Source organism: Musa acuminata, chromosome BXJ2-11 (assembly GCF_036884655.1).
Source record: "Musa acuminata AAA Group cultivar baxijiao chromosome BXJ2-11, Cavendish_Baxijiao_AAA, whole genome shotgun sequence".
Taxonomy (NCBI): domain Eukaryota; kingdom Viridiplantae; phylum Streptophyta; class Magnoliopsida; order Zingiberales; family Musaceae; genus Musa; species Musa acuminata.
The window spans coordinates 1,069,036-1,138,032 of NC_088348.1; the positions used below are offsets into that span (position 1 = coordinate 1,069,036).

General features: G+C 39.9%; 9 protein-coding genes across 15 annotated transcripts in view; 4 read left to right on the top strand and 5 right to left on the bottom strand.

Moving 5' to 3' along the window:
* LOC135627115 (NAC domain-containing protein 54-like) overlaps window positions 1–557 on the bottom strand; it is a 3,284-nt gene extending 2,727 nt beyond the window's left edge. The window contains exon 1 of the mRNA XM_065133079.1: window positions 315–557. Within this exon, the coding sequence (XP_064989151.1) occupies window positions 315–471 (157 nt within the window). The 5' untranslated portion in view covers window positions 472–557. The remainder of the gene's footprint in view (window positions 1–314) is intronic.
* A 13,645-nt stretch (window positions 558–14,202) lies between these two features.
* On the top strand, window positions 14,203–15,855 carry LOC135626265 (pentatricopeptide repeat-containing protein At1g05750, chloroplastic-like). The gene has a single exon (XM_065131454.1). The coding sequence runs from the start codon at window positions 14,203–14,205 to the stop codon at window positions 15,853–15,855; it is 1,653 nt and encodes a 550-aa protein (XP_064987526.1).
* A 1,444-nt stretch (window positions 15,856–17,299) lies between these two features.
* LOC135627691 (protein REVEILLE 1-like) lies at window positions 17,300–20,266 on the bottom strand. The gene is made up of 6 exons (XM_065133871.1): window positions 20,020–20,266; window positions 19,150–19,260; window positions 18,961–19,072; window positions 18,820–18,881; window positions 18,319–18,717; window positions 17,300–18,242 (listed from the first exon to the last, which is right to left on the bottom strand). The coding sequence occupies exons 1-6, from the start codon at window positions 20,029–20,031 to the stop codon at window positions 17,562–17,564; spliced, it is 1,377 nt and encodes a 458-aa protein (XP_064989943.1). The 5' UTR covers window positions 20,032–20,266; the 3' UTR covers window positions 17,300–17,561.
* A 4,121-nt stretch (window positions 20,267–24,387) lies between these two features.
* LOC135627692 (ferredoxin--NADP reductase, leaf isozyme 1, chloroplastic-like) lies at window positions 24,388–26,441 on the top strand. 2 transcript variants are annotated; one of them, XM_065133872.1, is made up of 9 exons: window positions 24,388–24,610; window positions 24,686–24,932; window positions 25,007–25,140; window positions 25,227–25,305; window positions 25,408–25,499; window positions 25,576–25,653; window positions 25,753–25,815; window positions 25,912–26,146; window positions 26,240–26,441. In XM_065133872.1, the coding sequence occupies exons 1-9, from the start codon at window positions 24,497–24,499 to the stop codon at window positions 26,305–26,307; spliced, it is 1,110 nt and encodes a 369-aa protein (XP_064989944.1). In that variant the 5' UTR covers window positions 24,388–24,496; the 3' UTR covers window positions 26,308–26,441. The 2 variants fall into 2 exon arrangements, with proteins under 2 accessions (XP_064989944.1, XP_064989945.1); XM_065133873.1 differs by having other exon boundaries at window positions 24,390–24,610; window positions 24,689–24,932.
* LOC135627690 (MLO-like protein 9) lies at window positions 26,407–34,078 on the bottom strand. The gene is made up of 15 exons (XM_065133870.1): window positions 33,816–34,078; window positions 32,893–32,950; window positions 32,479–32,717; window positions 30,751–30,867; window positions 30,613–30,673; window positions 30,409–30,497; window positions 30,131–30,205; window positions 29,962–30,050; window positions 29,673–29,722; window positions 29,535–29,575; window positions 29,275–29,448; window positions 29,064–29,099; window positions 28,893–28,960; window positions 27,622–27,682; window positions 26,407–27,109 (listed from the first exon to the last, which is right to left on the bottom strand). Exons 1-15 carry the CDS (start codon window positions 33,942–33,944, stop codon window positions 26,726–26,728), a joined length of 1,671 nt encoding a protein of 556 aa, XP_064989942.1. The 5' UTR covers window positions 33,945–34,078; the 3' UTR covers window positions 26,407–26,725.
* Window positions 34,079–35,126: 1,048 nt separating this feature from the next.
* LOC135626172 (glyceraldehyde-3-phosphate dehydrogenase B, chloroplastic) lies at window positions 35,127–39,419 on the top strand. Its single transcript, XM_065131283.1, has 9 exons — window positions 35,127–35,679; window positions 35,777–35,890; window positions 36,594–36,755; window positions 36,887–37,054; window positions 37,137–37,297; window positions 37,412–37,473; window positions 37,589–37,638; window positions 38,527–38,933; window positions 39,126–39,419. Exons 1-9 carry the CDS (start codon window positions 35,581–35,583, stop codon window positions 39,259–39,261), a joined length of 1,359 nt encoding a protein of 452 aa, XP_064987355.1. The 5' UTR covers window positions 35,127–35,580; the 3' UTR covers window positions 39,262–39,419.
* Window positions 39,420–40,672: 1,253 nt separating this feature from the next.
* On the bottom strand, window positions 40,673–43,262 carry LOC135626184 (transcription factor bHLH111-like). 4 transcript variants are annotated; one of them, XM_065131306.1, is made up of 7 exons: window positions 42,827–43,245; window positions 42,093–42,702; window positions 41,880–41,999; window positions 41,667–41,738; window positions 41,518–41,583; window positions 41,159–41,197; window positions 40,673–41,074 (listed from the first exon to the last, which is right to left on the bottom strand). In XM_065131306.1, the coding sequence occupies exons 1-7, from the start codon at window positions 43,126–43,128 to the stop codon at window positions 40,904–40,906; spliced, it is 1,380 nt and encodes a 459-aa protein (XP_064987378.1). In that variant the 5' UTR covers window positions 43,129–43,245; the 3' UTR covers window positions 40,673–40,903. The 4 variants fall into 4 exon arrangements, 3 of the variants coding, with proteins under 3 accessions (XP_064987378.1, XP_064987379.1, XP_064987380.1); XM_065131307.1 differs by having other exon boundaries at window positions 42,105–42,702; window positions 42,827–43,242; XM_065131308.1 differs by having other exon boundaries at window positions 40,936–41,074; window positions 41,667–41,805; window positions 42,827–43,262.
* A 2,548-nt stretch (window positions 43,263–45,810) lies between these two features.
* On the bottom strand, window positions 45,811–59,490 carry LOC135627446 (structural maintenance of chromosomes protein 2-1-like). The gene is made up of 21 exons (XM_065133553.1): window positions 59,061–59,490; window positions 57,133–57,813; window positions 56,769–56,912; window positions 56,372–56,662; window positions 56,070–56,255; window positions 55,789–55,953; window positions 55,645–55,704; window positions 54,753–54,815; window positions 54,221–54,312; window positions 54,012–54,108; window positions 51,854–51,970; window positions 51,516–51,734; window positions 49,083–49,223; window positions 48,808–48,975; window positions 48,540–48,724; window positions 48,322–48,415; window positions 48,148–48,236; window positions 47,746–47,971; window positions 47,302–47,376; window positions 46,444–46,588; window positions 45,811–46,050 (listed from the first exon to the last, which is right to left on the bottom strand). The coding sequence occupies exons 1-20, from the start codon at window positions 59,376–59,378 to the stop codon at window positions 46,472–46,474; spliced, it is 3,528 nt and encodes a 1,175-aa protein (XP_064989625.1). The 5' UTR covers window positions 59,379–59,490; the 3' UTR covers window positions 45,811–46,050; window positions 46,444–46,471.
* A 5,592-nt stretch (window positions 59,491–65,082) lies between these two features.
* LOC135583289 (protein indeterminate-domain 4, chloroplastic-like) overlaps window positions 65,083–68,997 on the top strand; it is a 4,386-nt gene continuing 471 nt past the window's right edge. The window contains exons 1-4 of one of the 3 annotated variants that reach the window (XM_065131895.1): window positions 65,083–65,244; window positions 65,359–65,968; window positions 66,416–66,815; window positions 68,060–68,997. The exon at window positions 68,060–68,997 is cut by the window's right edge and continues 471 nt beyond it. In XM_065131895.1, coding sequence (XP_064987967.1) covers window positions 65,797–65,968; window positions 66,416–66,815; window positions 68,060–68,997 — 1,510 coding nt within the window. In that variant the 5' untranslated portion in view covers window positions 65,083–65,244; window positions 65,359–65,796. Of the gene's footprint in view, window positions 65,969–66,415; window positions 66,816–68,059 lie in introns of all 3 variants that reach the window. The other 2 variants (XM_065131894.1, XM_065131896.1) reach the window with 2 other exon arrangements.

A 68,997-nucleotide genomic window follows, 5' to 3' on the forward strand; every position in this document is an offset into this window, starting at 1 on the left:
TTGGAAATCAGGAAGGAAGGAAGGATCTCTCCAACAAGTAATCAGGGAATCAAATGTGGCAGGATGAAGTGATTCAGAAGGGATGCCCTACAAGTCTTTTCTTGAAGAAATGGAGTAGGCCGATGCTATCAACTGGTCGAGGCTAAGGAGGTGAATCGAGTAAATGCGACGCCAAGCTTCTAATTATTTTCTTAGCAACCTAATACGACTTAAACAATCACATAATTATTCTGAGACGATGTAGCTAATGGACATATAGCTCTCAGAATCAATTGGAAAGATGATGAGAAGAAAGCAACGGGAAAGATGATAACCTGGTAGATCCCATGGCTCGCACTTGTACAGGTCGACCTCAGGAATGATCTCCAACTCAATCTCGCGTCCGTTGATCTTTCTTTTGAGGTAGTAGGCGACGAGCTCCTCGTCCGTGGGATGGAAACGGAAACCAGGAGGCAAGCTCATTGACGCCATTCCCTACAAGCCTTCCAAATCTTCCTCAAAGCAGCAACAGGAAGCTCCACACGAGCCTTGCTGCCCCAAAACTATCGATCAAGGCTCAACCTGTACCCTCCAAGAATCCAACAGTTAGATAGATAGATAGATAAATAGAGAGAGAGAGAGAGAGAGAGAGAGAGAGAGAGAGAGAGAGAGAGACCTTGTTAGGGCGAGGAATGGAGAAGAAGGGGAGGTGGGGAAGGTGGTGAACATGGCTTTATAGTGAGGTGTGAGGAGGGAGCAATGTAATGGCGTGGGGAGGGGGATTGTGGTGGTGAGAGCGTTCAGGAGAAGCTCTTGGCTTTGGCTTTTGGTTCCTGTTGCTTGCAGGATGTACATAAACAGCCATGGAATATGCCAAGCTTGTCTTCTTCTCTTTTGCTGGCAAAGGCTGCAACCGGGAGTTCCCACCTTCACGTTCTCGTTCACACCGCTGATATGGATCGCCTTCGTCCCCGCTTTGGATTGATCAGCTTTTTGACCCAAAAAAGAATGGGTCCCATGTGCAGGTCACTTTGGATTGGGTTACGAACTCGATTGAGTTTAACATGCACAACATCTTTTCTTCTGGTAGCTTAATTTATTGGATTAACCATCATCCAAATTCAAACAAATCTTAATCCTGCATCTAATCCTCCTCATGTTTCAGCTTTCCTTCCAGCCTAATCTAATTTACCTGTAGATGTTATTAGATTTTGATTGTTACCATTACATGTTGTGTCAAATCCTATATTTAGACATCTCCATTTAATGATTCTTTGATTCACGCATGCAGATCTCGACAGCCTCTCCCACTTGGGTGATGGGTTGCGCTTTGGACACGTGCATGGAAAGCACCTGCGTGGCGGCACAGGTGTTCATCCGGGCTGGACCCCAATGCCTTTTCATCGGCCAACTTGTCCCTCTCCCCAGCTTTATCTTTTTTTTCTTTTATGCCAAAATCCAACCCAGCTTTAATTGGGTGCCCTTCCACCACTTCTCCTCCCATTTCCTTTTATCTTATTTATTTTTTATAAATATTAAGTAGTGAATACTCAATTCAATCTTAAAGATTATTTTTATCGATTAAACTAAGTAAAATATTTAAATATTTTTATCATATTGATATCTGATGAAAAGAATAGAAGATAAGAAACTTTATTGAAGAAGTGAAAAAGAAAAAATGAAAATGCTTCGATACATTAACATGCCCCCGCAAGATGGTGCTCCTGATAAGGATATCAATCTTGGATCGATCAAAAAATTAAGATGGTGCTCTTGATAAGGATTGGCCATGGAGCCTCTTAGGAATGTGACTACAACAACATTGGTCGTCAACGACGTTGGTCATTGGCCAAAGGCAAGAGCGAAACTTCGCTTGTCTCACTGTTCTGATATCATGATGAAAATAATATAAGATAAGAACAATTATTAAAGAAGCTTTGTTGAAGAAGTGTTTAAGCTTTATTGAAGAAATGAAAATGCTTCAATACATTAACATGTTCAAGAGAAAGGATTTCCCTAAGAATAGAGATATTTTCTATCGACATTTGCTAAATTTAATTTTCGTACTATAATAATATGTTACTATCATTATCTTTATCAATAATGGGATAGAAAGTATGCAATAAGTTTGAGATAAATAGTCTCTAGCAATAAATATCTTAAAATTCTCATACATCTTCTTCAACTCATTTAAACCAATCTAACTAAATCAGATTTATTCCGATGCTTCTAATCCTACTAGACGAATTCAAATAAATAAAAAAATTAATTCAGATTCGAAGATGATCAATGTACGTCGTTATTAGTTAGTTTATCATCACCATGAGTAGATCTGATAAAGTTGTAAGCATATGGAACATGATCCAAGATTACTTGATGCTTCAAATCAACAAGTCGTAAGCAAGAGTCGATAGAACACCAAACAAAAAGATGACTTCACATTGGCTTTAGGGAACAAAATAAGGATTGTGATGGATAGGAAGTAGTGTTAGAATAGAAGGTGGCGGCTTGGGATCAATCATTGCGTGCCCACTCCGCAAGCAACGTTCGATGTGCCAATGTGTTAATATAATTGGACAGTGCATCGAGCTTGAGGTTCCAAAGGGGAGCTTTGGCTGTGGGCAGCCTCTAGGAATCACCTTTACTACTTTTGGAAAAGATTGTTCTGGAAGAGAAGGGCACTTGCCAAATTAGAACATAATCTATTACTTAGATTTAATTTTATAAAAATTCAGATGAATCTATTATCATTAATTAATTTGGATTTAAGCTTCTCAAATTAACTATTCAAATTAATGATTCATATCTCACCATTAAAATTATTAGTTAGATAAGGATTCATAATTTTAAAAAAAATTATATTTTTATTAAAAATAATCTAGCAAAAAAGAAGCTCTCGTAAGATGTCATTATCAATATTTATTAATTATTTAGTAGATAAAATTTTAACTGCTAACCTCTCTAGTTAATTATGCATACACTAAAAATAAAAAAGCTTTTGTTATTGTCTTAGGTTAAATTATTTTGTTGGAAGCTTTTGTATTGCTACCTTCCCATGTCTAATCTAAATATCTACAAGAACCTCTTTTATCCTTTATATCGAATCTAACTCATTTTTTTCTAGTTTGATGAATGAAATATTAAAAAATGACTTACACAAATATGAACACCATTATAACTATCATTGCCATCAAATTATGGTTGATTTAAAGATCTACAAATGACATCCTTTATGCTAACGCTATCCGTTCTCCTACTTAGTAGTAGTTGTAGAGATCTAGAAATATCTTTTAGATTCAATATAGCCCATGAATCAATAGTTGTATCAATGAAATATCTTTTTACTTTTACAAATAATAAGTAGTAAAGACAAGATTTGAATCTAGAATCTTATAATAAATTATCAAGGAAGTGATAAATCTATGCAAGAATATACTATCGAGTTTCGACAATAAGTCTTGGCACTTGAAATTTCTCTTAATGACTACTCGATGGTGATAAAATATACCATCAAATCTCAGATAAATATAAAATTGAATCTCTTCAAAACTCATGATATTAATCAAGGTTCGTAATACTGTACCGTACCGATGTTTCGACCTGGGCTCAATATCGGTACGGTATGGTATGTTGAATCTCGGATTTTGATGATGAAGTCAATTGTCATTTGTTATCTAATCTATGTGTTGAGATAAGTGTGCAGGATTAACTACGATGAGATTAAGACAAGCAGCAGGAGTTGCCCCGGAGTCAAGATCATGATCACGTTGGGAGTTCGGGAGTTCGACGGAAGTTCGGACGGTCGTCGGAGGTTCAGAGAGAACAGATCCGAGAAGTCCAGAATCTTGCCAAGCGAAGCTCGTCGGAACTCGCCAAGTGGATCGTCGCAAAGTCCAGGAGTATGCCGGATGTCCGCAGAAGGATCACCGAGGGTTGTCGGATGATCGACGGAAGTTGGCCGGAAACTCGCCGGAAGAAGCGATTGACGCATCGGAGCAAGCTGCAGAAGTTGTCTTAGAGATAATCGTAGTTAGCACGATGATTAAGCAGGAAAATGGGAGGTAAACCCATTAGCTTAATCTTGGGGCAATTGGGCCCCTGAAAAGATTCAAGTGGGTCGAATGGAGTGAACCATTCGGACCCTGATTGCACCAGGAGGTGCAACCGCCCCAGCCAGGAGGTGCAACCGCCTGGGCTGAGGGGCTGGGAGGTGCAACCGCCCCAGCCAGGAGGTGCAACCGCCAGGGCTGCACGGCTGGGAGGTGCAACCGCTCCAGCCAAGAGGTTGCACCGCCAGAGCTCAAGTTCCGAGCTCTGCCAGGCGATGCAACCACCAAGCTCAGTCTTCGAGCTTTGGCAGAGTGGTGCATCAGCCTGAGCTCAGTCTCGAGCTTTGCAAGGTGATGAATTCACCAAGCTCAGTCTTCGAGCTATGGCAGAATGGTGCATCAGCTTGAGCTCAGTTTGGAGCTCTGCCAAGTGATGCAACCACCGAGCTCAGATTTCGAGCTCTGCCAGGTGATGCAACCACCAAGCTCAGTCTTCGAGCTCTGCCAGGTGATGCAACCATCGAGCTCAGTCTTCGAGCTCTGGCAGAGAAGAAGCAATCGGCAGAGCTCAGTCTTCGAGCTCTGCCAGGCGGTGCCACCTCTCCAGTCGAGAGGTGCAACCGCCTGATCCCAGAAATTCTGGGATTAGATCGATTTGATTGTTTTGAGCTCGAATTTTGAACTGGGTTGGGGCCTATAAATACCCCACCCATTCAGCACTGAAAAGGCACAGACCTATACCAAAATTGTGATCTTTTCTGTGATTCTAAAGAGCTCAAACGTGTTGTAAAGCCTTGAGTCTCCTCCTTCTGTTCTTCAAGTTTTCAACTGTAAAGTGAGGAGAGAAAGGTCTGTAAAGGTTGTCTCCTAAGCCTGTCAAAAGGAGAGAAACTGTAAGAGGGAAGTTTGGCCTTCGCCCATTGAAGGAAGGCAGCTAGTTGACGTCGGCAACCTCATCGGTAGAGGAAGCCAAAAGTGGAGTAGGTCAAGGCTGACCGAACCACTATAAATCTCTGGTTTGCGTTTAATTTCGAGCACTTTATCATTACTGCAAACCTCCCTCATCACTACTGCTCTCTGCGCTTTCACGAACAAGTTCTAAGTGCTGTTCTTCCAAATCTGGATTCAGACGTAAACTCGTATTTTCGTACATTACAGTTTACGTTTACGTTTGATTCTGCAGAACTGTTTTCTGCGCTTTTACGAACGAGCTTCCTTGCAGTTTACGCTTGCATTTTAATCCTATTAATAACTGCAATCTGTCCTCTACGATTTTACGAACGAGTTTCAACATTTAGACGTAAAACTGCATTCGGACGTAAATCGGCTTTCTTCGCTCAATCATCAGATTTCAGTTTACGTTTACGTCTTGATTTCAACTGCATACTGCCTTCTGCGAATATACAAACGAGTTTCAAAGTTTAGACGTAAATCTGCGTCTAGACGTAAAACTGCGTTTAGACGTAAAACTGCGTTTAGACGTAAATCTGCGTTTAGACGTAAAACTGCGTTTAGACGTAAAACTGCGTTTAGAAGTAAAACTGCGTTTAGACGTAAAACTGCGTTTAGACGTAAATCTGCGTTTAGACGTAAAACTGCGTTTAGACGTAAAACTGCGTTTAGACGTAAAACTGCGTTTAGACGTAAATCTACGTTTAGACGTAAATCTGCACTTAGACGCAATCTGCGCTTAGACGCAAAACTGCGCTTAGACGCAATCTGCGCTTAGACGCAAACTGCACTTAGATACAAACTGAGAATTTGCTTTTGCATCATAATCGTTTTTGAACGAACGCAGCTTTTTGTTTTTAAATTATTACAAGATTTCCGCTGCACTAATTCACCCCCCCCCTCTTAGTGCTCTTGATCCTAACAATTGGTATCAGAGCTCGGTTAACTCTCTAAAGGATTAAAACCCAAGAGAGATGGCATACGCCGGAAACCAAGAGGGGCATTCAATTACACGTCCACCCATGTTCAGTGGAACGGACTACACTTACTGGAAGACCCGAATGAGGATCTTTCTTATTTCTATGGATTTAGAACTGTGGAACCTTGTTGAAAATGGATTTTCAAAACCTTCTCTTCCAATGATCGATTGGAACGATTTGGAGAAGAAGACTTTCGCTCTTAATGCAAAGGCTATGAATGCCTTATTTTGCGCTCTTGATAAAAACGAGTTTAATCGCGTTTCAACGTGCGAAACTGCTTTTGATATTTGGCACACACTTGAAGTGACCCACGAGGGCACAAGTAGAGTGAAAGAGTCAAAAATCAATCTGTTGCTGCATTCTTTTGAACTTTTTCGAATGAAACCGAGTGAAACCATTGGCGACATGTTCACCCGTTTCACGGATGTCGTCAACGGTTTAAAAGGTCTCGGAAAGAGCTTTTCGGATTTTGAGCTTGTTAATAAGATACTAAGATCCCTTCCTAAGAGTTGGGATCCTAAAGTCACCGCCATTCAAGAGGCAAAAGATCTGCAAAATTTCCCTCTTGAAGAACTAATCGGGTCATTAATGACCTACGAAATGACCTGCAAAGCTCATGAAGAGCAGGAAGACATCCTTCCAAAGAACAGGAAGGATATGGCACTTAAGACTTCTGAATGCCACTTGAGAGAAAACTCAAGTGATGAGGATTGTGACGATGACTTGGCACTTTTGACAAGAAAGTTTAAAAAATTCTTCAAAAGAAACAAGTTTAAAAATGATGTGAAAAATAAACTTGAACCTAAGAAGGACCAGGTGATCTGCTATGAATGTAAAAAGCCGGGACATTACAAAAGTGATTGTCCCCAAGTCAAGAAAAGAACAACAAAGAAGAAGGCGCTCCAAGCAACATGGGATGATTCGAGCGCATCCGAGGAAGAAGAATCCAACACCGAGCAAGTTGCTCATTACGCCTTTATGGCCATCGAAGGGGAGGTAACGGATTTATTAGATGCTGATTTATCTTTCGATGAATTACTAAATGCCTTCCATGATTTATTTGATGAATGCAAAGTTATAAATAAGAAATACAAGTTGCTAAAAAAGCTACATGATAATCTTACTTGTGAGTTTGATAAGTTAAAAGTCGAACATCATGATAGTTTAAACTCATGTATCAAATGTCATGATTTAGAAACTATACAAAAAGAAAACTTGCTGCTTAAGGACACCTTGAAGAAATTCGAGGTTGGTAGCAAGTCATTAAACATGATCCTTACAAACAAGGGTCATGCTCCCAAAAGAAGTGGGATTGGATTTGTGAGGAGTCCTCACCAAAATCCAACTACCTTTGTAAAAGGCCCCATCTTACACGTTCAACACCAAACCAAGTGCAACTTTTGTTGCAAATCTGGACACAAGACACATTGTTGTCCATTCAAGAAAATAAGTCCAAACAAATTAATTTGGGTTCCTAAAGGAACCATGATAAACTCTATGCAACATGATAGAAAATATAGATCTGTTTATGAGGCATCCAAAAGCAAATGGGTTCCTAAAGATCATCCGTTCCTATAAAAACATTAAAAGTCTAGGCCGGAGCAAGAAATAATGTTCTGCTCCTTAACTCTCAATGATCATAAACCAAGAATCAAAAAGGAACTCGCAACGCTTAAGTAACAAGTGGAAGCTATGAAATCACATACCCCCCCCTGATCTTCAAAACCTGTTCATCTACGAGTTAATTCCTGTAGAAACTAAACATGTCATGATCTTAAAAGGGACACCAAACAAACATTCGTATGCACGTTAAAAGATCTATCTAACAAAGAACTTCTTCCTTAAAAGCTTATACGAAATCATGTAACAAACATCAATTGCTCTGAAACTCTCCTCAAGGCAAACTCTCCTAAATCAAAACATCCTAAAATACTCACCTGCTGCAGGCGGTGGCACCTCTCCAGCTGGCGGTTGCACCTCCAGCCTTCACGGGTTGCCAGAGGTTGCACCGCTCCAGCCAGAGGTGCAACCGCCAGCAGCTCTGCCCTCTTAAAATCACGCTAGGGCCGGCTAAGGAAACCGACCCCAACTCACCCCCATTCCCTCCTCTACTCCTCCAAGACTCCTCCATTCCCACTTCACTCCTCTAAGCCTTCCAAATACCTCCCATTTCGGAGCTAAACATCAAAGAATCCTTCCTTCTCTTGAAGATTTCACAAAGGTATTCTCTAAGAAACTCTTAAATTCTGTTTTGTTCTTCATTTTCTTTAGCTCATTATCATCCCTTTAAAACAGCAGTAGTAATGGGATCTAGAAGATCCTCAAAGGACAAGGGAAAGAGGAGAGTAGTAGAAGAGTTTGATCTCACTCTTTTTGATTCCAAAAACCATGCTGAAAAATTTCTCTCCTTCGAACTAAGAAGCATCAATAAGGGAAAATATGTAGATCTGAATGAACTAAGAGATGTAGAGACTATCCATTGGTTTGCAAACCTAAATCTACTTCCCATTTTGCAGATCAACGAACCCATTTATCCTAGACTAGTTCGATTGTTTTACAACAACATGCAAAAAGATGATGAAGAAAGGATATCAACCTATCTCTTAGGACAACACATTTCAATCACTGATAGATTCATTTGTGATATAATAGGTATCCCCATGAAAAGCATAGGACTTTACTTCAAAGGATCATGGGATGAAAATACAATTGGAACATCTTACGTTGACGCCTTAGGAACAATCCTTGCCAATCCTAACATAGAATCTATTTCTAAAAGTTGTGAACACCTAATGCCTTTTAACACTAAGATACTTCATCATATAATGACTAGTATAATTCTTCCTAAGCAATATCATCATGATGAAGTGAGTCAATTGGAATTAGGAATTATGTACCTAATCATGAAAGAACGTGACATTTGTCTTGGCTATCTGATTCAACAAAACATGTTGGAATTATCTACAAAAGATATGATGCTCCCATATGGTGGAATTATTACTAGAATAATGAAAGCTTACGACATTCAAATACCACTAGAAGAAGAAGTAATGAAATCAGATAGATACAGCATAATAAACAAAAATCTACTTCACCGACTAAGATGTCACTATAGAAACGGTAACTGGGTAAGAATGCCTAGAAGAACTAATCCCCCTGAACCTGAACCTGAACCAGAGCCGGAAACCCCAGTCTTTAGGAGTACCCACTCTCCTCCAATCTGTCCCTTTGAGGAAACACATCCGGTTGAGCAAACTCACACATCATCCATCGAAGATATCAGGATTCGGATGGACCGATTTGAGCAACGACAAGAACGGCTTGAACTTCGACAAGATCAAATCCTAACCGAGCTACAACAAATCCATCGACAATTTGACTCTTTATTTAGGCACTTTAATCTTCCACCTCATGAATAAGCTTGTATAAACATCTGATGTTTTTGATATGACATGTTGTAAACTCCTTATGTTATTCATGAAGGACTTTGTCTTTATGGTTACCTGATATGCTATGGTTATCTTTGTAAGCATATTTGCAAACATCTCTTATTGTTTATCTCGTTTTTTGCACTAAAACTAAAAAGGTTTAAAAGTCTATGCCTTGAAAATATGAAGCAACATACCAATGTAAGTTGATAAGTCAGCAGTATGACATTGATATGGTTGCTATTATGATTGCTATCATGCCATGTATCAAACAAAAATTTGCATCATACGAACTGATATATTACCATGTAATGCAATGCTACACTTGCTGAAATAAAAATCCTGCTATGCAATATGATATAATGCTGCACTTGAAATAATTGTGTTACTACATCAAAATTATTTTTCGGATGTTATTACTATTACATGCCTTGACAACGCTTGATCAAACAACATGTTGCAAATATTTTTAACCAAATGCATGTAAAAAGTTCATTTTTCGGGTTGTATGCTAAAAATGGGATGTTCCCATACACTCTTATGAAAACTCCTTGGAAAATGACTTTCCTCCGTCAAGCAAAAACAATAAAGTGATATATGTGTCATGACTTCCTTTATTTGCTTGATAATGCTATCATGCTTTTTGTTGATGACAAAGGGGGAGAAAAATATGAATTGATAAACACTATGTCATAGCTGAACTGCCATAATTATATCTATGTCATAGTTGCAAATACTTGAGTGATGCTATAAACAATGTTATGCCATCCTTGCATCACCATGAGATATGTGGAGAAAAATATGAATTGATATACACTATGTCATAGCTGAACTGCAATAATCATATCTATGTCATAGTTGTAAATACTTAAGTGATGCTATAAACAATGTTATGCCATCCTTGCATCACCAAGAGATATGTGAACATGTACTATAGTTTGCATCATATCCTGATATGATATTGTGAAGAAAATGCAAACTTACTAGAAAATCTCAAATGTAAGCATCATGTAAATAGTCCTTCGTAGCTTTATATGATTGCATGATGATTGGTTACAAACACTATCATACAAACTTGTTGATGTATGTCATGTCTTGACATAATTCTTGAAGAGATACATCATGATAGGCATCATGATGGGAGCATTGATAAGTTTAACTGATCTAACTTATCAATGCGTCACTTGAATTCTTAGGTCTTGAATTCAAGGTTGACTTATCTCAACTATGGCATATAGATAGGGGGAGTTAAGGATAACTCCTTTATCAATTGATTGTCATCATCAAAAAGGGGGAGATTGTTGAATCTCGGATTTTGATGATGAAGTCAATTGTCATTTGTTATCTAATCTATGTGTTGAGATAAGTGTGCAGGATTAACTACGATGAGATTAAGACAAGCAGCAGGAGTTGCCCCGGAGTCAAGATCATGATCACGTTGGGAGTTCGGGAGTTCGACGGAAGTTCGGACGGTCGTCGGAGGTTCAGAGAGAACAGATCCGAGAAGTCCAGAATCTTGCCAAGCGAAGCTCGTCGGAACTCGCCAAGTGGATCGTCGCAAAGTCCAGGAGTATGCCGGATGTCCGCAGAAGGATCACCGAGGGTTGTCGGATGATCGACGGAAGTTGGCCGGAAACTCGCCGGAAGAAGCGATTGACGCATCGGAGCAAGCTGCAGAAGTTGTCTTAGAGATAATCGTAGTTAGCACGATGATTAAGCAGGAAAATGGGAGGTGAACCCATTAGCTTAATCTTGGGGCAATTGGGCCCCTGAAAAGATTCAAGTGGGTCGAATGGAGTGAACCATTCGGACCCTGATTGCACCAGGAGGTGCAACCGCCCCAGCCAGGAGGTGCAACCGCCTGGGCTGAGGGGTTGAGAGGTGCAACCGCCCCAGCCAGGAGGTGCAACCGCCTGGGCTGAGGGGCTGGGAGGTGCAACCGCCCCAGCCAGGAGGTGCAACCGCCAGGGCTGCACGGCTGGGAGGTGCAACCGCTCCAGCCAAGAGGTTGCACCGCCAGAGCTCAAGTTCCGAGCTCTGCCAGGCGATGCAACCACCAAGCTCAGTCTTCGAGCTTTGGCAGAGTGGTGCATCAGCCTGAGCTCAGTCTCGAGCTTTGCAAGGTGATGAATTCACCAAGCTCAGTCTTCGAGCTATGGCAGAATGGTGCATCAGCTTGAGCTCAGTTTGGAGCTCTGCCAAGTGATGCAACCACCGAGCTCAGATTTCGAGCTCTGCCAGGTGATGCAACCACCAAGCTCAGTCTTCGAGCTCTGCCAGGTGATGCAACCATCGAGCTCAGTCTTCGAGCTCTGGCAGAGAAGAAGCAATCGGCAGAGCTCAGTCTTCGAGCTCTGCCAGGCGGTGCCACCTCTCCAGTCGAGAGGTGCAACCGCCTGATCCCAGAAATTCTGGGATTAGATCGATTTGATCGTTTTGAGCTCGAATTTTGAACTGGGTTGGGGCCTATAAATACCCCACCCATTCAGCACTGAAAAGGCACAGACCTATACCAAAATTGTGATCTTTTCTGTGATTCTAAAGAGCTCAAACGTGTTGTAAAGCCTTGAGTCTCCTCCTTCTGTTCTTCAAGTTTTCAACTGTAAAGTGAGGAGAGAAAGGTCTGTAAAGGTTGTCTCCTAAGCCTGTCAAAAGGAGAGAAACTGTAAGAGGGAAGTTTGGCCTTCGCCCATTGAAGGAAGGCAGCTAGTTGACGTCGGCAACCTCATCGGTAGAGGAAGCCAAAAGTGGAGTAGGTCAAGGCTGACCGAACCACTATAAATCTCTGGTTTGCGTTTAATTTCGAGCACTTTATCATTACTGCAAACCTCCCTCATCACTACTGCTCTCTGCGCTTTCACGAACAAGTTCTAAGTGCTGTTCTTCCAAATCTGGATTCAGACGTAAACTCGTATTTTCGTACATTACAGTTTACGTTTACGTTTGATTCTGCAGAACTGTTTTCTGCGCTTTTACGAACGAGCTTCCTTGCAGTTTACGCTTGCATTTTAATCCTATTAATAACTGCAATCTGTCCTCTACGATTTTACGAACGAGTTTCAACATTTAGACGTAAAACTGCATTCGGACGTAAATCGGCTTTCTTCGCTCAATCATCAGATTTCAGTTTACGTTTACGTCTTGATTTCAACTGCATACTGCCTTCTGCGAATATACAAACGAGTTTCAAAGTTTAGACGTAAATCTGCGTCTAGACGTAAAACTGCGTTTAGACGTAAAACTGCGTTTAGACGTAAATCTACGTTTAGACGTAAAACTGCGTTTAGACGTAAAACTGCGTTTAGACGTAAAACTGCGTTTAGACGTAAAACTGCGTTTAGACGTAAATCTGCGTTTAGACGTAAAACTGCGTTTAGACGTAAAACTGTGTTTAGACGTAAAACTGCGTTTAGACGTAAATCTACGTTTAGACGTAAATCTGCACTTAGACGCAATCTGCGCTTAGACGCAAAACTGCGCTTAGACGCAATCTGCGCTTAGACGCAAACTGCACTTAGATACAAACTGAGAATTTGCTTTTGCATCATAATCGTTTTTGAACGAACGCAGCTTTTTGTTTTTAAATTATTACAAGATTTCCGCTGCACTAATTCACCCCCCCCCCTCTTAGTGCTCTTGATCCTAACATGGTATACCGAGTGGTAAATCCCGGTGTGTCGAGTACTGTAGCTCTGCTACAATGCACTGCTACAGTTCGGATCGGTAACATGCGGTCCGTGTACCGGCAACCTGTCGAACCGGTACGTACCACCCGTACCGGGCGGTACAGTTCGGTACTGCAGATACTGATATTAATAGCATAATGATGATTGAGAAGAAAAATCAAACTCACACTAATAAGAACACAAATAAAACAAAAAGAAAATACCCAAAAGCCAAAAAGAACCTTCAAACCTTATTTTCATCCAAAAATAATAATTTATTTTTCAATCACTATAAAATTATAGGTCATAAACTGCAGAAGTGTTGAAAGATTCACCTAGAATTATTTGAGTACAAGTGTAAGAAGAATAACTAGAATCAATATATAATAATCACAAATGAACTAGATTTTATTTCAGATTCAAGCGAAGAGTAACTAGAATCAATATATAATAATCACAAATGAACTAGATTTTATTTCACATATGGATTCAAGTTTATCACTGATGGCTAGACGATTATAAACTTTGAATCCGACCCCAGATCATAAGTTTAAGAAAAATTATTTATTTTCAAGATTCAAGTGAAATAAGAGATTGTTGATATAATATATCGGAAGTCAAAAGAATCTCATTTAAACAAATTTGATGTAGAAATTTAAACTCGAGACCACTCCTTGTCAAGACGAAGATAAATCACCAATACATAATCAAATTTACAACCATAAGCAACAAGTTTATCAACAAAATGATGAGCGAGAAGCCATCTACTATGTCACACACACGTGTATATATATATATATATATATATATCCCTTCACACACATCAACAAAAGGATCTATTATTGATTAGTTTGTCTTCTTCTTTCCATCTATCTAATTTTAGTATGATTTTGAGAAATCATTATTAGCTCATATTATTATTTTAATAAAAGTTATTAGAAAACATATTTCTAATAAAATTTATTTTTAAATAAAATTTCCAACAATTAATTTATTAACTTCTTTCACCGAGCACGCCCTCCTCCGCCTCCGCCTCCCCCTCCCCCTCCCCCTCCGCCTCTGCCTCCCATGGACTTGAGTCCTCTTTTGGGCCTTCTAACCCTAATCCTCCTGTTGCCACCCTTCTAAACCTCCCACTGAGCCCCTCAGCATGTCTTCTCGCAAAATTTTCCTCGTTTCCATCCTCCGCAACCCCAACCCGGCCTTCGACCTCAGCCCCGACGTCGCCGCCTCCCTCTTTCGCATTCTCGCCGCCCGCTCCCCTTCCTTCCCCGCCCTCCGCGCCTCCCACGCCCTCCTCATCGTCTCTGGCGCCGTCCCTTTCCACAAGCAGGTCAACCGCCGCCTCGCTGCCCTCTACTCCCGCCTATCTCCCGACGACGCCGTCCTCCTCCACTGCCAGCTCCGCTCCCCCGATCCCATTATCTCCGGATTCGTTATCAAGTCCCTCGTCCGCCGCCGCCGTGACCCCTCGGACGTCGTCGCTTTCTTCTGCCGCCACGTCCACCCCGTCGGGTGCCGCCCCAGCCGCTGCACCTTCCCGCTCCTCATCACTTCGTCCAAGTTCTCCGAGTCCATCCACCAAGGTGAGATCCTCCACTGCCTTGCGCTGAAGTTGGGATTTTTGGGCCATTTGCCCGTCCCCAACTCCTTGATCCACATGTACGCGTCTTGCGACGGGTTGGACCTGGCGAGGCAGCTGTTTGATGAAATGCCCAAGAAAGACAGAGTCTCGTACAACTCCTTGCTCGATGGATATGTCAAAAGTTGTGATTTTGATGAGGCCGAGCGGCTGCTTCGGATCATTCCTGATTGGAATGTCATTTCCTGGTCTACTCTGTTCAATGGGTTTGTTAGGAACCAGATGTTCTCCAGGGGAATCAGTTTCTTTCAGCAAATGCAAGAGCTTGGGGTCGAGCCAGATGATTGCTCGGTGGTCAGTTTGCTGGTCGTCTACTCCAATTATGAGTTAGCACAGCATGGGAAATCGGTCCATGGGCTCTTGTTGAGGAGATGGCGACAGATTCCGCTTCATGTGAGTAATGCATTGGTCAATTTTTATTGCAAATGTGGATTGTTAGATGCGGCGGCCAAAGTATTCGAGAGAACCATGGAGAAGGATTTGATTAGTTGGAACACATTGATTTCTGGCTTTGGAAGTAATGGCCGTGGTGAGGAAGCACTTGGCTTCTTCAAAAGAATGTTGCAGGAAGGTACGAAACCCAATGATATTACGTTTATCGGTATCTTAGTAGCTTGTGCTCATTCAGGCTTGGTTGAGGAAGCGCTTCACCATTTTAAGATGATGAGCTCAGAGTTTGGTATGAAGCCAACATTTGCACATCACTGGTGTTTGGTGGATTTATATGTTCGTCTTGAAAGTCCTTGCGATGCACTGAAGGTGATCCAGGAGATGCCATTGTATAATCAGTCGGCCATATGGGGTGCTGTAATTTGTCTAGCAAAAGTTCGCGGTGATATTAGTGTAGGGGAGCGTCTAGGGAAACATTTAATTGAGCTGGAACCAGATAATAGCAGAAGGTATCTGCCTCTATTAAATATTTATACTGCAGCATCAAGATGGGATAAGTATAAGGAGTTAATGGAATTGATGAAGGCAAGGGGACTCAAGAAGTTGCCCGACTGTACACTGATAGACTTGAATCTTGTTGTTCACAAGTTCTTGGTGGGTGATAAATCCCAACCAGAAATCGAGAAAGTTTATGGAGTGTTGGAGAATATTGCAAACCAACTGAAATTGCAGCCTCCCAAGGCCGATGACGCCATGGTTGATGCAATTTAGAGACAGAAGGAACTTTTGGCGTCTACGGATTTTTCTGTCTGTTTAAGATGTTGCTAACCAGCAACAACAACATACTTTTAGCTTTAATTGATCAAGTGAGAAGCAATTTTGTCCAACGAGTTGGGTGTATGATGCATAGATATTTGGGAGTAACTATTGGAAATTAAAGTCTGGTCAGGCTTTCTAAGGTACTCGATGCAGACTTGATCATCTCCAGGGACATATTTTGTATTGCCTGCACATTCAAACTTGATCATCTGAGGTGGACACTGGCATTCTTCCTTTGGTGTCTCGTGCTATTAATCTTGAGGTGGAAGGTGGCTTATGTGGTGCTGTGCAGACGATAAAAGATAAAAATCCTCAATCTTGTCCTTAAGGAAGAACATTTTGGTTTACATAAGTGGATCGCTGTCTGCTTAATTTCCAGCTTCATCTGCTATATCAAGTCAGCCTTTCCCTTAAAATGCACCTGACGGCTACCAAGGTGTCTCTTTTTTGGTACCTTCTCATTCTTGTTTCTGGAAGTAGCAGGCACATTGGCAACTTGCACACAAGCTGCAGGAAATCTAAACTTAAGTTGATGCAGATTAGAAAGCATGAGTTCAGTTTTGGTTTGTTGCTACCATTTTTTCTACCTTTGGGAAGGTAAAGATTGAAATATAAAAATTTTTCTACCAGATTAGAAAGCACGAGTTCAGTTTTTTCTACATTTTTTCTGCCATTTTTTCATGTCACAAATGTAAAATTGTTGACATACAAGATTCTGTATTATCTGTTCATGTCTGAGGTGTTCTGGAAGCCAAAATATTATATTATTAAAGTTGGATGGTAGGTCTATCTCTCTAATTTTTATTATTAAAGTTGGGCAAAATATAACTTCCTCGTTAAATGTTGGGTTTCTCTCCCTTGTAAAATCTGAGAAGGAATGATTAACATAGTTAATGGTATGATACTGTCCGACATGTTCCCTTTGCAGTTCAATGGTTGTGCCTGTTACCTGGCTACTTTTTGTTCATTTCAAAATTGAACTTTGTTCTGTAATAATTTACTTTGCCTATGGTTTTCAATCATCATTTCTTATGAAATCACACAAGCTCTGTTATGTGTCTTGATAGTTTGGAACATTTAGATCAGTGAAGTTAAATGTGTTGACATTAGATTTCCAGAATATGATGTATCATTTGAATTTGAGTAATCAGATTTTCTCAATTTCTGACTGAATGTGTGCTTTTGGAGACTCATCAATTTGTTCGAAGAAATGTGTCGAGGAAATGGTTTTAGTATATATTGCCCCCTGTAGATAAATGTTCATTAAGGGTCATCAATATCACATTATGTTTTCTGGAGCATAATAACACAGGAATGCAGTAGAATTCCCGAGTTTACTCAGTTACATAGTAAGGAGGAAATACTAACCCATCTCATGAATCAGAAACAAAACTGATTGAATAACAACAGCAAGAAAATATTGCTGCAATTGAATTGTAACTATGGCTCATCAATACATGCATCCAAAAGTTAAAAGACTCTTATCTCTTTTGACAGGATGATATGAGCTACAACAAGGAACAGAGATGGCAGACCTAAATAATGCTTCAACTGTTATCATAATTCACAGTTAAAAAATTTCTCCTGAGGTTAAAGAACCATCTCTGCAAACAAAGTCCAATGAATTTAGTATCGTACAGGCGACTAAGCCGTGCCTGCTATAAACACAATCTTATCGCCTGGCCTTCACCATCATCGCTTACTGTCACTGAATGCTGAGCTTCACTTTCAATGGCACACCTTCGATATGGTACAAATCCTCTAGCAGAGCTTCCACCCCCAGCTTTTGCTGCTTTCTTTGAGTCTACCCCATCGACATTCTGGTCACTTAGTCCCCAGCCACTGATAGATGCCGTGTTAGAACCACTCCAAGAACCTTCCCCCTGCATCTCTTGTTCACCTGCGGCTTCCATCGGGGATTGCTGAGGATGCTGCAGTTGTGGATAGACAAATGGGAAAGGCAAGTTGCCATACATAGACCACGGCGGAGGGAGGAACATATGTTCTACAAAGTCATCTCCAACTAATGGAAAACAATAGAACATGGGGGGTATAACACCAGGATAAGCATTGCATGCACTTCTAGTTGAATCCCTAGGTGGAACTCCATGTGCCGCGCTTTGCAAACACATTTCCAACTTGGAATTCAAATCAAAAGCTTTGTTCTCTTGGCATTCTTTGGTGTCGACAGCCACGGTTAGCTTGGCCTTTGCTGCATTCCCGTTGTTAGGAGCAGATGATTTGTTTAGATCAGTCAACACTACCATCTTTCCAAACAGCTTGAGAGCTGGTACCTGAGCTTCAGGTGATGTGTGCATATCAGAACACTGATCTATCACCTGAAACATCTTCTGATAGGTCAGTTAGATAACTAAGCTTCCCAATCAATAATAGATGTTTATTTCGGAAAATTACCATCAAAGACTGGTCTAATCTCGGGCCAAAACGTGGAAGCTTATGCTTTCCTTGAACTGTCATGGTAGGCAACTGTCCTCCATTGTCTTGGTCATTTGATCCAGCAGCAGATGCAACTGGAGATGAGCAAATGTTTTGGCTATTGGAGAACATGGAGCCCAGGGCTTCTGACCCAACAGCCGACAAAACGGAGGTAGGTGATCTGTTCTCTTCCTCACAAATTGTATGAGTTTGCAAAGGTGGCCTCTCAAGTTGTTTTAGAGCAGGAGTCTCCTTGCTCGATGAGTTGCCCAATTTGCGGGGATACGGGCGTAACGGTTTTCTCTTGGGTCGAGGGGGAGGAATCTCGATGGCCTTCAAGGTGACTGTGCTGTCATTACTGCCAGATTCGCGAACAACCTAAGTGTGACGAAAGACCAAAACAGTGAGCTGGAAGGAGAAGCTTTCGGTGCTTAACGCATTGTGGCAAAGTACCAGTTACTGAAGGAAGTAGTAATGAACCTTAGAAAAGAATTTTTGGGCATGACTCCTGATCTGGACTGCTGTCTTGGTACCTATATGCTCTGCACTATAAACCCCAATCAGAGAGGACATAAGGTTAAGATCAGTCGAACTAGACATGAGAAAATTTATCATTATTACCTTCTATACGACGCCAAGCACGCCCATACAGTTGTAAAGCTTCGAGAAACTTACTGTGTTCTTCCTCTGTCCATTTCTCTCGCTGCTTGGTTATGGTGTAAGGTTTTCTCACCTAGTTAAGAAAGCAGAAAAAGATTAGATTGGAAATGTCTAGGTTGATCAATCTGAACTATTGATGATGGAAGATACCCTAGGAGCCTGTTCCTCCCCAGATGAGTCGATCTCCTTGGACTGAGGAATTGGTGTTTTTGCATCCACATGCATTTGATTGTGGGAGTTACAAACAGGTTGCTGTTGCTCCTGGTCACACAAAAGCCCAATTTTAGAAGCTGACTTCAGATATGTTTCTAGGCCAAGTATATATAGCATCTAGTCTTGTGCAAAGGATCAAGGAACATGAACATGATCAACTAGGAAAAGGAATCCTTTCTCTTGACCACTACTCTCACGTTTATATAGCAAGAACAACATGTCTAGCATTTAAAAACATAAAGCAAACATTCTTCTATTCAAATATCATATTATTAATCATGAAGAAAGTGTAAACCTCTCTCTCTCTCACACACAAGAGAGAGAAATGCTTGGTTTTGGGAAAAATTAGATTCTTTTGGGACAAAGTGCAAAATGGATCATGATGGGATGTAGTTGACGTTATGCATCAAACCACATCTGTTGCAACAGTAGAGTGATTTCAGATCAAGGCATATCGCCATGACAGTAATCCAAACAATCTTCCCCTAAATGTCAAAGGGTCGTCAGGCAGCAGACTGTGACGCCAGATTTAGCCGCCATCGTCTCCTCCTCCCATTTTATGCCCTTTCTTGCCTATGAGTCCATCAAAATCTACAGATACTTGAGCCCCACCGTACCTGACTCAAAATTTCTTCCCAGTAAATCCTAAACTACATGAGCACCGAGCATCAGAACAGCAAAATGAAAGGGAAAGTACCAAAAACCAAACACCCCCAAGAACTCTCTCTAAACCACAAAAAAAAAAAAAAAAGTAAACACCAGAAAAAGAAAGAACACCAACGAACAAAAAGGTAGAGGTATATTCACCCGAGTCTCCATCGCCGCAAGAGATGCTCCAGCTCAATCTGCCGCAGCGATCCCCCTCCAATCCCTTGTGAAATCGTCGAGAAATAACAAAAAGAACCGATCTTTAATCACCAAAGAATCCTTCCTTCCAGGAATCAGCTCCAATCCAAAGGGAAGGAAAGGAAGCCGAGGAGAGGAGAGGAGAGGTCGGAGGGGGTGAGGGGAGGCTAAAAACGAAAGTGGGCGTGCCGAGAAAGGGAGAGGAGAAGGTGCCACGTCGGACGGTGATATATATAGTTTTCCTCCGTTTAATAAAATTCACTTCGTAGATGGTTCCAGAAGCCGCTTAATACTAGTGGCTGGGAGACCGTCACACGTGGCACCTCCTCCTGTCACCCCCCCCCACCGCGATCTGTTAATCTTCTTCCCGCCAACCATTTTCCGTCTTCGGGAATCTTCTTTATTAATTTTAATTTTTTAATCTTCATAATTCATTAAAAAGAGTATTTTTTTAGTAGCTTTTCCTATTTTTGCGTCTAATAATTTTGGCCTTTCCAATAAAAACTTCATATGCACTGTTTACATCCTGTGCAGATAATATTCTGGATATGTATAAATGGGTCTTACATTTTTGCTCTGAATTAGTTATCAAGATGACCCAAATTCTAATTAATTGTATATTATGTTAATTTCTTATAACTTAAGATTTATTTATATATCCCTTAATATTGAAAAAAATCGTAATTAATTTAAATGAGATATACTAATTAGGTTAAACAAGTATACATTTCAACTGACATCTTTCTTTTTTATCATTAAAAGTATTTTAGGTATTTATTTTAAATATTGGTACGGAAGTATATGTCATTTTTAATTGTAATGGATAGATACGTAAAAATCATTCCTAAATAGAATGCCAAACGTGGCATGTACATAATACCTAACTGTCACGAGGCATTGTGGATCAGGTGCGGAGATGCGTGCAGCGAGCGAGGCCAACTTCACCACACGTCATCTCGTACTGACCGCCACTCCATTGGCCTACCGACACGCGTCCCCAGCAACCCCAGTTGAAACCCAGAAGCCAGCAGAGGATCCTCACAAACGTGGACGCGTCTCCACCGTTCGAAAATGCTCCAAGTGCCGTAGAAGATTTCTCTTCGAATCCAAAGGATCAGACGGCAGATGTACTGCGCTCAGGAGATCTACTACTTGAATGAGAAAAACATCAACATATGCGGCACTTCTGACGTATATATATATATATATATATATATATATATATATATATATATATATATATATATATATACACGTGTATACATGCACATGTATATGCGTATATATACAATCCAAAGACAGGATTGGACGAAGAGTGGTGGGTAATGTTGTACACGTATGTGCTGCTCTTTGCATCTACTGCTACAACCTTCAGTTCATTCAGGCAATCACAGAGAGCAGCAGTAGTAGAAAAAAAATTCCATAATTTATTTCGCTTCATCTGCAAGAGAAGAGAGTGTACTAAAACTGGAGAGTTTGCCTGGAAATTACCGCCTAGAGAAGCATTCTTCCGAGTGGACCAATGCCTGCATGCACCTCCGGTCTCTTGGCAGGAATAATGGAGTCTTGGCAAACTCAGCATCAGATACCTACACATGCATCTCACCACTACTGCTCTATCTCTCTCTCTCTCTCTCACTCACTCTCTCTCCTAACTAGCAACAAGGATTTGAGAGGGGCCACGAGTGGCTAAAATCTTGTGGACCAAAAGGAGACGGAGTACCAGTCACCAATCTAGAGAGAAATCCACATTCAATCTGCTGGTTTGGTATGTCAGGCAGAGTTGCAGGCCGGATGATGGGCATGCCAGAAGGGCGGCAGCTTGTGGCCGAGAATAGCATCAAACCAGCCTTGATGTGACCCCCCACCATGACTCCTCTTGCCTAAATCATTGTGCAGCTGCTCCTGCATCTTTCTTCTTCCGACGGGGACTCTTTGCCCAGCTGCATGCATTGCGAGGTTGTTTGTCATGTGATTGCACGACGTGTCGCAAGAAGATGGCAAGGACAAGACCACGGATCTTCTTCTCAGTGGAAGATGAAGTGCCGACGACTGGGTAGTAGCCCTGCGGAAGGAGAGCAAAAGGTGGGTTATCCATCACGGGTGCGGACACATTCAGTGGATCATCCGTCATGCATTTCAATGCAGACAAATCTCCGAGCATGATTGGGAGCCGTGTGAGCCATCCATTGTCAGCAACTGTTCTGCAAGCTGCATGCTAGAAGCCGAGAAGAGTTACGTGAACATAGGAAACAAAGGACAAAGAACTGATACTATTAGTGTTTCACTTTGTTTCTGAATCAATCATAATCACACTAATGATTCATGCTTAAATATTAGTTTTATGATTAAAGGAGACTTCCAACAATAATGATAGTTGTCATCTGTCCTCCTCGACGTAAATTGGAGTTTACCGTGGCATATGCTCTACAGTAACACTAGTTCCTCAAGCGTTGTTGCTTATAAGCATGGAAGATCTTCTATTCTAAGATTCTAATGTTGTCATTCGGTGGAGAGAAGACATAAACTTGGCCACTGGTCCTGAGAACAGAACAATGTCTTTAAGGACACACCATTGAGAATGTGCCAAGAGTAATGAATGTCATGAATTAATCTGGATTAAGTCGAACTACTGGATATAAAAATATTCATTACATATAAAGCCTGAGTTCAAGTGGTTTGGTTAATGGCATGAGGTGGAGGGGAAGAAGGATATAAACTTATCTTCATTACATATATCCACACATGGTTAATGGATTAAGTCGAACTACTGGATATAAAAATATTCATTACATACTTGATCTTCCTTTATTTTTATTTTTATTTTTATTTGTAATTTTACCTTACATTATTTTTATTTGCAAATATTCATATAAATTGATTTACCTTACATTATTTGTAATAGAAGTGTATAATAATTCTTTATATTCAAAACTCATTGTGCAATTGATAAGCTAAATTCCATTGGGTAGGAACATCTCTTGAAAATTTTTTTTTGTCTTTTATCATTTAATCTGCAATATCCTGCCTACTCTTTCATTACTTGTGGATGAGTTTACAAAAAATAAAATTACTTGTTTGGTGGAATAAAAAAAAAGAGATTTAAGTACTCATTATACACATAAATTTAACATGCACATTTAATGTGAAAAAAATTACCACCAAAAGCTGGTTGGCAAACTTGCTAAAACTCAGGAATAAATGCAATATTTGCAGATGTATTATTAAAAAATAATTTTTTAAAAAACTTAAATAGTTTTTATCATTCTATAAATATTATTGATAATATGACATTCATCAAAAATTTAAAAGTCAATTATTCTATTTTGCATGGTTCAATCACTATCAACCCAATGACATATAATCCTAGTTTATTTGCTAATAATCATTTCAAATATCACTATAAATTGAAACAGATCCATTAAAAGAATGAAAAATATTTTAAGATTTCTTTATATATATATATAAAGTTCATAAACAGTGTGTTGGAGTGGTTCTAGGAATATATCTTGTAGTAGAATTTAAAGTATTTTAACAATAACTAATAAAATCTAATTTTTCATCAAGATTAAAAGAGAGGTATTTGACAGAAATAAATTTTGTTTATTCTTCTCTATTTTTTTCAAGGGAAGAATGAAATACTTGATAATGGTTAGTTGTTTAATTGAAAATTTTACTTTTGACTTTTATTAAGACCCACTTGAATAATAATATTAATATTAATAATAATAATAATAATATTAATAATAATAATAATATTATTATTATTATTATTATTTATCCCTGTTTGTCGATATCAGTTTGTCGAACCGTTCATTGGTTTGGGTTTTTGGAACAGTTCTGTTCTGGTTCGAAGGTCAGGGCTCCGATGATGGCATATCTTCTTGCATGTCCGACTTGGGACAGAGCACTGCAAAACAAGCAAGAGCTATTGTCTCTTGCAGGAGCAGTAATAGAGGAGAGGTTGAAGAACCGTGAGGAGGATGCACAAGAGCGTTGGCTTCACCACATCACCCACCTCACCAACCTGGAGAAAGAAGAGCAGTAGCCCATCCGCTGCGCCTGCCGCTTGCCGTGCGACGACCGGGCATGCAATTACGTCCCTCCACTGCCACTCTGCTCGTCTTCCTTCCACCTTCGCAAACGCTTGGCATCGGCTTCTGCTTCCACTGCTCCACGCACAACCCTCTCATCCTAACGAGCCATCGAGGGAACGGGTCGATCGGGTTTACGTGGAACCCGGCCCGACCCGACTCAGCCCGTCTCCTTCCTCCGCTGGTTGATGCAAGACGCCCTTCGACCACACATACGACCACTTCACTCCCATCACCAATGTCCGCCAACCATTCCAATCTCCCTATCCTCTCCCGCCTTCTTCGCTCTCTTAGTCAACCCCTCCTCACCCAGCTTCCCTTCTTCCCCTCCCCAGAATTCCATCATGGCCACCGCTGCTGTGACTGCCGCAGTCTCCCTCCCTTCCTCCAAGTCCTCCGCCCTCAACAAGACCCCATCCGTCTCTCCTGTCTCTCTCGAGAGGATCAGCTTCCAGAAGGCGAGTCCGTCTCCTTACTTCTTTGTCATCCATATATCTAGTACTGATTGCTTCTTGGGAATGGATGGATTCCAGCAGGCGGCACGCTTGCAGTCAAGAAAAGTACCGGCGGCCGATGCCAGGAAGTTGGTCTCGGTACGAGCCCAGGTCACGACCGAAGCTCCGGCCAAGGTCGCGAAGGTCTCGAAGAAGGACGACGAAGGCGTTGTCACCAACAAGTTCAAGCCCAAGGATCCCTACACCGGGACATGCCTCCTGAACACCAAGATCACCGGCGACGATGCCCCCGGCGAGACTTGGCACATGGTCTTCAGCACAGAGGGTAATCCTGTCTCAGCCTATGTACGTGCGTATACTTCTGGATTCTACTGTGTTCATTGCGTGCATCGGCCACAGGAGAAATCCCCTACAGAGAGGGACAATCCATCGGTGTCATCCCTGACGGGGTCGACAAGAACGGGAAGCCGCACAAACTCAGGTTGTACTCCATCGCCAGCAGTGCTCTTGGAGACTTTGGTGATTCCAAGACCGTAAGCCATCCAAATTCCTACTTGGGACTTGCAAGTTCCTGGTCACATTAATCGGATTCCTTGAGTGCCGCTATGTCCTTCCGTAGGTGTCGCTCTGCGTGAAGCGGCTTGTTTACACCAACGAGCAAGGGGAGATCGTCAAAGGAGTCTGCTCCAATTTCTTATGTAACGATCCTAACCTCTCCAGAATCATTCATGAACATGCAACAGGATATCTTGTTTTATGTGATGATTTCTTGTCTTCTCTGTTCTGCCACTATATGTCAGGTGACCTGAAGCCTGGTGCTGATGTCAAGATTACAGGACCAGTCGGGAAGGAAATGCTAATGCCAAAAGATCCAAATGCAACCATCATCATGGTAATAGAATGCCATGGGTTTGGTGTTCTTCGATTAAGATTGTTCTATAGCTACATGCCTGATCCGTCCATTGCAGCTTGCAACTGGCACTGGAATCGCTCCTTTCCGCTCTTTCCTGTGGAAGATGTTCTTTGAGAAGCATCATGATTATAAGGTGATGTTCTTGGCCGATGAATCCAAACGCCATTCACTGGGATCTTGTAGTTGACTGTAGTATCAGCATAATGTACTGATGCATTCGGATAAGTTGCAGTTCAATGGACTAGCATGGCTCTTCTTGGGAGTTCCTACGAGTAGCTCATTGCTCTACAAGGAGGTCAGCTTGAAATCTTGATGCCGGTGACAAGATCTCAAATTTGACTACTTCCACACATCAGCGGTTGATCAAATTGTGTGTCTGCTGCTGGCTTAGGAGTTTGAGAAGATGAAGGAGAAATCACCAGACAATTTCCGGGTCGACTATGCCGTCAGCAGAGAGCAAACCAACGAGAAGGGAGAGAAGATGTACATCCAGACTCGCATGGCGGAGTTCGCTGAGGAACTGTGGCAGCTACTCAAGAAGGAGAATACCTATGTATACATGTGTGGGCTGAAAGGGATGGAGAAGGGAATTGATGACATTATGGTCTCTTTGGCTGCCAAGGATGGTCAGTCTAACGCAATGATGGTATATTTTGCCGCAAACCATTCATAGGTCACTGAAATCCCTCTCTCTCTCTCTCTCTCTGTCTCTCTTGCAGGTATTGACTGGTTGACTTACAAGAGGGAATTGAAGAGAGCAGAACAATGGAACGTGGAAGTCTACTGATGTTTCAAGGACGACACGATCATAGCAGATCTTTGTGACCAAACTCAATTCATTTTCATGTCAATCTAATTTTTCGACGACACTTGTTTTGCCCTTGCATGGAACAACTTGGAGAAACATAAACATTTCTGGGACATGCTATGAAACATCCCATATCTGAAACATGCTATATAGAATCTAACTTAAGCCAGTAAACAGGTGGCCTTAAATCCGAAACATCCCAGAATCCAACTCCTTCCCTCTTGTCACAACAAAGGCCAAGTTGAAATGTGGCTTCTGCTCCCAAGGAAATCTAAGCCATCATGTTCTTGGGACTACTTGGGAAATCTAAATCATGGTTCCCTGCTTAGGAAGCCTGGCTAGTGCCAACGTATGACAACTATAACTATAATAGATACAGGAACCGACACAACGGATGTCAGCGTTTCTCTTTTCTTCCAGTTTGAGCAGCAAACATTGCGAATGAGAACTCATCTTCTGTGTTCTGTTGTTCTCCGACGTGCAACTGATGTTGGGTTGGTTCGGACAAGGTTGATATCTCAACTTGTGTCTCCAAACCGTGATGGCCCAAAACATGTCTTCTTCCAGAAGGGGTATAAACTGCACCCATATGCCCAGCAGTTGCACTCCTCTGCATAGGGTTAACCGGAGATGCCTGTGGGCTCATCGTGGAGCTCGGTTCGTGGACGGAGGAAGAACGTGAGAGTCCTTTCTCTTGTTTTGTCTTCGCAATTTGATGCCATTTTATTAGGGCCTTCGAAGTCTCTTCGTCGAATATGGACCTTTTCATGTGTGAACCCATCTGCGAACACATCAAATACAATTCAAGAAAATTCGTATTGTAATTTAAACATGCAATCTCAAAAAGCTAGAACGATATCTATGTTTCAATCAGCCATTAGAAGAAAGCTCTGACTCTGCTTGCATGCAAGATGAGGAAACAGATTTTATTTTCTATCTCATACAGGAACCTCTGCATGTATCGATTGATCTCGAGCTTCTAGGATTTTTGGTGATTGGAAACAGATTAAAGCTGCATATTGGACGCTTGTTGGTTTGATAATTTGCTAATACTAGTATCAATCTACTTACTGATGAACAATAAGGTTGGAGCTTACCACTAAGCAGAGAAATGTATGATGCCATACTTCATTCACCAATATAAACTACACAGCAGTTTTCTTACGGACTAACAAAGGATGTGTTAAGACATGAGTACAAGGGATCGATGAGACTTGTTGAAATGAGGAACATAATCTTGCAATCAATATATGGTTGATAATTAAAAGAAAAAAACCCCATAAAAACTCGTACCTGAGACACAAGCGCATAAAGTGGAAGTGTAATATACGAACAAAAGAATTGGACTAACACCCTGCACACCAATGAAACAGAAGCATTAAGTCCATATGTTTGCAACAACTAGTTAAACTTTGTTACAATAAGAACATGAATTCAGCACCGTTAAAAAGTTGCATAAATACATGATAGCATTCATCCCAAACATCTCAAGTTTGTCTGAACAACAGCTGAAGAAGAAACAATCCAATGGAACAGGAAGTGGAACAAAGAACAGATCCTATTGATACTCATCAGGTCGGTCACTCGTGCTATTCACACTTTCACGCAATGGCTGTCATTCCTAAGAGGAGAGACAGCATAGAAATATTTTCCCATCCGATATTAATTTGCTCCACTTTGCCAGAGACGAAAGGTCCACTATGTGGAGCACGTGCGAGCCCATGCTAGTGCGAGCACATCCGATATTAAACACTATATATACGAAGTCCGTACGAGTTCATACTAGTACAGATATGGACGATAACCTATGAGCATTTATATATATATATATATATATTGTGTGGGTGTAATTTCTTTTGGTTAAAGATTATAATTATGTATAAGAGTCAAAATCACTATATAAGAAAAAATTCTATCATTTTATTTAATAAATTAGCATGTTTTACTTTTAAGATTGCTTACCCTCCTACTTATTACAGCAAATGAATAAAAATCATGCTAATGCGAGCACATCCGATATTAAGCACGTGCGAGTTGTGCAGATATGGACGATAACCTATGAGCATTTATATATGTATAACTTTTAGATATATTGTGTGGGTGTATTTTTTTTTGTTAGAGATTATAATTATGTATAAGAGTCAAAATCACTATATAAGAAAAAAATTTATCATTTTATTTAGTAAATTAACATGTTTTACTTTTAAAATTGCCTACACTTTTATTTAGTAAATTAGCAAATGAATGAAAAAGTGGCATCCTACTTTAGTCATACTTATAGAATATGTATAGTAGAACTAGGAATAGAGTGTTACAGTTGTTGCATTAGAACCGTCTCATAGATTATCTATATCTACAAAAGCATAAAACACACTACTCAATTATCTTACAAATTTTAATAATTGAATTACATTAATTTTCTTATTAATATATAATGCTCTTATATTTGGTAGGTAAGATGTGAATAACTTGTGAATAATAAAAAAAGATATTATAAAAATAGGAGGGATTGCATAATCTCAAAGCATAAGTAGAGCAGGATTTTGAGGATTTTTCAAACTTACCCGATGATAACTTTCACAATGATGGAAACAAAATTTTCATGAAAACAAGACTTCAAACCAAACTCGTACTGCAAAATTAAATATAAAAAAATAAAGAAAATCAGGTTGCTCAAATATAATATATGATAGCGACCATGAAGAACAAAGAATTAGCTCGATATAGTAACTTACCCATATCCAAAAGAAGTATGTGATCTGAAATGCACTCTGGGAGAAATATTAAAAAAATAAAAATTAATTTAGCTTCGAAAAGATTATACAATCAAATAAATTGAAGAGTAAAAGAAGTATATATCATTGAAAAGAAAAGAAAAGGAAAAAGTCATATTTTGAATAAGTGACTATCCTAGTAGAATAGTTAGAGAGGAAGCAACATGGCAACCTGAAATAGTGCAAAATGGATGAGAAATAGAACAAAATATGGACGTCCAAACCAAAAATGGTGGTCACTGAGTTGCACCAGAGGAATTCCTTGAATGACAGTATGTCTCTCTTCAATTTCAATAGCCATTCTTGTGATGATCACATGCAGCTTCATTCCGACTGCCAAAATTGTCTACATTGCCGGCCATAGAAAAAGTTAGAAATCTGATCGTACCAAATGATTCGTATGTGATGCATAGTGAAAAACCTCCATCTTACAACTAGAGGAATTATCGATGCCCAGAACTTTTCCTTCCATCCTGAAGGAAGAAGAAAGTAAAGGAGATGGTCAAACATCATATACTCATTTGTATATGTCTGAAGAATAATGGTAACATCATATGTACGTACACTCACCATGGACGTTAAGAAGCAGAATGATCACAGCAGAAGCCCATAACACAGGACTGTGTGGCGAAAGAAGGAACAAATTAAAGGTAGGAAATACCAAATATATGGTGAGATGATTCTTATGTTAATCGAAAGAGACATGCAATTTTATGTAACAATACCAAATATATATGACTGTACACTCGAACAACATTAGATTTAATATCAATGGGTACTGAATTTGATGAAAAATTTCAGATCCTTCCAATTTCAAAGCCATTTTGGTGAGTGATAGAAAGGAAAGAAAGATAGTGACCTAATCCCTGCCACAATCTTGAAGTCATCCTCCAGTGTCCTCTTTATATATTTTTGAAAGTTAAACTTACTTCCCGGAGCCAGATGAGCCTATACAACATTGAAATATCACAAACAAGACAATTCAAGCACGAATTATCAGGTATGCATCTGTTGTTGCTGGAACTTACATTGATAAAACCATGGCGCAAAGCCATGTAATCTGCTTTACAAACAGACCTAAAAAATTGCCTAAAAAAGCTTACCTGTAAAGGACAAAATGAGAAGAAAAAAAAAAGAGATGGTAAGGTGATGGATAATGATGTTTTAGTCCAAGAATCCATAAAAAAATTATATAATCAAATGACAGGAATAACAATGCTTTTATTATGTTTGCAAATCACTCCTATAAAATGATCATTTGGTTGTGCTACAATGCACGCAATTGTGACAATTCTTATCTGCTTACAAAGTAGAAACAGATGGTGACCCTATTCCAGATACTTGTATGCCGTCTCACAAAGGATGTCTCATGAGTGAATCTGAATCTTGAAGGATCTGCATAGTTTACAAACGAATGACTCAAACATAATGAACTACATGACAACATGAAACATAATGAGAGATGATGTTAGCTAGCAAATAAAGAGAACTTTGGGGAGTAGCAATGTACCCTTGGAGAATTCATACTCAGGTGATGAAATCTCACTTTCCCAATGCTTCCATCTGCGCATCTGCATGTCGGTGATAAGCAGGTGCAGGTATTATTCTAATGCCTAATGAATTCTACAATTACTTCAGAAATGTATACCTTAAGTCTTCCAAGGGCCATTGTAGTAAAGCTACTAGCAACATGAAACACAGCCAAGAAGAAAATTAAGATGTGCAATTGATGAAGTCCATTCGTTGAAATAAGTGGCACCTTTCCCTGTAAGGAGGATCACTCCGAATAAGCAAGTGCAAAAATGACATTGAAGAGAACAATAAGTCTTCATAGGAACTCGAAAGCAACATAATGCACGACATTTAGAATGGATGTGACAAGTGATCGCAATGGTCATGGAATACCTATTAGTTCACTTGTATTGCCCAGAAGGGACCCGTTGTCACCATGTTACCACCACAAGATGATGTGAAGATGTGAAGGTAAGGATTAAACCCTTCTTATATGGCCACTTAAATTGAAATTCCCATATTTAGATAGAAGGTTTTAGATCGATTGACATTACAGTTCATAAAATTTGACCTTGTCATCAATGCTGTCACAAGGGTTCAACAGTATATGATTGAAATATTAAAAATAGATTCTTAATAACTTCTTGCCAAGAGCGGAATACATTACTCACAGTTTTTAAACAGTTTGAAAGACAATAGCAACAGATAAAAGGAGAGAGTGAATTACAAGAAATAACATTATTAGAGATGATATTATTGAGAATCGATTTAATGATAAATAACTTAGATAGTTTTAAACATATTCTAAATAGTTTGTGATCAATGTTTTGAATAGAGTCATGATACCATAATAAGAATAATAGCTTAAATACATTAACATGTCCCTCTTCTATTAGGCAAGCTCACTGTTATGATACCATGATAAGAATAATAGAATATAAGAATAATTATTGAATAAGCTTTATAACTTTAGCTTAAATACATTAACATGTCCCTCTCCATTTCCTTATATAGTTGAAAAAATCTTATCTTCTATTAGTTCTTATATCTAACTTTTTGGGCAAATGATATAAATTTTGAAGTATCAAGATGAATACTCCATTAAGTCTTAGGATCTTTAGAATTTAATAAAGAATGAATATGAAGATCTAAAATAAAAAAAATTAGGTTGAAAAAGAATAGAAAAAATGACTCAAATATATTATTCTTCATTCAACAAATTATACAAGAAATAATCTTCTTAAGAATTATAGCAGCTACAATCTCAAGACAAGTTTGATTGATATTTTAAAATAATTTTCAAAGCTTATCGAAGATGATTATAATAAAACTTCAAATCTTTCGTCGTGAGTTTAAAACTTTATTCATGAAAAATAATGGATCAGTGCAAGATTTTCTTTTTCGAATGACTCAAATTGTTAGTCAAATGAAATCTTACCGTAAACATCTTCATGATCATATAATTATTATAAAAGTTTTAAAAAATTAAACTTTAAAATTTGATCAAATTGTCACCGCAATTGAGAAGTCAAAAGATTTATCTATCATTTTCGATGAAATAATAAGCTCATCATATATATATATATATATATATATATAAAAGTACAAAGGAGGAAAGTACAAGTCCAACAAAAGTATGGTTTCTTTTAAAGCCTTTATCATAAATATATTTATCTACAATATTCATCAAGAATCCAGAGAATTATAGCAAAAGAGAGTCGTATTGTTACCAATTATGTTTGGTGGAAGTGAGCATTATGAGCATATAAAATTACGTTCTATTTCCAGGTCGAAAGAAACAACTGCAGGAACAAGCAAAAGCAATTTGATTGAAATCACAAAACTTTTTAATGGGTGTACTTACCGCGGAACATGAAACAATCGATCCCGCAGCTAATATCCTGCGTTTTACATTTGGGTCAGTGAGTGCATTTGTTAATAGTCTCCTTCTGTGTCTTCCATCTGCCTCTTCTTCTGTCTCTGTATCTGTTTTCCTTGAGCATGGCAACATGGTATCTGCAACTTTGTACGGTACGCAGATTTTGACAATGTACTTCTGCCCAAAGGTCAGTAGCAAAGAGATAAAACCCAGAATCATCAGCTCTGCAAAGCCAACACAGTCAAATTAGTGTCAGTGGCTTTAGCTAAATGTATGTGCAGCAAACTCATATATGTGCCTGCCTCACGGCAATTTCAGAAATCATGGAAATGAATGAGAACAGACTTCATAATGAAATAGAATACACGTTTGTGCATACAAAATAAATATTTATGTTACCAGCCTTAATCTTCTCGAGAGCTTCAAATAGTGCCTTTTTGTGCTTCTCAGTCAGCCACTGAAAACATAGTTCACACAGTAGTGGGACATCAGAATGTCATCTTGTGGAGCGCAGCAGCAAAACGTAAGAAAACAAGAAACACACACACACTTGATGCAACAAAACACACTATAATCTGGCTGGAGTGTCTGAGTAAAAACACAACAAAATTTCAACTCCCGAATTCAAGTGCAGAGAAACTTAAAAGCATCGCTTGAGGTTTGTCGGCGTTCTTCTTTTCATGTGTTTTTTCAAAGCATAATCGCACACGTAGACAAGAGAAAGGTCGTTCTTGAAGTTTCGTGATCTCCAAAATGTGATCTTTTAGTGAACTTTTTCCTTCCAATTTTACGGGTTAGGAGACCAAGTTCACAACCCCCGATCACTGACCTTGCAGAGCTCAAAATAAGGTCAAAGACAAGGTAAAACACATCAAACGGTTCTTGAGTACTTCCTCGAGATACGTCCTTCGGATCCCAACTCCGCTCCAAAACTAAGCTCAATTCTTGAACATAAAACCCATCAAACACCATAAAAGAAAAAGGCATAATCTTCAAGAAATATTGGAGAAGTTTCTTGGATACAGTATACTACCTTTCGGTCCCTGTTCCGCTCCGGCAGCCTCGAAACAGCCGAAAAGAATAACCATCTCCCAGAACCCAAAACCCATGAAAACAATAAAACTGAAAAGGAAACTATCTCTTGGGTAATTCTCCGACACATCACCTTTTGATCGTTGTTCCACACTCCAAAACCAAGCGTACAAAGGCGAGCAAGTCCGAATCGTTCACAAAACACCGTCTCCCGGAACCCAAAACCCCATCAAAACATGGAAAGAATAAGAAAGAAAGAAAGAAAGAAGCAAGATTTCTTCATCGTTTACCTCCCCGAAGCGATGGAGGCCCTTCTCCAACAATATGGAGATGACGACGATGACGGCGCACACGACGGCGACCGCCCACGTCGGTGTCTGGTCGAGCTCTCTCGAGTTCCCGCCTCCGCCTCCGGCCATCCCTTGACAACCCCTGAACTCTCTTCTTTATTCGAATCCACTGCCTTCGGAGAAACGCTGGGCCTGCGACGAATCCCCTAGGCGAGCTTTATAGGAAGGCGGGAATCGGAATCGGAAGGAAGACTCGCAACGAGACATGGCTTGGCTTCCTCGCTTGTCCTCGTTCGAGAGCTCGGACTACGTGACATTCCCGCAAAAGCAAAGGGCATAAGATGACGTCACCTCATGGGACCCAAAGGCGGGTGGGGTCCACTTGAGAGTGAACTATTGGACGGTGATCCTTTGTTCTTTTCCCCCAGGGTGACCAAGAAGTCAACATGTCAACAAACGGTCAACAAAGCTCTCTCTCTCTCTCTCTCTCTCTCTCTCTCTCTCTCTGCCCTTTCCTTTACGGTGTTCAGGATGGATGATGGGAGAATTAATGCGGACCACTAAGGACTCACTTGTTGACTCCGCACCTCCCACAGTCGAGATGTAAACCAACGACCAAGAAAAGCACTATGGGACGAGACTGATTGAGTTAATTTACTCACATGTAGTAGAAAGATTATAATACTCCTAAAGAGAATTCTTTTGATTTATATGAAAGGATATATAAAAAGATTTATGCATCAATTAGTATTAACTTAACTCATGAAAGCTTATAATTTTTATATGATAAAAAAATTATTTTAATATGATGCATGGATATAGTAGTGAATGTTAAACCATTCAAATTTATTTATTTTTAGATTATTATATTGATATCAAGATTTTCTACCCAGCGCAAGTAGAGAGTTTTGATTGAGTTGATTTTTTTTCTTGCATTAATATCGTATCCGCATGGCATAAAATGAGTTTTGATTGATGGAAAGTATATTTCTTATAAGGTTATTTACTCTCAAATTGATCGAGGAGTATGAGAACCAATAATTCGTAAGTCCGTTAGATTTCTTTTATTTTTAAAAATATTTTTTATAATTCATATATTTCGAACGGATAAAATCATACGAATTCGTGAGCACATAAACAAATGGGCTTCAAGGCGGGCCAATTGCAGCACAATGGCCTTCACCTGTGTGGGCTTTGGCCTTCGCAATAATAAAGCCCTAGAAATTTCCATCGGCTACCACAGCGCCCACGCCCAGATTCTTCCCCCTTCCCCTCTGCGGCCATGCGATCCAGAGGCCACACCGCCCCCACCCCCGCGCCTTGCTCACCACCGTTGTCCCACTCCTCCGACTCTGCGACAAAGGGTCACGTTTACAAGAGATGCAAACCCCCAACCCACCACCCCCTTCGAATCTGTTCGACCCTGTTTTGGTCAGATGGGCCGTTACTCCTCCGAAGCTGGGCCCTTGACATTGAAGGGCAAGATCCGGTCGATAAGAGGTGTGCTGGTGGTGTCAACGGCATGGACATGAGCTCGGCTACCACGGAAATGAAGGCTGAGAAATGTGTGGTTCCTCGCTCGAGAATTGATCTCAGACATGAACTCCGTATCTCCAACAGAGTGCCTTTTGGAGCCACACATACGCTGCCCAACCACACTTCACTTTGGAGACCACACAGAAAATGAGTGATGCCGATGACTCGTTAAGGCACTGGACATGTATTAGTTTGTCATTAAGAATCCTTCTGCTCTTTAGTTGCAGCAATGGCCAGCCATGCAGCTCTTGCCTCCTCAAGGATTCCATCCAACACCTGGTTCCACTCCAAGGCCGCCCATTCTCACCCCACCTCATGCTTTAGCAAGGTCTCTCTCTATTTTTCACTATTACTAGCAGCAGCAGTGGTAGTAGTACCAGTTTCCTCGGAATTATCTTGTGTTAAATTTAAGTTCATGTATGTAGAGGCTAGAGGTTGCTGAATTCTCGGGTTTGAGATCAAGCGCATGCGTCACCTTTGCAACAAACGGCAGAGATGCATCCTTTACTGATGTGTTAGCTGCCCAGTTGTCTACCGAGGTGTGTCATTTGACGAGGCTTAGCTGCTGTGTTCTTACTATTTTAAAAAGGGAAAATTTTTAGTCTTGCTCTATATAGTTGTGCAAATAATTCTGTCGTATACAAAGAATTTATTGACTTGTTCATTTGATCCTGAAAATAATTGATGCATGTCATTGATTTGATACTTGTAATTACCAAAATGATTTCTTGAAATCCTTACCTTATGCTTAGTTCCACTTTACCTGAAAAACCAATAGAATGGAAATTATTTGGAGTTTTTTTCACTTTTTCCTTTTGCAACAGGCTATCCAAAAGTATTTTGATTTGTTCAAATTAGGGTTTATAGGCCTAAATAAACCAATGTTGTCTGATCAGTATAAACATGTAACTCAAATTTTGCGATTAGTTAATGTCCTGTGATCATCATCCATGAGATCCTAAAATATAGAATTATGAATCTACTGAGATTAGTTAATGTCCTGTGATTATGTTTTTCAATTTGTTTCTTTGTGCTTTTTAAGGAATTGTTTTTTCTTTGTGGTTCTTAAGAAATCGTTTGTTTCTTTTATGTTTTCCAGGAATAAGTTAGTTTCTGTAAATCATTTGCGGAAAAAGAGAAGGAAAATTGGAACCTGTTATTACATGGAACCACGATATTGCTTCCTTTGCATGCATGACCGTGTCAAATGATGCTCATAACCTTGGTTGTAAATTGCTTCAGACCGCTAGAGCTGTTCTCGTCAAGGGAGAGACCGTTGCAAAGCTGAAAGTTGCAATCAATGGCTTTGGAAGGATTGGTCGGAACTTCCTCCGCTGCTGGCACGGCCGAAATGACTCCCCACTCGAAGTCGTGGTTGTCAATGACAGCGGTGGTGTTAAGAATGTACGACATGTCTCATCGTCTTTTCCTGTACTGTAATGTCTCATTATTACTGATCTAAAGTCTGCAGCAACATAGTTATTTATACTATATTAATGGTTAATAAGAGTATGTTACATGATCTTTTCATGCAGGCATCGCATCTTCTCAAATATGACTCCATTCTTGGGACCTTTAAAGCTGATGTGAAGATTGTAGACAATGAAACAATCAGTGTAGACGGAAAGCCTATCAAGGTCGTCTCCAATCGTGACCCTCTGCAGTTGCCATGGGCTGCACTAGGAATAGACATTGTTATCGAGGTATATTTTTCAGAGTTTTATTGTTGCAATACATTTTTTCTAGAGATTCCAAGGTTATTAACTTGTTAGTTCACCAGAACAGGGGACAGGAGTCTTTGTTGATGGCCCAGGAGCTGGAAAACATATACAGGCCGGTGCTAAGAAGGTTATCATCACGGCACCAGCGAAAGGAGCTGATATCCCAACATATGTGGTTGGTGTAAATGAAGGCGACTATACCCATGAGGTGTCAAATATAGTAAGGTATGCGGTCTGTTCTGCTCTCTTGCTGTTCCTAACAAACACAATAAATTTTTCTTTCATAATTCCTCCATATATATCATGCATGAATTTTATCGGTTATTTTCCTACTTACAGCAATGCATCTTGCACGACAAATTGCCTAGCTCCTTTTGTGAAGGTCATGGATGAAGAGTTTGGTAACCATTGCTTGTGTTTGCTTTGAAACCGTCTTTCTGGTTATCTTCATTAACAAAGAAGATATAAGCGCAATATAATAATACTTGTAATTTCTTGTTTTTGCATTTTTTGAAGGCATTGTGAAGGGAACCATGACAACAACTCATTCTTACACGGGCGACCAGGTTTGCTTTCTTTATACATATATAATCAACAGAAATCAATCATTTATGCAAAATCCGGATACTAAAATCTAGTAACATATTACTAGATAAATTTCATGGCTTGCTCAACTTGGATGCTTCAGAATATATCTTTTCTCATGACTAGATCATCTCAAGATTCTGAATTAAAAATGTATGTTTATGTAGGAAAAAATTAAGATCAGAAAGATGAAACAAAGCAACATATATGAATGATACCAAGCTACCTGGTTAGGCTTTTGAATTCTTAAGGAGAAAACTTGGCTTATGATAACAGACAGAAGATAAATGAAATTTGGTATGACATGACTCAAAACTCAACTTGTTCCTTGGTAATGTTATATGACAAATGCAGTAGTCATCATGTGAACCACAATTTACAGTCTTCCATTCTTACAACTTTTGTCATCGTTTTTGTTGCATGCTTCATGTAATCTGTTGCCTCCCTCTAGTCCTTGGCCAGTATCCATTTTTGTTTTCTTGTTGATACTCACCCTCTCGAGCTATTATGCTCTTCTCTTCACCTATTGTCAGTTTCTCCTGAATTCAAGATCGATGCAGATGCAGAGTTCTTTTGTTTAACCCAGTGGAGCTTAAGTTTCTTGTTAGGTGTTCTACCATGGGTCCTTTTAGCAGCTTGAACAGAGTCTCGATCTTCACTATTTCCTTTGGGACATTAAATATTTCCAAGACTATTTCTACTGCAACCGTAGAGTTAATGGCATAACAAGTTATAAAACCTTTTGCATGTAATAGCAACAAAAGTGTTCATTCCATGAAAGTGTGAATTTGTACAGCTTAACTGTTTATTCACGGATCGATCGGGTGGAATACTATTACATGCATGCTAATATTTTATTGTCACCACAGAGGTTGTTGGATGCATCGCACCGTGACTTGAGACGTGCAAGAGCTGCAGCACTTAACATCGTCCCGACGAGCACCGGAGCAGCAAAAGCTGTATCACTGGTGCTGCCTCAACTGAAAGGAAAGTTAAATGGGATTGCTCTCCGAGTGCCAACACCCAATGTCTCAGTTGTGGACTTGGTCGTGAATGTGGAGAAGAAAGGAATGACAGCTGAAGACGTTAACAATGCATTCAGGAAGGCTGCTAATGGACCATTGAAGGGTGTCTTGGCAGTGTGTGATGTTCCTTTAGTGTCTGTGGACTTCCGATGCTCTGACGTCTCTTCCACTATCGATTCCTCACTGACTATGGTTATGGGTGATGATATGGTCAAGGTGGTCGCTTGGTATGACAACGAATGGGGATACAGGTGAGAATTAAAATTGCTGTTTGGAATAGCTCATTTGACACTACTTCTGTTTGGCCGTAACCATATCTTAGAATTAGGCAAAAACTCGAGCATTATGGATGAAATGTTGGAAAGAACTCGAGTGACACTGGAAAACATTCTCATCGATTATGATTCGAAGCGCACTGATTCTTTTCCATCTTTTTTGCGCAGCCAACGGGTTGTTGATTTGGCACATCTAGTGGCGAGCAAGTGGCCCGGCATTCCTGCACAAGGAAGTGGAGATCCTCTGGAAGACTTCTGCCAGACGAACCCAGAGACCAAGGAATGCAAAGTTTATGAATTTTGATGGGCATTACGATTCTTACAAGCATATGATTGCCTTGGGGCTGTCTGTGGTTGATCTGTTTTTGCCCAAACAAGTATTCTTATTGTCTGACAATCCAAATGATATATTCAAAATAATTGAATGATCCGAGCAAATTTAGATGTTTTTGATCCTTTCAACCCCATACTGTTTGATGCTTGTTCTCTATGTGCGTTTTGGTTAGATGACAGTGTTCTTTGCGTGCTTCTATACGGCTCGTTCTGCTAAATTAGCTCAATGGATTCATGATAATGTACTGGGAAAATAAAGTTGCTCAAAATTAATATATAAGTCAACTTCTTGAATGTGCTACTAATCCCAAAAATTATCAAGTTTATAGGAGTTTATGAACCAAGGATTGGTGGAAATTGTATAAATATATATATATACATTTGAATTAAGCATTAGGAGTCTTATTTGAAATCCAAAATCATGATATGCTTTAATGCCATAAATTGTGAAGATCCTTCGTAACATACTTCATAATCTAATAATAATAATCATCATCATCATCATCGTCATTGATTTATCTATCATTCTCTCTCTCTCTCTCTCTCTCTCTCTCTCTCTCCACAATGTGGTCTGTGTTCAGGCCCGACGTGGAGCAAGGCTTCCCTGCTGAGGCGAGCTTGGAGGACCAGCTCGCCTCTTGTGACGCGGAGTGCCGCAGTCCCGGAGAACAGCTCGTCGCCACCGGCAAGACTATGCAACGGACGCGAAGCAGTCCGTCTTGGAAATGGGTTCGTCTTCTAGTATTTGTTCATATACAAAGGTTATTTCTGTTTATATCCCCCATTAAAACGCAGGTACGTACCAGACAAGCCCTATCTCGTTCCTTCGATTGCAACCACGAATCCAATTCTTTTTTTTCTTTGGTTCTCTTTCTTGCTTCTTTCTCTGTTGTATTCAGCTCTCCCGTACGTACACCACTTCTTGCTAATATTTGCGACCGTGCTTCAACCAAGCAATCCAGTCCCCGTAGATAGAGAGAGATCAAGGAAACTGGATCATGGCTCGTGCGAATATAAATCTTCAATTTCAATGCTATAATCTTCTGCATGTTTAGATTTTTTTTGGATCTGTCATTCCTTAATCACTCTTGTTATTTTTCCAACACTTGTTGCTATCTGTTTGGGTTTGGGAGTAGTGTAAATAAGCACCTTTAATAGTACTAAACTGTTTAGTGATCTCTCTCTGTCTGTATTTATATTGAGAAGAAAAGGTTGCATATATTCAACCCAAAGTTATGATATTTTATTTTAATATATTTGTAATTTTTTAAAGTTTTTGCAGCCTAAAATGCCTCCTGAGGGAGAATGGAGGGTTCCATACAATGTCAGAATCAGGTTGGCCTACAGCAAATAGAAATTCCAGAGAGCATGAAGTCTGCAAATTCCACAAACTTACCACAAGAATTCTCATGATAAGCTTATTTTGTTCATAATGCAAGAATGCTGCAAGTACACATCATATTATAGTCGCAAACTGGATTGACAGGATACAGATCTCTCAATCTTCTACGGCCATCAAAAACCTACCCAATTTATTGTCAGAATTGGTGGTTTACCAGCAACCTCTTCTCCTGTAGTTAAACACAGAGTTAATGCAGAGCTTCTCCATGCGCTTATCTATACAAACAGCTTCTGTATGTTGGCATCCAGTAATCTGGTCTTATATTGTCTCTGTGGACTTGAGGGATGGAAGAAACAGGAACCAAGCAAAGCCCTCTACTCCTTAGATCATGTTTTGCTTCGGCCTTGTCCTTCCTCTGCAATTCTCCCCATGAATTGTGATCCTGAAATGAGCAGATAGAAATATGAGGTAGTAGCACCTTGGCCTCTGTAAAGAAAGAGTAAACAACTATCTCTGCTATGCGTACCTTACTGGCACTTGACTTCAGGTACGGGTCGCTTAGCAACTGCATGAGTCGGACAAGCGTTTTCATCAGTTACACAGTCGAATGCATAGAGCGAACAGCATCTTTAATTCTCATTTCAGGGATGATCTAATTTTCTATACAGTGACTAAATGGTAGCATGAACTCTGTAGATATTGGGGTACTGCTGATTAATAATATCGAGGTTGAGTAAGTCTTCAGTGTTTTCTCCACTGACATCTTCCAATATCTTCATCCCTTAAATCTTTTACTTTTGGGGAGGCTACTAAGTCATCTCTCTAATCAAATAAAACTGAGGCAGCAAGTTGTAAGCATTAACGAGTTTTGTGGTGTTTGTTTACCTGTACTTGATCCTGTAAACTTCTGATGCACTTGATAGTTTCCATTAGCACAGATGCTTGATCTGTCTGACAAATTCACAAAGAACTTGGGATGAGATGACAACATGCATTTATGTGCGACTGTGAAAGACTCTCGTGTAATTGTTTACCTTCCCAAATGGTGACACAAGCTGTTGGAGAGCACTGATTTTTTCTGCAACCTTTACCTTGGGCACCTGCGGCTGATCCAACAACACTATTGTTATCTCCCTGTTCTACAAATCTCTCCCGGGATCCTAATCCCTCCACCTAACTGAAGTTAGAAGAAGAAGAAGAAACAACATGGGATGACATCTCTATTGGTTTTTGCTACTGGCAGCTACCTTATCAGATGAAACCATCGAGCTGTCGTACTTGGACTTCTTGAGGACTGTCTCTGAAGTGTCTTCAGACCTTTTATTCTTCCCTTCAGTTGTTCCGCTGCCCCTACCAGTTCCTCTCATCTGCAGTAAGTTGTGAACGAGAAGATTTATCGTTCAGTGTCTGTAAACATGAGAGAAAGAGAAAGAGAAAGGAAAGCATATATTTGTTCTTACTGATGAACATACATATCCTTCCTTGTTTCCATCACACAGATCTGAGCCCTTTGCATGAGGCTTTGAAGCTCGTGAATTACTATGGCAGGACAACGGAACATCTGCCATTCCACCGCAGAAGGTCATCTGGTATCTGGTGCTACCAGGACTGTGCGACCTGGGAAAGAATGGTGTGGCAGCTCCGGTTTCCTGATCGCAAGATGGAGTATAGCTTGTGCTGCTCTCCCCCACAATTCCATGGCTCGGATATGATGGTGATATTGGAATCTCATGCTTGACGACATCGGAGGCCACGTAGTTAGCCATCGGAGGGCAGATATAGGCGTCGCATGGACCGGCATGTGGATTGGGAGGAGCAATAGACCAGTTGCTGACCAGATCTGACAGGTTGCTCGTCGCTCCTTCCTGCTCCATGATGCTTCCGTCGTAGCGATTTAGATGCTTCTCCAACCAGTTGAAGGAGGAAGGATGTGATTCCCAGTTGGCGTAGCTTCTCTTTGAGTCATCGCATGCAGGTTCGAGCAACTCCCTCCTTGAACTCAGCACCTCAACAAAGCTTCCTCCATCATCTTGTCCACTGTGCGCGGCCTCTCCAGCATTTTCCACGTTTCTGAGACACCCAAATCTAACCTTTAGTTCTGCATCCGTGCATGGTGCGGAACTTTTGATCCCAAGCTCAAAGAAGAAGATGGTCAAAAAGAACAATTATGCACGACATCTTCAACCAGACTTACAGTAGAACTTGATTCCATATGTGGTGGTTCTCCACCGGCTCTCCCGAGAGATCAGCAGACGATGAGTCGATGCTGAGGGCGGAGTGGCTGGAGGCGTTAGTGAAGGAGGTGGCGTTGGAGATGGACATGTCGGCTTCGTCATACGTCGATGCCAGGTCGGGGCGGCGGTCCGGCGGCGGGAAGTTCCGGGTCACGGTTCTCCAAGAGAAGGGGTTGGCGTTGACCTCCCACCAGCTGTGGGCGGCCGTCGACGAGCTTGCGACCGAGACCTCGGGTCCTTCTTGAGCCATGGCGGCATGCATGGCGGGGGGAGCGTTAGAGGAGAGGAGAGGGTTCCCTTCGGGTGTCGTTGGAGGCTTGTGGGTTTATAGGCAAGATCACGGCCGCGGTGGCGTGACGTCAGCTTGTGGGCAATGGAAATAGTCGTGGTGGAGATCAGAGATGGGGTGGAGATGGAGGATGGGGGACAGCGAAGTGTGCAGAACTCGTGTTATCGCCACTTTGCTTGTGGGCAATTATTTTGGTGGTGTTAGCCCCATCAAATTCCTCTCTCTCTCTCTCTCTCTCTCTCTCTCTCTCTGAATCTTCAAATCATATGAATGATCAGGTTAACTATATGTGCATGCTTATGTTTTTGTTGATACGAATGATTAGGTCTCTCTTCTAATGGTGCAAAGGCTGAGGAATCTGCACGGAGCATGCACTTGCAAGAATCAAGAACTGGGAACTCAAAACTCCAAAATTATTTATCACTGGTTGATGCAATCAATGTCACGCATATATCTGTCACAAAGAAAGATTAGATTGTTGTGATCAAAATTAGGACGTGAAGACCCAAGGAATCATGATGCTGCACTGAGGTCAAGCTCGGTGGTGGAGAGATGGAGATGTCAAGGATGCAATCGATGGTTCCCAACACTGCCTTCTTCCACAAATCCAAGCAGGCTGAAACGAGGTGGTGTGAGTGCAGCCGTACGTGACAAGTGGAAAAAGGAAAAAGGCGTACAGATGCCCAGTCCTACACAAGAATGTGTTCTGAAGCCTCTAATTGTTAGCTCAAAAGAAGAGCAAGGCATCGGTGTGTGTCTCTGTGACAGTGGAGTACAACTAGTCAACTACAGAAAGAGAGAAACCTTACATGATTAGGTTTAAGCGCCTGCTTGTTATATCCATACCAGCAAAACTAGGGTTTCCGAAAGAGAAAGAAAGAGCATTCGACTTCGGCTCAGATATGACCGACCACAGAGTCTGCCTACGTATATAGATAGATAAGTGGTAAGCATGCAGGGAGTGAAGCCTAGTGCAGGATGTTAGTCTCATGCTCTTCTTCGCAGGGTCCATGGTAGTGACTGACATCTCCTTCTCACTGGGTTTCCAGGAACCACATGAACTTGGCCAATGTCTGCTACCAAAGGAACAAGCGTGGCACGTTCATTTTCCTTCCTGAATCCGTACACCATGAGCATCACCATCAATCTACTACTACTCACTCTCTCTCTCATCTTAATCAGCATCAAGAAGAAAAATGATCAAGAAGGCCTCTTGTTTGAAAAAGGTTGGGATAAGAAACGGGGAGGTGGTGGCTCCCCCAACTCAACAGGAGGGCAACGTGACATCTACTTCCACTAGAATTCGCTTTGGAGCACTTGCAAGCTTCTTTCGCTCTCCATCTTCTTCATCCACATTCTTCTACCTTCCTGAATGCGTTGCGAACAAAAAGGAGAAGAAGCCACTTGCGGGCTCTAATAATCACATTAGTTTAACGCTGTGATGTGGCCATCAGGATGAGATTAATTAGCTTGACTTTAATTAGGTCAAGGAATTGGACATCCCCCAAAAAAAATGCTGTGATGTGGACATCAACCCATCTCTCTCTCTCTTGTCTTCTGGCAGGATAAAATGTAGTTAATAGTGTTGTAATTCCGATATATGATCTACTTTGCATGGAAGCTAAATCATATCATCTTTCTCAGACTGCATGATGAACAATATCATCTCTCTATAACCTCCATTTGCATGTGTCCACGTCAATTAGCCTTTAGCAAGAGAAAACAAAACCCAACCTCTCAACATCAAAGCATTCTTTGAATAGATGAAGAAGGCCAGTTAACACCAACCAAAAGCTTAATGAGACCATTATCTCCTTAGTGTAACCTTTCTGTCGTTTAGTTAGGGGCATTAGATCAAAGAGTGGAAAGCTTCAAACCCCTCCAATGGTGGGTGGACAACAGGATGAGACAGGATCCCGAAGCAACAAGCACGCGAAACCTTCCCCGTTGGAAAAGCTAAAACAACATATGACAGGGTTTGGTTACTCGGTCACCGGCAGGCAATCCAAGGAGTGCATCATCTTTTCCTCAACCCTGTTTATAGAGGGCTATGGAGAAACTTCCTTCTTCTTTCTCATATAAGTAAAGCTACAAATGTATTCCTCCAGTGTTTTATTTATTTATATATATATATATAATAAATAAAACTAACATTACTAAATTGGAGGAAAAGAGGGGAGATTTATTGAAGTCTGCATCCCAATCTTTTTAAAGGCAAAGACAAGTTGAATGTGAAGGCCTGCCCACCTTCTTCCCACTAAGGTTGGTGTTGGTGGGATGGCTGCATAGGTGTGATGGTGACAAGAATGGGTTTCGTATGTGAAAGAACATATGGTCGGTAAAGGAGCTTTAGGAGGTGGATGACATAAAGATGTGGCGTGGTGAGATGATGAGGAAGGGGGGTGGGTGTTGGGTGTCGGAAGAACGAATGGGGTTATGCATGTCAACGGGATCAAGCAGAGTCCTTTCGATTCGATGGAGAAGAGTGCAGAGAGACTTTAAAAAGGTGGAGTGATGGGGATTTTGGATCGATCGATGGATTGATGACAGTGCCATCGCGTTGGCTCGAATCGATTCAACCGTGTAGTAATTAATCGGCGAATGTTTTTGGGTGTATCGACAGTTCAACGCGATCTCAGGCAGACGAAATAGATATCATGTAGAAACATCTTTAATTCAGTGGTGTGCGTACATGAATAATGTGTTACAGCTAATTGACGTTGCGACACCACTACTAAAGGCATCATCAGCACAGTTAATTTACACGACAGCAGATGGAAAGGGAAGAAAAACCTGGAGGTCGTCTCTGGTGTCACCAGGGTTGGAATGAATCTCCATTACATTCAAAGAGTTGCCCCAGTGATGGTGGTCAGATAGTGTGATCCAGAAGAGCACCTGACATGATCAGCAGCAAACATAAAAGGGTAATTATAACGAAGACAAAACATGTAAAATGAAGAAGACATCACACTCGAGAAAAAGTACTTGCTTGCATGCCAATAGTGTAGTTGAAAGATGCCTTTTGTGCCTTTTAACATTTAAACAGTATCGACTTAACGCAGGCCAAAGGTAAATCACAGACTCTAGTCCTATTACCCTCTGGATTAAACATACTAAACAAAACGTTTGCATGTTTCACTGTGTACAGGACACAAAAAAAAAAAAAAAAAAAAACGTAATCAAACGATTATTCATGTTATTTGGAATGTTTGTCCAGGCAAATAATAGCATCACAGATTTTTTTTTCAAAAAAAAAAAAGCAGATGAAAATGAACGGTAACAACTTACCAGCAAAGAACACAACAAATTATCAGGGTCATCTCTGCTTTGAGGTAACTGTTCTTGTAACAGTAGAGACTCCATCAACAAATTTGGTCCGGAATAAGACATTTGCATTGTTGAACATTCCCTCTTTAAGTGATACCACTATAAACTGCACAAAATAGCTGTGTTAATAACTATTTTTTTATTTTTTACTTTTTAACTTAGAGAAATGGGCATCAGAGCTGCAATCAGAGTGGATAAATTTTTGCTATCTAGGTTTGGGAATCAGGAAAATGAAATATTTCTCTGGTTCTTGTGAGCAAGTCCCAATCCATACAAGGACGTTTCAGACGATCAAAAAGTTGCCACTGATCCTGTTTTGTTTCAATCATGAAACATGACAGGCACTACTAAGAGCTACAACAACAACAGTAATAACAAAACTAAATTCGGTTGTGTGCAAAGATCCTTTTCCATCATTTAGCATAATACATAAACTACTTCCAAGCAATTGCATGAACAAAGGCTCCAAGTTTCATGGCACATCCTGTGCCAGTAACATGCAATCACAGTGCTCATATATCAGCATCAGCTGGCACAAGCAAGCTCTCATCCCACTATTATGGTGCCATGACCTTATGTCAGTGAATTAGCACAATACCAGCAAAAAGCCAACACATCTGATGCGGTCCTTTGCAAATTTAACCTAAGTGCAGCTATGAGGTTTTAAGAAGTGTTTCCAACGTTCTAAAAGAATACTTTTAACAGCAAACAATTTTGTACTCTAATGAACTGTGAATTTTGGCCAAAGTAGATTATATAATATCATGATACGTACGTATAAAAGAAAAAAATTAATCAGACATCTTATAGAAGCAAAACCTGGGAGTGCGGAAAATGGGCTTTAATCATTCTTCCAATGTTTTGTGTATGGCTTAGATCAAGAGCAGCATCCACCTGAGGAAGAGAAAACACATGCCCCCCATTAAACAACCCAATTTCTTTATCAAGGTTGCACAAAATCAAGAAAGAAAAACAATTGTGTAAACAGATATTTTGGCATCTCGCATATGATTATCTAATCCACACCGATTAGTAGTCATGGTATTTGTTGACAAAAACAAAGTGTATGTTGGCAATTTATTTTAGCATTCCATCAATTTATTTGAGTAGTTGTTTCTTATTGTACCAAAGTACAAGTTGGTCAGGATTCAGAAATATTTCATAGGATAATACCATCAGCGGGAAAAAATCATCTTAAATGTTCCAAATGGGAGAAGATGCATAGTTTGATATTCACTTAGTGATAAACAAGGTTAAAAATACCTCATCAAGTATATAAATTGGTGCAGGTTTAAAAAGAAGCAATGCCAAAATTAGAGAAAGCGCGAGAAGAGATCGCTGTCCTCCACTTAATTCTGAGAGAGACTGCTTCCAAACACTTCCAAATGCGACACGAACCTCCAGACCATCTAAGAAACTGCACCCTTCTGGAGCTTCTAGCTTAGCAGTTGTGCCTGGTAGAAGGGTACTAAAGATTGATCCAAAGTCCCTGCAAAGACAATTTGAAACTTGAATACAGTTCAGTTGAACAGAGAACACGAGAAACAATTTATGAAATGGTGACAGCAAGAATCACAAGCAATTTTGCAATTTTATTCAAAACAGAGGTTACTATTAACAGAAGAGAAAGTAAATGAAGCTTCCAAAGAAAAAGTGACCACTGACTCGTTTACTTTGACCCAAGTTAGTTTCAGAGTTTCCTTCTTTTTTTCGTCCAGCTCTTCTATCACCTTCTTGATTTTTGACTTGTCATTCTAGCAAGCAAAACAACAATAAATATGCACACCTACCAGTTCATAAAACAAAAAGAATACAGGGAAAAAAAAATGTTCATCCTGCCTCAATAATATTTTTCTTTGAAATTAGATCATTGTATTCATCTTCCGCTTTCTCAAACATTGCCATCACCTTCTTGTTGACCCTCTTCTCAAGCCTACAAACAATTATTGCAAAGTAATAAAAGATAAAGGTCAAGTGAGCATTCGATTGATCAAGAACTATGCTTCAGTTGTAGCGGTTTCATGAGAGAGAGAGAGAGAGAGAGAGTAAATGCAGACCCAGATTGTTGAGCCTGCATCTTTTCGAGTTCCTCCCTAGATTTACTTGGGTCATGGGCTGAAAAATCATAGTCAGTTCCACTCTTCCCAAATAGTTGTTTCTCAGCAGCAATCCACCCATGTTTCTCAAGTAGCTTGTTAACTTTCAAAGAAAAATCTTTCTGTTCTATCTCCATGCGTTTTACCTAAATGGAAATCAGATATGAGCACAGATATGCTTCCATACCTTTATATAAGAAAGAATGCAAGAAAGATCCACAAGAAGCACCTCATTTTCCATCTTCTTTCTCTCTACTGCAGCATCACTAAGCTTCTGTTGCAGGTTCTGTTGCTCTTTAGCAATGCAGCTTATTTGTGTATCACATTCTTTCAACTTTGAGCGACTTAAATTCAACTCAGACTCTGCTTGATCATACGCCTGCTTGATGGAACTGACCTGCACCAGTGGCATTTAGTTAACCAGAATTCAGAACATATTGGTTATCCTCCCTTGCCCAACAAAAAGATAAAAGTGATCATTGTCAATCTTCAACTAGGGATTACCTTGTTTCGTTGTTTATCAAGCTCTTCAGTGAGAGTGTGAATCTGAGTTTCTGAAGCAGCTAATTGGTTCTCCAACATAACAAGCTCTTGCAGGATTGCATCTTTCTCCATGATAATCTTCTCTTTCTCACTTTCATGAACCTAGCACATGTACAGCAAACTCATGTAAGCCTTACCAAATGTCTGTCCCCATATTATGCCCTGCGACAATGAAGCAATTATAGCAAACATAAAATCAAGAAATAGGTGACATTAAAGCATCTAACTAAAAGAACCACATGAACAAGTAGACAGTCTTAATTTAGCATAATCTTCATAAAGAAATAGCTTTTTAGCTTCTTATAAGTATGTTGATATAAATGACGTATAACAAAGATGATTATTTCAAATATGAATGTCCATAGAAATACAGAATTCTAAACTCCATGCATTTTATTTCAAGAAATCCCCAACTCAATTTCCACCCAGCAGTAGAACTAGTATAAACATAAACTCAACAAATTGAGAAAGAGTGGACAAAGCTATGCTGCTTTTTATAGGACAAATAAAAGAAAAACTGCATTTCCTTATTATAGAACAAAACACAGTAAAAATATTTTGCAAACTCATCATATCATATCTGCAAGTTTCCCGGATAAGCAGTTTTCATGTTTCAATATCTTAGAAGAGATAACACATTTTCAATTTGTCCACCAATGTTTAAAGATGCTGCTATAACAATTAAAGTTAAAGAGAATGTAGTTAAAGAAACTTAAGCGAGCAACTACCTGAAATTCCCAGGATTCTACAATTAAAATATAATACATTTTCCCTGGCATTAAATGCTACAAGAAATCCAGGTAAGCTAAACTATTTAATATTCCCTACTATACACTAAGATTCAATTAAATGGTCTACAATACAACATGTCCCTGCCCATCAAAATGTAGAGAGACTGTAACTTGAGATGACATGAACAAAAGCAGAAAACCATGATATTTCTTTAAAAGGTCAAGGAACAAAATCATGGACTTTCCATACAACCGAGGACCACGGATCATGACAAGTCACTAGGGAGCTTGTGTAAATGGTTTTATTCAGATAATTTTAGCATAAGCCACTAGAAGATAGGTGAATGGCAAACATCCCAATGTATTTAAATAGTGCAAATGCCACTATAAGTAGAAACTTCAGATATTAAGTTGCAGATAGAAAACATAACACATTGCATCCAGCTAATGCTCATGCAAGCAACAAGAAATTTCTGGAATTTCCCTGTACTTCGAAATGTATTAGAAGATGAGAGAAATGCTCTGTTGCAAGTTACAGAAATAAGAGCAGACTCAAACTTCTAGTCAATTATTGATTATGAAAGAAAAGAAATTTGAAAAGTTGGTTTGAAAGAAGCATTAAAAACAAAGAATTGCAATGTACCAGCAAAAGTCAGATATAGTACTTAATGGATTCCAAGTTTGATAAGTGTCAGATTCAGAGGTGTAAATGGTTGGTGGTGGATATTATGGTCATGAGAGAGAACAGAGAAATGGCAAAATTTGATTCTGGGAGGAGCTATCAATCTACAGGACACAGAAAAGATAGAAAAGGCAACATGAATACAGATAACATTTGATATCCATTAACATGAATGAACTACAAAGTCAAAAACATGTTGGTTCAGCACTACTTTCTTTTCTTACAGTAGTTTTTGGTCCTTAGTTTTATAGAATTATGGCACAGGACATGATGCTTGCTCCATACCACCAAATTAGACACCCATATATTAAACAGAAATTTCATTGTATCCAAATATTAAACCAAGACAATTAGCATTAACTATTTCAAACAAGAAAAATCTGGAAATACTGAGTCCATCAAGAATAACTTATTACAAAATAACTTATTTACCAGTCAATTTGATTTTCTCCACAATAAACAGCATCAAGAATCAAACAATCTAATTTTAACGGGGAAACTTGCACATGACAAGGTGAATATTAAGTTCAAATTCCACTTGATTGAGAGGATTAATGAATGCATCTAGCACATGGCAGTTAATCCAACTGTTGAACTTGGGAAGTTAATTCAAATTTATGAACAGTGACTTCACATAGAGTAAAAAAGAAGCTTTAAGCAGCAATACTCAATAATAAAGACTTGGCAACTGTTTATTTCTTCATGGTTTAGGCATGAAAAATATCACATTCAAACAGGAGAAAATCATTAAAATCAGAGACATTTTAAGTAATAATGTGCAAATTTATTAAAAAAAAAGGTCGATACATACGAGTACCATTCTGATGCAATAGTGAATACTGACTCATAAACAAATAGAAAGGAAAACCACACTGCATCAGATTTCAGTGACTTGATATATCTGGTAATCGAGCTAAAACCCAGGTTTAATAAAAAAGGAAAAAAAAGATATTTCTGGTATTAGGAAAGAAGAAAAGCCACCTTTAGCTGTCTTAAAGCAGACTGCATATCGGATTTCAGTAACTTGATCTTTTTTTCCAAATCCTTAAGTCTAGTCTCCCGCTGATTTCCATTTTCCTTTATGGATTTTTCAAGCGTTGAGACAATCAAAATAGAATTCTTGTGCTGAAGTTGCTTTTCTTTCACTCTTAACTTTGCTTCTTCCAAATCTTCTTCAATCTTCTTCACAAGCTCACCTAACTGAAAATAGAAACAAAATTAATACCAAAATACAGAAAACACTAGAATCAACTTTCTAACTCGGAAGAAACCCAAAATTAACATTAATAGGTACAATACTTTCGAGGGGAAGCAACAACCTTATGGTGCTCATTTTGCTCAGCTCTGCTCTCAAAGAGCGAAAGATCATATGATTTCAGTTCAAGTTGAGACTTGAGTTGAACATACTTCTTTTGCAAAGGCACTAGGGCAGCAATCTGCAAAGTTTTCACAAGAAAACATGTTTTCCTCATATCTTATATTTCAGCATTAATCCATAGTGTTTATAGTATTTGATATGCAAATGAAACATCCTGTTGTGATTGCATGCTGCTGCAAAAATAGCTATATTCAAGTAGTCAATCCCATTTTCTCAAGAAAAAGTTCATATGAAAATCGAAGCCAGAGTTTTTGTTTATCTTTAGAAAAGGGCAAAGAAAGAGTTTAAACTTGGCAAAGAAAACTACTCAATGCTAAAATAAATCATCGTTGTCCAGTGTTAACGAAACATTGAAAATGATAGCTCCCACAAAACCAGCATACAGCCAACACTCAAAACATTCCACTGAACTGACCACATGTACCCAGTAACATCACTACTTTTGTGTCACTCCAATTTAGTCAATAGGTCAGTCCTCTCAGTAAGTCGATTTGAGGAACTCAAGTAATAAAGAGATAACCATAAAAAGCATCAGAGGCATCTCATGATGTGAAACTAGCTTATTGCACTGGCCTCACATGCCCTACTAGGATTATTCTTTGACGGAACATCATGCCTTAATTTAAAGAGATTGTGACAACATGGTTTAGTCTCATAAGACAAAACAACTACCACTACGTGGGCTTAAACACTTTAAATCACATGAATCAGACCTATGAAAAATAAATGGATCGGTTCTCTTTATCAGTTCATGGTAACTTTCATCCCCAAACAATGCAAATCAAAATAAAACTTGAAATCCCAATAATCCCAAAGTAAAAAAAGTAAATAAATACCTACTATCTTCTAGGTAGATGAAAAAAAAAACATTGTCTACCAAATATATGCTAAATGTTACAACTATAGGCACTTGACAAATCCCTAAAGGGCTATTAAACTAATGTATAATAGGAAAGAGACAATGGATATAGCTATAAGATCATACGAGTACTACAACACAAAGACAAAAAAAAAAACCCTAAACTTGGTACAGGTGTATGATTAGTTATCTCACTTTATAAGTATGATATTTCCTGAACCAAAACACTGAACACTAGAAAAAGGAGAGTTTCAAGCTAGTAATCCTGTATGCATCACTATATCAAGGTTGCCACTCATGATAACTCAGACCATATACCGAAACAGAATATTGCAGTATAATCAAAAATGAAGTCCGCATATAAGTGAAAGATTCCCTCTTTATGAATTGACACACAAACCTCAATTTTTTGGACAATGACTTCCTTGCTACTTGAAGACTCAGATTAATGAGCATATGCTTACTACTGCAACACACTTCTTTTATGCCTAAACCCAATAGCACTCAAAATTTTGCACTAAGGGATAACATTATTGCAGTGTTGAGGGACTAATTTACCATACTGTCCAAGGGCAGTTGGGGATGGTCACACCAGCAAGATTACGGTGATGAGAATCAATCGATCACAATTGAGAATAGGTTAGCATGCAAGGTATATAGGTCTAAAAGCATAAATAACCAAGTAAAATTATGATGTTGAGTACCAATTGCCAGGGTATAGACAACTTAGTACTCTGGCTTCATGAATATATCTTCTAAATATTATTCAGACTGCATTTCAACAGAGAAAAATAGCTGAGTTTACATGCTCATATCAGGCCAATTATAGTATCTTCAGATCTGCTTGTTAACTTAAATTAGGATATCGAGTTGTCCTCCTTGTTTCCTTTGACTACTAAATAGATATATTATTTTCCAAAAGAAACATTTCAAGAACATATTGACAATTTTCATTCAGAACACACATTTACCAAATTTAATTATGGGGTTAAAAAGAAAAGTAACTGGCTGCAAACAGTGCATCTCTACCATAACATTTCTTCAACAACTTTGCTTTGTTTAAAGTCAGAGACAACACAAACTTTCAGTTTCTTTCTTTTCTTTTGATTTTGTTTCACAACCTCAACATCCACAAGAGAGTAGATTTATATTGATTAATCCAACAAGTAGATAATTGAGGAACACATAATACAGTAACAGAACTATATAGCATACACGTTAAGTCTGATTAGGATCCAACCTTTCCTTCAATTTCTGACAGCCCTCTTTGATGAATGTTGAGTTCTGATTCAGCCTCAGCTAATGCATGAAGCTGTTTTAGCAATTCACCTCCACCTCTAAAAGCATAAAATGTTGAAGAATAAGAAGTAAATATAAAGTTAGCATACTGACTAATGTAGTCAAGGTTTCCTGAGGCAATTCGATAGTAAGAACATGTTGATAACATACTTGCGACTTCCACCAGTCAAAAGACCACTTGGCTGAAAAATGTCACCTTCAAGAGTCACACTAGGAACACTGGTGTCCCGATTAAAGGCAACCTGTAGAAAGTATAGCATTGGAGTAAAAAGAATCCAAAAGAACCAGTAATTTTTCATGCACTACTTCACTTGCAGCTAAAGAAAGAAAGCACATGTAGATAGTTCCGTATCCAACTAAAACATGCTATGTTATTTGGACAAAATGATTTAAAATTGAAGATAAAATGTTAGGTAACAGTCAGCGTCTTGAGAACTGTGGTTCCACCAAGTTCTGATAGGAGTGAGTGGTTTGCAACAAGATAACCTACACTAGAGAAGTGAGTGGTTTGCAACATTCACAATGTAGCTTCCCAAGGAGACCACATAACAGACAAGGTTGATCTTTTAATAAAAAATTCAATATATATTCAACAGAACAAAAAGAGTATGTTTGTTTGTCAAAAAAAAAAGTCCTCAACAACAATATAGAATGCACAAAAAGCAACTAAAGATTTGAGTACCTCCTTTGCAGCATCAATACTTTGGCAAACAAATGTGGACCCAAACACATAAGCCATAGCATTCTGCAACAAAAATGAACAATCTCGGTGATTATAAACAGCAGGTATCATAAATGTTATCCAACAATTAGTCTGTGTTTCCCATGGAATGCAAATAAGAGAATACATAGCAAATAAGCACTTTAATATTACGAAATTAGATTTACACATAAACTTATAGACAAGCATGCAAGGTAATGCTCAAAATACTCATGATGGACTATAAAAACATAGAATATATGCTTGATGTACAAATGAAATACAACTACAACATGCTATATGTTCCTACATATATGGTAGTGACATGAATTTGTTCCCTCTGTTGAGCTCTGTTAAATATTAGATGGAATATTTCTATTTATGGAACTTCTTATTCATTTATTTCAATCATGCTTACAATTCATCTCTTGATGCAGTAAATTCCACCTTACATATACTTCTTACTTCTATTTAAACTAAAACCTAGCTTTCAAAGTTCATCCCTTACTAGCTAGCATTAGCATTTATTTACAAATGTAATAACTAATAAGGTGCACTGGTTAAAAATAAATGACAAGACTTTCTGCAGTATCAAACATTTAACAGAATGCAAAGTTAGGTTGTAGATGTCAGCATATTTGCTTTTTTTCTGATATTAAGTTACAAGGAGAAATTTTATCAGACAGAAGCACCTGGATGGCAGAATAATTAAAAAGGATTTGCATAACAATTCTTAAGAAATAAAAATTAATGAGGACTGGACCACCATCATGAAAACTTCATTGGTGGCAGCCGCTCCACGACAAACATATCAAGAACTCTAAACCATACTTTGCATGACTAGCAACATATATTCTGATGTGGAGTGTCCTACCTTCACTTCATCATCATATCCAACCAAAAGTAGAGCTAATTGAGCATTTTTCTCTCCAACCTACACAAACTCTTAGCTTTAAATCATCAAGCAGTTACAAAGCCATGTGACAAATACATCATATAACAAAACAACAAAACTAACTAGTCTAGCAGCTGCTTGTTGGACTCGTTGAGGAACAATGTGACTTTGAATTTTATTAAGGGGTATAATTGTTACTCTTCTCCGCAACTCTCCATATTCAAGTAACTGTTTCCCAGTATATTCTGTGTCTACAACAACATTGAACAGCTTGCCTCTGGCAGCAACCTGCAAATCTAACTGACTTTACAAACATGAAAATATGTGATAAAAAAACCAGCGATAAACAACAAACCACATCCCAAATAGAACAACCAAGTGATACAAATTTGGGAAAAACAAACCTCCAAGGCAGTCATTGTGGAAGCATCTTTCACTTTAATAAGCTTTGCAACAACACCTTTAACCTTTGAACGATCAAAATTCTTAGTAGGGTCACGGTAAGTGAACTGAACATTTGCAAGCTTTCCTGAAAGAACACGGACTTCGTCCTTCAGCTTCTGAATCATCTCTAACTTAGCAGATCGATCCTAATGACAAATCAACACCAGAATCGATCAAGCAGATATACTTTTATGTCTAGATGCATTTAACATGAAAGGTCAAACTTATTCTACTGTCCATGGACTGTCAGATCTATGTAAACCTTTTGTAGGGCTTCCATCTGGCCATCTTCATAAGAAATAGAGCCCATGGCTGATCTAATGGCTTCCAAATCCTTCTTCCTAACATTTAGCTCATTTTCTACAGCAGCAGCTTCGTCACATTTTGCTAACAGTTGACCCTTCTTCTCTTTCAGCTCCTTCTCAGAGTGACCAATTTTGGTATTTAGTTGCTTCAACTCTGATTCAGCAAGTCCAACAGCAGCCTTAGCATCCCTTAGTTGATCTTCAAGGCATTTCTCGTCATTTCCACTACTCTTGCCAGCTAGAACACCCTGGTGATAGTTAAGTTTCAGTACATTAAGAAACATATATCTTGGATCTTTTTAAATCTAACTGATATTCACTGATAATTTGAAATTTATTCACTAATAAAATTACCTGATATTCTCTCTCAGAGTCTTCCAAAATCTTAGATAAATCTTCCACTGTCTTTTTCAGATCAGTCGCACCTTCCTCAGATTTTCTCACTGCAGCATCTCTCTCAGCTTTTGTCGTTTTGATCTCTTCAATGTTGTTAATGATCTGTTGACGACAAACATTATCATCAGATTGAATAGATCATGCAACGTTGCAAACCATGCAGCAATAATCTGTACACCTAATTACTCGATGCACAATAGCTGCAAGGAAAAGAATCTTAAGATCTGGCAGCTATATCTGATAGTTTCCAGCCACAAGATAGCATAAAGAGAATATGCTGCATTATACACAGAACAATATTGAGTATTAGAACAATCATAACCTTTTCTGCAGCCTTTTTCTCAGTTTTCAAAGACTCTTCTTGGTTAGTCATTGCAGAAGTTTCTTTCACAAGAGATCGAGAAAGAATATCCACCTTCTCAGACAAAGCCTTCATATCACCACCTAGTTTTGCCTCTTTATCAGCGGTCAAGATAGATATTTTCTTCTCCATCTCTTGTATCTCAGATTTCAATTTTTCAGTGTCTTTATCCACTTCAGCCATCTCTTTCCTAACTTGACCCACCTCATTGACAGCACTATCTCGTATCTTTTCTGCCTGGACAAATTCATAAGCAATACAAAATCTCTTGAGCCGATCTAATTCTGCATTGCCATTGACCCACTGCATGTATTGCATCCTCTCTTTCCTAAGCTTCTCAAGAGCAGGAAGAATCTCTTGGTCAAGAAGCCTATCTATCTCAGCTACTTTGCTTTGCTTCTTGTCAAGTGTCTTCAGAGCAGACTCCTTTTTCATTTCATACATTCTTGTGCCGGCAGCTTCTTCCAGCATTGATAAAATTTCAGGAGGTTTCATATTCAAGACTTTCGTGATTCGCCCTTGCATTATGAGAAAATGTGGGTTGTTGACGTTAAGCTGCACAGAATGGAAAAGGGTCTGCACACGGGAAGGCTGAGCAAGATGCCCATTGATGAGGTATTTGTTCCTTCCCCCAACCACAATCTACAACAAGAGCAGGGTTAGTCATCAGTGCAAATTGATTGCAACATGATACACAAGGGAACAAAATTGTCTTAACATTACTCATGAATATGTTTTTAGGAAAATTTTAAAAACAAAATACAAATATTTATGATATGATGTCACTGTTCATCAGTTTCTCTAACATCGATAACATCCAAAAAAAAAAAAAGGTTCGATAACAACTTATGTAACAACTGATGGACGAGATTCATTATAGATCCCACCATCTTCATGATACTAGTAATGATACAATCAAAATGAAAGTGGATGGCACAATCAAGAGAGTGCCATAATATTGATGTAATTCTAAAACCACAAGGGAAAGCCTGACACTTACTATATTCCAAAATCCAAACCAAGAAACCAGCCATATACATATCCAGAAAGTGGTTACTATACTAGCAGCATGCACAAACCAAATTTTGATCCCATTGAGTCCATCTCGGTAGGAATAAATATGAAGAAATTTCATCCGCTTTACAAGTTCACCATCTTCCTCCATAAGCTAGGAGGTGAACCATGGCCCAAGTAAAGTTGTTCCTCTATAGACCAAGTGACAGGGTTTGAGTCACGAAAACAGCCTTTTTGTTGGTAGAGGCAAAGGTACACACATTGACCCGTTCCAAGCCCTACATTGGGAAGAGCCTCATGCAATGGAATATCTTTTTTTCCCCCAACTTCACAACAGATAACAGGGACTGCATGAATCTTTTTCAACTGAAAGATCATCTTACTTTGTTTGCAGTTAAGTGACAACTTCAACCTCATTTTTTTAGGCGTTAGAAACTTTCAACGGGTGAGTTAATGAGATTTGTCGATGTCAATAAAAATGGAGTTGAACGCTGAATGTTGTGCTCCAGGTTTCAAGTGTTTAAAGTTTCTAACAGGCATCCATGTACAATTCAGCTTAACCCCCTAAACAAGAAAAAGAACCATTTTCTACCCTGAGGAAGAAAATACAGTCACTACCGACCAACCTAAGAAAACCTTGGAAATATATAAGTCATTGTCATAATTCCACACAAAGAACAATCCGCAACTCAATTTCATCCCAAAAGAAGAAAATCTTTTTTTTTCCTGAAAAACGAAAAACAATAACGAACGCAAAGAAATCCAAGAACTTAATTCCACAGGAAGAACACCAGGCGTCGATTCCAAGTAAAAGTCCTTTTTTTTGGTCGAATTGCTTAAATACGAGCTCAAAATGCATGAAAGGACTGACGCACCTGTCGAGTGACCGTGATCTCGGGGCAATCCTCATACCCCAGCGGGCTCCGAGACCGGTCGGAGTTGTCGAAGACGATGGAGACGGTGGCCTTAGTGATGCCCGCCTGGCCCTGCTTGTAGACGAGCTCCTGGAGGTTGGTGGCCCGGACCTGCTGCAGGTTGGTGATGCCCAGGACGAAGCAGATGGAGTCGAGTATGTTGGACTTCCCAGAGCCATTTAGCCCCGTGATGGCGTTGAAGAAGGGGTCGAAGCCGGAGACCACCGTCCGGGTGGCGTAGGACTTGAACCCCTCGAGGCATATCTCCTTGATGTGCATTCTCGGCCGGAGCCCTGGCGCGACCGTGGCGATCCGGCGTGAAGGGAAGCGAATGGAGGGAAGGATTCAGAGATCAAAACCCTAAAACAAAAATTGGGGGGAGGGGAAGGCGGGAAGAAGTAACTTTGGATGGGCTCACGATTTGGGATCGAGAGACCGTCAAGTGAGCTTACCGTCACCTGTGGCTATGTAATTGTTTCTGGATTATGGGCCGAAAAGCCCAAACACGAACAGCTTATGCGTCGGCCTTTTGAAGCCCGTCACCATTTTGCTGGTGGTAGTAATTATGGAGACAGTGGATTTGCTAATAAATAACTTGATGCAGATAAATAAATAATTGTTTAATTGGATAAATCTTCAATATTCAATAAAAAATTGTTAATTATTTTTAAAAATAATTAAATTCTAATATAATATAATATAATATATAAGTCATCATCTTTCTTCATTATGAAGCTCTGTATACCAATTTTATTAAATCAAAAGTGTTCATATATATATATTACTATTAATCCGAATTTAAGTATTTTAAAGTCCATTATTTATATAATAAATCATTTAGTATATCGTGGCACATAAACATATAGGTGATGATGTGGCATACATACACACCAATTCACTATGTCAAAAGGCTTTTATTTCTCATCCAATAATTGCCTTATTATTATGTACTTCTTTTTCTTGACAAATCTATCGTTCCATCGATTAAACTGATTTATTGTTCTTCCATCGAGTTGATGTCTATCTCAAGACAATAATAGTCATCATAACATTTGAGAGAATCTACTCGTTCGTTGAGGTGACAGGAAGCAGCCGGAAGAGAAGATGGAGAAGGAAAAGGCCCACCCAAAACAACAAGCAACACATGAAACTCGTTGGACTAATTGTAGCTTCACCTTCTACCACATCGCCATCCATAGTCTTCCCTCACGAAACAAGGCTATAATTAGATCATAGGGTGACAAATAGTCTTTCCACCAAATTCGCGACAATCTACCAACACAATTATAGCCGCCATTAAAACGTGTCGTGCTTAATAGGTAATAATTTCATGTGTTTTCTCAACTCTAGCGAGAGAACTTTGTTGTTTTCGAGGCACATACAGTCTCATTCTTAGTACATGCATGCATATATTCTTGATATGTAGGAACCATGAACTCCTTCATTGATCTCCACGTCGGAGCTATGGATCACCCTACACCTCAGCCATGCATCAAAGAAATTAGGTATAGATACACAAATCAAGAATACAGACTGTGTTTGTGAGTTAGGTACATGCATGCATGATTAGAGACCAAGAAAAGGTGGCATATACATATATTGTTGTTAGTTGGTATGTCATGTTGATGACCCACGAATGTTCCTTGAAGAAAGGTACGTGAACTCTTCTGCTTTGTCTGTGCAATTCACATCCCCATTTCATCCACAGAGAGAGAGAGAGAGACTCAGTTGAAAGTTACCTCTCAGCTTCGCATCTAACGAGGAAAAAAAGCTTCTCCGTGCTGCTTCCTCCTCCTAACTTTTATCCTTTGTTCTTCCTCCTTTCTCTGATTTCATATGTATGTCGTGTGTGTCAGTGACATCAAAGAGGGCTCCATGACTTGTTTATTCTGGGGCCACTCTCATAGTAATCTGTGTATGCGAGACTGTAGCTTCTCGAGCAGTACCCAATTCAAAAGGGGACATGAAAAGATCAATCATGCATGCATGCATGCTCGAAAAGCTCTGAAATGGAATATAAATTGCAGAAGGTCAATCTTTTGTTGTAGAGAATTAAGACAAACAGATAGGGTTAAATATTAGGCAAACCATGAAGAGGACAGGTTGAGGATAGGGTTTGCTGCTTCACTGTATTAAAGATCTGTCAACGCAGTATAAGGTTATGTTCTAATGCTTAGCTTTTTGAAGCTCATCATCGAATCACAAGCCAAAAGTAATGACAAAATAATTTGTTTTGCTGACACGAAAAAGGTGAGCCAGAAGCATTCAAACGACAACAGTTGGATCGGGTGGCGTGTTCTTCTCTTAAGAAAATAATCCTATTAGCTATTATTTTTAGTTCTGGTTTTCCAATCCCAAGGATGCACTGTTTTTTCTGGCGTCTGATATCGCTGCATGGAGCTGGAAAGAGTTACCCCAAACCCCAATAACAAGAATCTATGCAGACCACGAGCCTCCGTATGCTAGTGGACAAAAACCCTAGTTTTGCTTGACCTTAGGGTTGGAGGCTGTTGTTTCTCTTGCATTGAACAGCCACATGATCGAGTAAAATACTGGGGTGGGTGAGAGACCAAGATCCGGGATTTAGGTAGCGTCATGCCAAAGGGACAACAAAATGCTTGAGCTTTTAGATAAGTAGGATGTCAAGAACAAGTGAAGTCACAAGAGAAGCTACGATCTAAAGGCTTCATTCAGTGTGTGACATGACATGTTTCTCTACCTTGCGCAAAGTCAATGGCAGATTTGTCTCTTAAAAAGCTGTTATTTTGGCTTCAATCTTTTGGTTGTACTTTGCTGGGTTTGGTTAGTGCATTCAGAACCATAAGATCTACCATACCCCCAGCACAAGAGAGAAGACAAAGATTAACCTAAGATGATGAACATGATACATCATCAATCCATGCCCTCCATTCGATTATTTCACGAATGTATGTTTCACGACATCTACATTCGTTGGTCTGTAGCTTCTCAGCAAGATTTCACACTCGTCTTTGATGTTGTATGACCCAAAGGACGACTGCAGCACGCAGTAGTGCTCGTAGTCTCCATTAAATCTCTCTGTAAGCTCTTATATGATCTGATCTCTCTCCCGTGAGAGTGAATATTCCTTGAAAAGCTCGTCATAGTTGATGAGATCAAAAAGGTAGGGGAAGGACCACCGATACATGTTTCAGCCTCGGGTCTTGTGCTCTGAGCTTCTTCCTCAGCTCGTCTGCCAACACAGGGAAAATGACTTCTCCTATCAAGGACACCAGCCGCTTGCTCCCGATGTCAATCATCTCATCGTATCCTTACACCTCCATGTAAGCACGCGTGCCTCTCTCTTTCTCTCGACAACCTTACCGCCTCGCACACAAGCCACTCCAGCCCAAGCAGGTCAGGATACTGAATGAAAAGGAACAGAAGCCATGGGAAGGAACTAATGCAAAGGATCATGCTGCTAAAAACGACCAAGAGGAGGATCAATGTATAGTTTTATCTTGAAATTACATAGAAATACGGCTCTCGTGATTCGATTTCTGATCTTTTAAATTACAAAAAGAAAAAAATAATATTGCAAAGGATTACTACAAAATAATAATAAGATTGAGAGCAGGGAAAGCTCATGGAGTTGGTTCACGTACGTAGCACGGAGAAGAGAGTATTCCGCTTGCCACACATGGTGGCTGCACTCGGTCAGCTAAGAGGCGTTGTACTTTGACTTGTAGCTTAATGCATTCAGCATCTTCCAAGCTTAGAGGACCAATGGCACTGTGATTCGTTTGTCTACTTGTGCCAATTACGAATGTCTCAGTTTGATTCTTTTGCACACATTTGATTTCTTTTCTGTCCTTGCAACAAGAAAAGGGGTTGTGGGTTGATAGTCGACAGATTCAGCTCATAGTAGGTTTGGGTAGTCCATAGCTCACACCCCCTCTTAATATAATCCTAATTAATATTAGGAGAGGTGTGGTAACTATGTTTCTGAGGTAAAAAAAAAGATAGAAATAGAGCAACAATATGGGAGAAGAAAATAGTCATAATATTCAAAAGAAAAAAAGAAAAACAAGACAGAAAATGAAGAGAAAGAAAAAGAAAAAAACTAAGACAATACAAATACACTGTTATCAATCATCTAGTAGTGTTCTCATTTCATAGCAAAAGATTGAGATTTGTATATTTATTATTCTCGTAGTGGATTATCTCTAGTTTGCTTCGTGGTTTTTATCCTTCGCATTGAAGTGTTTTCCACATATATCTTAGTGTTCTATTTGATTGTGGTTCCATTTAATTCCGCTACATTATGGTTTTCTAGTATTTGTTCATATATAAATATTATTCCTATTTATATCTCCATCACGTCACTGACATTTTTTTTCCTTTTTTTTTTCCAAGGTAAGGGACAAAATTATTATCAGATAAATCAACTTATATCTTTGATAGAATTATCAGATGTAGTCTTGAACTCTTGCTATTTAGTAAACACTTCCACCACATCATCATCAAATAGATATAAAAGAAATTGAGATTTCAAACTTTTTATTTTATTTTGTTTGTAATCTTACAATACATCACTATTAAACCAACAATTTTATGAGTACAAATTTATTAAGTGATATTTTATATCCTTAATATTTAATTAAATGAATATGATATATTAGAGATGATATATTTCAAGTGTATTAGAGATGCTATATTTACACGGACCTGAGTGTATTATGTTAATTTCAAGTTAAGCATTTTGATCAATGATTTAAATCAAAATGGTACTCAAGTAATTTTTAATTAGAAGATAATTTGATAATATGATTGATGGTACATAAGCCTTGAATAATTGGCAATAATTTAGATTAAGAAGGTGTGTAAGAAATAATGTGCATGATCATTTAAGACCAAGTGAATTATTGAAGGAAAAACAATAAATTTTGTAGCCTTTGATGGATGTAGATAGCTCATGAAGCAGGTTTTGGACTGTGCATGCTCAGTGTGATGACAAAGACATGGTCACCATCCACATCTCCCAACATTGGAATACAAGAGGAGACATATTTGACTACTACCTATTCCATGGATACAAGTCATTCTACCAATGCTCATGTAGTCACTTGTCTATAGCATGTTGATATACAGTGCCAATGTATTCCGATTCCTCCAAGCACCAATGTGTCATCGATGGTAGGTCATGAAATTAATAAGAATTGAAGCCGCCATCCTTGTCATGGATGAAAGGACATTGAATAATATAATATAAATTGTCATTTCACAAGTTATTTTTTCAACCAATTATAAAATATTTTCAGACATGTCAGATAACATATATAAGATATTTGATTATCAAAATTATGTCCCATTTACATCACTTACCCATTGAAAAAAAAAAAAAGGAGAAGAGTCATGATATTAATTTTGGAACTCTATGATAAATTTCAATTAGCTCTCCTATGATCAATTTTAATCTCCTCCTTGATTTTAATTAATATATCATGAAATCGTATCGTATAAACTGGCCAGCTTAGTATTAAACACATAATAATATAAAGATGTCATCTAGTTTAGTCGATAAATATCTTAATAGTTTATCGCAAGATTCTTTGATATCATGATAATTCAAATGAGATAATCAATAATTATAAAAAAATAATAATTTATTAAAAAGAATCCAATATATTGATAAGACTTAAAAGGTACTGCATCTAACTTTAGCCTCTTATCTTTTGTTGCTAAGCTTATTTATTTGCTTAATACTGTCATAATTATCATTAGTAATGCCTTCTTTTGACTTAGTAGTGAATGAAGAGTGGGTGAGAAGGTGATCTAAGGTAAGTTCTTCGTCAAAGACTTGGGATGCGGAATAAGAGGAGAGCAGCGAGGATGGCATTCCACAGTCGGTGGACCCATCCATGGCCACATAACGACACGCATTGCCTCCACCCGACCTCTCTCTCTCTCTCTCGCGATCAGTGTCATGCACATATTTATTCTAGTAGTTTTTTGGTTGGACACATTTTGCTTGGTGGTGTGAAGGGGTGGGGAGAGTAGAAGGAGAAAGGGAAAAAGGAAGGAGGACCTGTGAGAGGAAGAATGGGGTTTGGCAAAGGAATGAACGAGTTCACACAAGGTGTTGGTTTTCATTCTTCTACTGCTTAAGAGGAGGAGATAGGAAGAGGTTATTGATATGTTCTCTCTTTTGTGTCATATCCACTGGTCTTTGTTCTGCATCTGACCCCTTCTCTCTCTCTCTCTCTCTCTCTCTCTCTCTCTCTCTCTCTCTCTATACCAGTTTTGAGTGCAACTGTTTACTTGGTTTTCCAGCTCTCTTTGTTGTTTTACGAATCTAGGCGGACAAAGATTTGGAGAGGTCTTTGGCAAAGTTGTCTGGTGGGAAATTCAGGTCACTGACTTGTACTGGGAGTTTGGGGGTTTCCTCACATCTTCCCTTTCTTTTTGGATTCTTTCTTGTCCTTGAGGATTGGGAGAAAATAATGGTTGGAAAGCGTGGGAAGAGATAGGTACATAGCTAGATATATAGAGAACACAAAGGAAGGGGATCAGCTTTCATGGTTGCATGTTGGTCAGTGAGAATTTCTACTTCTGTTTCGGTTTGGGCTTGTCGGTGTTCACAAAAGATCCGGGAAGAAGAAGCAAGAAGAACGCCATCGGAAGAAGAAGAGAGGTGTTGTTGCTTTCGTTGTTCTCGTGGCTATTTTGAGGTAGGAAAATGGCATCAGCCTCGTCGTCGTCACCCTTCTTTGGTGGGATCAGAGATGAGGAGCTCCAAAAGCAGATGAAACAACAGCAGCAGCAGCAGCAGCAGCAGAAATCCTCTTCGACGGTGCCGGCTCCCGCTGCAGCTTCAGAGAGGAAGAGAAGGAACCAACCAGGAAACCCAAGCAAGTATCTGAAACACTCAAACATGCAAAACATGCGAGAGAAAGAATTAATTCAAGCATATCTGCCTTCTCTCTGTTACTGGTTACTGTTGCCTCATGTCCTAATCCCGCAGCCCTTTTTGACTTCTCTTCACATCTTGAAAGCCCGAATCCATGTCGACGATTTCAAGTCACTGGATCCGTGGAATTGGGATTTGCTGTTCTTAGTTTCTCCAATCTATGGCGTTCCACAGATGAATTCCCATTTCGACTTGCGCTTCGTAAGCTTTCTTCACATACCTTCTCTTCCAATTGATCACTCTCTTCAAACCCAGTTCCATCTTCATCCTCAATCTTAGTGCATGACGTACGTACTGTGAAACCGACCGCATTATTCTATCCTTGTCTCGATGAATAATTGATGAATTGTTTATTCACAAGCACAACCAAATCCACATGTCTCTGCAGCAGATCCGGACGCCGAGGTGATTGCTCTGTCGCCGACGTCGCTACTGGCGACGAACCGCTTCATCTGCGAGGTCTGCAACAAGGGGTTCCAGCGGGAACAGAACCTGCAGCTGCACCGCCGGGGCCACAACCTGCCGTGGAAGCTCCGGCAGAAGAGCAGCAAGGAGGTGCGGCGTCGCGTGTACCTCTGCCCCGAGCCGACCTGCGTCCACCACCACCCCTCGCGCGCCCTCGGCGACCTCACCGGCATCAAGAAGCACTTCTGCCGCAAGCACGGCGAGAAGAGGTGGAAGTGCGACAAGTGCTCCAAGCGCTACGCCGTCCAGTCCGACCTCAAGGCCCATGCCAAGACCTGCGGCACCCGCGAGTACCGCTGCGACTGCGGCACCCTCTTCTCCAGGTTAGTCACGGCTGGTAAAAGACATGGTAGCAGTAGGAATCAAGCTGAAATCCATGCATCCATTTTCTCCTCCAATTTCCGTCTCCGTCGCATGCATTCATCACGAATCACCATTGTTAGTGTCTAGCTTCGGATTCGGTGATAATAGTGCGTCTCCTTCCCTTGCTTTCTGCTTTGAACTTCGTTCAAAGATTGTATGTTGGTCTTCTAGGGTTAGGGAGTTTCCTTTTTTTAGGGTTGTTATGGCTGGATTCCCTGGAAAGTGAGAGAGAGAGAGAGAGAGAAAGAGAGACAGAGCGAGAGAAAGGAACGTACGCGTTGGGAAACGGCTGTGAGGAACTGCTCCCACGTGAATTCGTCTTTAGAGCTGCCATGGTCATAGAGGTTTCAGCTCGAAGAAAACAAATGCCTCCTCATCTTCACTCTCTCTCTCTCTCGCGTTGAAACCAGCGCCACTTTTCTTGTGCTCTCGATTAATCTCCTGCTCCTCCTGGACCTCCTTTCTCTCCTCTCTCTATCAGGCCTGTTCACGTGGTGCCAAGTAAGCATCTTTGTAGGTTTGTTCTCTAGTGGCTTGGCTACTTGTGTGACGGCCCTGCGGCACTGGCAGGTCAGCCTTTTCATGACAACGTTAGGGTTGAAACTTGGAAGGAGGGAAGAGAAGCAGGTCCTCCAAACACGTACCGATTTCTCTTCATCTATTTCAGTGTGGGAGTCATATCAGCGTTCATCGAGGGATCGGAGAGATTTCTCAACACATCTGGTATGAGGGAGAGCTTCAAAGGAAGTTGGGTGGTTCGATAACTCTGCTAGAACTGTAGGGTGTGTCAGGATGATGATGTGCTCATAGGAGTTGGAGTTATTGACGGGCCATGTGTGGGTTTCCTGCTTCTTCCAAACATCCTCTCTTGAGTATTTAGTCCCATAGTTCGGGCTTCTAATCTCATGGTCATAAAGTAGAATTCTATTCTCTCTCATCTTGGTGTAGGTTGCTGCCTGGGAAACTGTGCCTATTTGTCATCATCTCTTAAAGCTTTTGGTGAATGAAGCGTTCTATTCCCAACATATTACTTTACTTTAGTTTCTCCTCCGTCATTTAGTTATGTGTATCAATTATTTAGGTTAGACTTTATGTTGTTTATATGTGAGCTCAGAAAACAATCCTCCACTAGACAGATATAGTGTGTGTATCAACTCATCAGCTTGAGGTAACCATGCAATATTCCTTCTTGTGATCGATACAGGCGTGACAGCTTCATCACCCATCGGGCCTTCTGCGACGCCCTGGCGCAAGAGAGCTCGAGGCCACCCACCGCCGGCCTCCACGCTCTTGGCAACCATCTCTACGGAAACCCCACCACCATGACCTCAGGCCTGCCTCAAGTCAATGCCCACCTCTCTTCGCTGCAAGCCCAAAGCCATGCGCCGACCGACCTTCTCCGCACCGGAGGAGGCCCTGGATCACAGCTAGAACACCTCATCTCCTCTGCGACCCCGTCGTCGTTCCGACCACCTCAGGCTCCTCCACCGTCTGCTTTCTACCTTGATAATGGCTCCACCCAGGACTTCAATGAGGAGCACCCGCCTCACCACTCTCTACTTCAAAGTAGACCACTCCATGGCCTGACGCAACTCCATGATCTCCAATGCAGCAGCACCATTACTTCTTCCACATCCGCTGCCGCCACCGCCGCCAGTGTCTTCAACCTTGGCTTCTTCTCCCACAATAGCAGCAGCACGAGCAGTATCGGTAACAGCAACAGTGGCGGCAACCAAAACAACCAGATGCTGATGGCCGACGGATTTAACAGTGCCAACGGAAGCACTGAGCCGGCGACACTCTTCTCGGGAAACCTCACGAGCGATCACTTCGTTGGAGGAACGAATTCTCTCTACAACACCTCGATGCAAAGCGACTTGATGCTTCCGCAGATGTCAGCCACTGCATTGCTTCAGAAGGCGGCTCAGATGGGCGTGACGACAAGCGGCGGACCCCCCTTACTGCGAGGGTTTGCCAGATCTTCTTCAAGCAGGTGTAGCTTCAGTGGGGACGGCGGTGATGACGGAGGCGGCCTGCAATATCAAACGGAGAACGAAGCTCACCTCCAAAACTTGATGATGACGCTCGCGAACGGAGGCACCGACCTCTTTGATGGTGCCGGGGGGAGAACGGCATTCGGTG

Bases quoted from the DNA above. Each gene is read 5' to 3' on its own strand.
- LOC135626265 (XM_065131454.1), top strand. From the start codon at position 14,203: ATGTCTTCTCGCAAAATTTTCCTCGTTTCCATCCTCCGCAACCCCAAC.
- LOC135627691 (XM_065133871.1), bottom strand. The intron at 19,073-19,149 runs GTATCTTCCATC...TTTCTTAACTAG, and splicing joins GGGAGGAACAGGCTCCTAGG to GTGAGAAAACCTTACACCAT. The intron at 18,718-18,819 runs GTTCATTACTAC...CGTCACACTTAG, and splicing joins CCCAAAAATTCTTTTCTAAG to GTTGTTCGCGAATCTGGCAG.
- LOC135627692 (XM_065133872.1), top strand. From the start codon at position 24,497: ATGGCCACCGCTGCTGTGACTGCCGCAGTCTCCCTCCCTTCCTCCAAG. The intron at 24,933-25,006 runs GTAATCCTGTCT...CATCGGCCACAG, and splicing joins CATGGTCTTCAGCACAGAGG to GAGAAATCCCCTACAGAGAG. The intron at 25,306-25,407 runs GTAACGATCCTA...ACTATATGTCAG, and splicing joins AGTCTGCTCCAATTTCTTAT to GTGACCTGAAGCCTGGTGCT.
- LOC135627690 (XM_065133870.1), bottom strand. From the start codon at position 33,944: ATGGCCGGAGGCGGAGGCGGGAACTCGAGAGAGCTCGACCAGACACCG. The intron at 29,723-29,961 runs GTCACTATCTTT...TTCGCCACACAG, and splicing joins AAGATTGTGGCAGGGATTAG to TCCTGTGTTATGGGCTTCTG. The intron at 29,576-29,672 runs GTGAGTGTACGT...TTCTTCCTTCAG, and splicing joins TCTGCTTCTTAACGTCCATG to GATGGAAGGAAAAGTTCTGG.
- LOC135626172 (XM_065131283.1), top strand. From the start codon at position 35,581: ATGGCCAGCCATGCAGCTCTTGCCTCCTCAAGGATTCCATCCAACACC. The intron at 35,680-35,776 runs GTCTCTCTCTAT...TCATGTATGTAG, and splicing joins CCACCTCATGCTTTAGCAAG to AGGCTAGAGGTTGCTGAATT. The intron at 36,756-36,886 runs GTACGACATGTC...CTTTTCATGCAG, and splicing joins ACAGCGGTGGTGTTAAGAAT to GCATCGCATCTTCTCAAATA.
- LOC135626184 (XM_065131306.1), bottom strand. From the start codon at position 43,128: ATGCATGCCGCCATGGCTCAAGAAGGACCCGAGGTCTCGGTCGCAAGC. The intron at 41,584-41,666 runs GTAAACAATTAC...TGAATTTGTCAG, and splicing joins TTGTGTCACCATTTGGGAAG to ACAGATCAAGCATCTGTGCT. The intron at 41,075-41,158 runs GTACGCATAGCA...TGCTCATTTCAG, and splicing joins TGAAGTCAAGTGCCAGTAAG to GATCACAATTCATGGGGAGA.
- LOC135627446 (XM_065133553.1), bottom strand. From the start codon at position 59,378: ATGCACATCAAGGAGATATGCCTCGAGGGGTTCAAGTCCTACGCCACC. The intron at 56,913-57,132 runs GTTATGATTGTT...TGTCGTCAACAG, and splicing joins AGAAAAAGGCTGCAGAAAAG to ATCATTAACAACATTGAAGA. The intron at 54,109-54,220 runs GTATGTTATCAA...TTATGCTTTTAG, and splicing joins TTGACTGGTGGAAGTCGCAA to AGGTGGAGGTGAATTGCTAA.